The sequence below is a fragment of the Antrostomus carolinensis genome, unplaced genomic scaffold (genome assembly GCF_000700745.2).
Source record: "Antrostomus carolinensis isolate BGI_N321 unplaced genomic scaffold, ASM70074v2 scaffold16536, whole genome shotgun sequence".
NCBI classification, from domain to species: Eukaryota; Metazoa; Chordata; class Aves; order Caprimulgiformes; family Caprimulgidae; genus Antrostomus; species Antrostomus carolinensis.
In genome coordinates this window covers 1-50,690 of record NW_010324079.1, presented here as the reverse complement: position 1 = coordinate 50,690, position 50,690 = coordinate 1, and the positions used below count along the sequence as shown (strand labels likewise).

General features: G+C 36.7%; 1 protein-coding gene across 1 annotated transcript; it reads left to right on the top strand.

The window, feature by feature from the left end:
• The first annotated feature begins 22,854 nt into the window (after positions 1–22,854).
• Positions 22,855–48,177, top strand: LOC104518235 (plastin-1). The gene is made up of 16 exons (XM_029085656.1): positions 22,855–22,924; positions 27,080–27,243; positions 28,527–28,656; positions 30,318–30,450; positions 31,301–31,382; positions 32,688–32,853; positions 32,949–33,091; positions 34,612–34,707; positions 36,285–36,480; positions 38,174–38,194; positions 41,459–41,537; positions 42,670–42,784; positions 43,973–44,106; positions 45,239–45,362; positions 47,429–47,553; positions 48,039–48,177. The coding sequence occupies exons 1-16, from the start codon at positions 22,855–22,857 to the stop codon at positions 48,175–48,177; spliced, it is 1,917 nt and encodes a 638-aa protein (XP_028941489.1).
• Positions 48,178–50,690: the final 2,513 nt, after the last annotated feature.

The window sequence follows — 50,690 nt, the reverse complement described above, 5'->3', positions numbered from 1 at the left end:
CCCCCGTGTAACAAGTCTGCAAGCGTTCAAGACTGCAGAGCGTGAAAGGATGAATTAAGGGGGTTTGTGTACAGACAGTGATAGCAGGGAGAGTGTGTGAGGGTAAACTAAAGCCTGAGCTTTGCGTTTCTAATTAGGCGGTTTAGCTGTTTCTGCATTTGTTTATGAACTTTGCCTCAGCGTTGTTTCTGGGCTGAAATAAAATCCTCTCGGAGGCAGCTGGTTCTGTCGCACGTTTCTACTGCGCTAGGGCTGCGTCTTGTATGTAAAACAGCCCGCAGAGCGGGTGTGTGTGTGGATTTCAATTACTGATTCATTTCACGGTTCCTATCACTAATTTTTCATTTGTCGATCGTTATTTTTGTCCTGCAAAATATATGTCTGCTGTTTCATTAAAAATCCTGCTGGCCTTCCAAAGGTTGCTAACGTGGGAAGAACCTGTAATACTTTGAGAAACTTCACAAAATGTAACCGTGTTTTATCTTTGTTTGGTTTTTCAACACATTGTAATGTTGTCTACCAGCTGACTTTATAAAATATTAGTCTTTCAAGAGTCATTCCTAGAGAGAAAGCAGAAACCATGTAGATTTGTATGTTTTGTTAAGCAGAACTTCAGTGGCTCAGGAAGAGTGAGTGTGTCTGGGCTTTGTTATCAGTGTTGTTTTGAACACAAAATTTTCTACACAATTTAACTAAAAAAAATGTTCTGAAAACAGAATATAAACTGGCACCAACACAACAATTGGTGTCAAAGTGATTGAGACAACAATCACACCAAGAAAGGTGTAAATTACAGTACTTGCTAATTTGATGTAGTGTTAAAATTTTCCCATGTCATCCCTGACAAACTTAAAGAAGATAGCAAGATATCTGTTGGGATCTTAGGAGAGTTTGAACAGGATATATCATTCTTTAGCTTTCAATCCTAAGAAATATGATAAATTTATTGAATCATAGAGTGATTTTTTGTTGTTGGTGGTGGTGATAAAGCATAAGTGGGGCACACAAAGTGCTTAATGAAAAAAAAAAAGTGCTTTTGCCTGGAAGTCTCCTGAGTCAACAGTGAGATCATATTAATATAGGTATTGTAGAAGTGCTTTCACTGGTCATAGGTAGAATGCTCTATAAATTTGTAGTGCAGTTTCTTTAGGTGTTTGCTAAGCATGTAATTTGCACTTTTTTCTTTGTTGTTGAAAGAATTTATAGCAGTTCACTAAAGAGAGATCTCCTGCTCCCCATCCTTCACTGGGAGTGAAGTTACAAGATTTTTTTCCTTCCCAGTTGCAAAGCCCTATCTACTGCCTTCTGACCATATCATCAAGTTCCTCCTGCTACCTTGGTTTTAGAAGACTCTGGATAAGACTGTCCATAGTGACAACTTCATTGTGCTGTGATGATGTAGCGAGTCCTCTAGATACTCCCCATAAAAACATTTTTATAGTCACACACAACACCTAGCACTCCTCAAATCCACCAAAGAAACATCAGCTGAAACACCTGACTTCATTCCTTGCTTTTCTTGAACATGCAATAAGCAGCTGAATAAACTCTTAATGAATCTCTTTGTTTTTCCTTATCCCATTATTTTATATATATTATGTCTCTTGACCCTCAGGAGGAGGAGCAGGTGTATTATCATCCAGCTGGAGAGACTGACTCACTGCTAATGAAAATAGTGTGCCTTGAGACCATTCTGTATTTTCTCTTCCAGTCCAGAATTAATATTGGTTAAGTGAAACTTTAAGTGTGCAGAGCTCGGGGAAATTCACACGGATAGGTAGAGCTGAGTATCAAATCCGGTGTATGTGGCATTATCAAGATTTCTGCTGAAGCTGACATTACTTTTTTCTTTTTTGTTATGTTTTTTGTTTTTTTTGTTTTCCCCACTTGGTTAGTCTTCTCACTTCTTTATGGTTGCATGATTCTTCTACACCCTTCTTTGACTTTCATTGCTTCTTTACCACATGCCCCTTCTGGTCAATGTACTTATTTTAAGGCAATGACTAACTGTGCCTTGGACCAGCATGTCTCAGAGCACAAGAGCACATTGATTGTACTTTTTATCCATCTGTTGTTGTTTAATTCTGAGGTAGAACTGCTGTTGTCCTTGGGACTCATCCACACTGTGGATTTATGTGAGATGTTCCCCTATGTAGTTAGCATGACTACAGTTAAATCTCAGCTGTCTCCTACAGGTAGACACAAGTGATTATACGAAGACATTTAAATGCACATGTGTATTCCTTGATGCCTCCATGAACTGTGAAATATGAACATTATACAGCCTGATAAGGTGGTCGGAGGAAGTACAGCCAAGATGGTGCATGGAGGTCCTATGAATCATACTAAGTACTTTCAAGTAATATCTAGGTGTGCTTATGGCTTATCATTTGCATGGCTGTTGTAATAACACCCAAGAGTCTGTATGATTACTTGAGGACTAATTTCCATATATAGTAATGAAGGTGGTTGTCAGAGTAGCTGCCTGACCTTTGGACGCGTTGCGTTGTTCCTGTACACAATAAAAAGGTATATTCCGGCATGCTCTATTTTTATCTATGCCTGTGTTGCTTAGTCAACTTGGCTGGAGTGAAGTGGCACAGATTAAAATTGTATCTTGTCCTGAATGTTGATTTGATGGTAAAAAAAAAAAAAATTTTTTTTTTTTTTTTTTAAAGGTGAAAAATTGAAACAGTAAATGATGGTGAGGACCACAGGCAAACCAGTAACCTAAAAGCAGAATATGTATATTCAACTACTAAGCAAAAACTAAGAAGAGGAAGAAAGTGAGGAAAGGAAATATAAAACATTAGAAACTGCTTTTCTTATGTCTTTTATTTCTATATGTATTCTAGACAGGTCCTAGTCCTGCAAGCATTTCTCCACATCTTTTTATATGACTAAACCTGCTTACATATTTAAGACTATTGATGATTAAACATTTGAGTAATTTGGAGAGAGAGCATTAGATTATACGTCCTTTGGGAGCCTGATATTATTATTTATGTAGCAGTTTATCCATAAGTACTGCTATTAAAAATAGTTGCCTGTATATATCTTTTTCTTACTTGTTTCTCACTTTTTAGTATTTCTACAAAAGTATTATCCTTGAGGCAGGCAGCTGTGGAGGAAACTCACAGCAATGTATTTACTACCAGGATCAGTGTTATAACATCTGGACTTTTTGAGTTGATATTTCTTGAATGAGAGTAAGGTGCCTGGAATCTAGTTCCCCGAGGCAAAATTTTCAGAATCTTGAATGCTGATTTTAAAAATAATTTAAAAAAAAAAATCTAGACTAACTATCATAATGATTTCTGGGGGAAAATTTTTTCATGGTTCCATTGACCCTGGAAATTACTTTCTTTTTTTAAAAAAACTTATAGCAGCAGTGGTACTTAAAAATCCCTTCATGAAGTGCAAAACTGTAGTAGGAGAAAATTGTGCAGTGTTTTAATTTAAAATGTAATTTAAACTACTTATGAAAGTACTAGCTGTTGTAATTGCATAGGTGGTTCTTATATTAAAATATTTCTTCAGTGAAAATCTGAATAACTGTACTAGCTACAGTTTTCATAGTGGAAAATTGTTGTTTTCTGAGAGAGACTTAATGTGAGGAGAAATAATTTTCCATCTGGTTCTGTGTTTTGTACTGATTGAGACTAGAATAGAGTTTATGCATGGGAATATTGATAAAAGTTCTGCTAAATGTCAACTTTCCTCATTCTGTAGTTTATTATAGAAACCAATGCAATGGAGGAGAGAGAAAGGGGATTCATGGGGTTTTGTCCTTTTACCCTCTTTTTTTAAAAGTCAAATAAATTAAACTTACATATGTTGGAACAGTATTCATTATCTTTTGGAGGAGTGTATGTTCCTTGGTATTTCCCCAGTACTTGGAGCTTTCACTAATCTGTGAGCACTGTGTCAATGAAATGGACATCACCTCAACAGCATGTAATATGGGAGTACCTAAACTAAGAACATTGTACCAGTACACTTACATTTAACAGGTCATGTAAAATCTGTGTATAGCATTTAGTTGCCAGCCTTCTTATTGCAGTAATTATTTAAATAAAATATTTTCATAGTGTTCAGCACAGTGTGTGAAATACTTCACATCCATGATAACTGTTGCCATTAAAACTCAAAAAATCACTAGGTCAACATAAATGGATTAAGGAAATGTAGAATAGGAGGACCAGGGAGTAAAAGGATCTGATCAAAGCAAACAAGTTTATTACTGGAGAAAGGTCCACTGTACTGTGCCAGACAATAAGGAAACAATAAGTTGTAAATGTAGTGCCGGGAAAAGATACCTAGCTAAGCAACTGCAAATGCTTTTGAATCTAAAACCCGGAGTTTAATCTCTTTTGTCTAAGATGTCTCAGTAGCTCATTTCAGCCTTGACGTTCACTGAACAAACAGTTGACCAGTGGTCATGTTGTGATACGCGAAGGGATATTAACAACAACAACTGGCATTAGTCAGATCAGGTTCAATATGGATCAGGAGTTCCAGGTTACTGGTAGAACCAATTCCACATCACAGTCATACAGTGCCACTTTATTAAGGGATTTTTAAGCATCACTGTTGCTACATCTTTAAAAAAAGGCTGCAAAATGAAACAGTAAAGGTGACTTCTCTATTCTCCAGTGTATTATGTTTGTGATAAAATTACTAATTACATAATTTCAGCTTTCATTTAGCTGTTTGCATGCAGGAAATACTAAATGTCAGTCATGACCTTATTATATACCTTATTATTTGTTTTGGTACTTCTAAATGTAAATTAGTAGATGAATTTCTAGATTTTCATGTAGGAGTATGTGCTTCGTTACTGCTATTGCATACAGGTGTCCGAAGAGAATAAAGGTAGTACATCACAATAGCTCATCAGTGAGACTGATATTGCTAAGCCTCAGAAATAAATTATGCATAAAGCAGATCGTGTGCTTCTACATGCGTGCTTTTGGTGGGAAAAGGATTATCAACCTGCTTTCAAGAGCTTTCTTGCAGATGTTTCATTAATAATAACAATAGGCACTAGCAAGAAAAATTAATGCTGGATCCAGTATTACCCAGTTTAATTCACTTAGTGTATTCATCCTTTCATCTTGTTAATAATCATTGATAGAATGGACTGATTAAAAGCATTGAAATGTCGTAAAGCTGAAATATTAGGCCGTGTGTTAACAGCAAGATTATATGTACTCGAATGCTAATTTTAAGGATTTGTCTCAGTGTGAGCTTCAGGAGGCAGCTGTTTCTTTTCAAACCAGATATTCCCTCATAGGTTTTTGTTTTCCAAAATTTGTATAGTTTAGAATGTTTTTGTCTTGCTCATCTTCTAGCTCCATGTCTCCCTTTCTCCCATTTTATTTCCATGTGTCCTACCATTGCTTTTTGCACTGGTTTATCACCTTATGACAAAGGGAAACTAGTTTTCCTTCTTTTATATCCTAAAGGTAGGTCAATATAAAATAGTATGAAATTCTCCTTTTCCGTTGAGCTGAGTATTTTTTACTTCTGCAATGTGTCTAGTCCTTCCAAGCTTGATCTACAGAATCAAGATATATTTAATTGAAACTAGTGTGGATTTTGCCAGTGATATAGCTGGCATCAGGATGTGACTCTGATTCTAAATCTGTTGGGTTTTTTTTCCCCCCCTTAGGTAATGTGATGTATACAGTGACAAAATGATTCATAACTGAATATAAAGATGTATTTTGATTTACTTGTCATCACCTATATTGGTCACTTAATTGAATGGAGCAGATTATTTTTCACATCCCAAATTAAAAAGTGTTATGGCATATAATTAAATTTAAATCTTATCAATAATTTCATTGATTTAAAAGAGAGTTATCATGTACCTAGAGTTGTATCCACAAATAACTACTTCACTAATTCAAGGCCTATTGGGCAAATCCTTCTAAAAGCAGGTATCTTGCTTGTCTTAATAATTTATATTTATGTGACTTTTATCTTTCCAAAGGGGTTTCATTATTCTGCTATTACTATGTGCCTCCATATACATATTGCTAAACCTACATGAAAAATATATATCCTCTGTAAGCTACGTGTAGATGTGGGAACGCCATTGCAAAGTGGAAGTTTCCATTGTGTATACGGGAATTACTCTGCTTTTTTCTTTTTTTTTCTTTCTTTTCTTTTTTTTTTTGAGTCATTCTAATAAAATGAAACCTGGCAAAATTTCAGTTGCCTCTTGCAGTTTGATAATGCTGTATATGTCAGGCTGATTAAGCTTTTGCACAAAGATGGTATTAAAAGGGAATGCAGTTTTTTAATAGAGATTAAAAAACCCAACCAACCAAACAAAAAAACCTCTAATGTGTACCCCCCTCAAAATTTCTAAAATCTTTCCATTCTGCCTGAAACTCAGATCTCCTGGTTGGCTTCTTCAGCATGGGCAAGGTGATTTGATCATGTCCTACCAAAGCTGCTCACGAGAGAGGCTTGACAGCAACAAGAGACTGGTTGTTTGTCATGCCAGAGAAAATCCCTGCTTCTGGCACTCTGTGTTATGTTTGTTTCATAAGGTGGCTTGCACCCTAAAATGGGAGCCCTCCTTTTGTGGTGAAAGACAGCTACTGGGTCAGCCATGCTGGGCCTTTTAATAAAGTTCTGTCTGATAGGCTGACTGCCTTGGGAAAAGTAGAAATTATGAAATTATCTATAGTAATAGATGCACATATTTCTGTTGCATTCCAGAATTTCTGCATACTTCAGTTCCTGAAATACTTTTTGTGGTGGTTTAAGGAACAAACTCTTATGACATACAGTTTATTCTTTAGTATTGGCTTGCTAAATGATAGTCATAGCACAATAAGTATTTCTGTGCCATGTGTAGAAATTTAAAAATAGGGATTTAAATATAGATTACTGTTTAATACTCAAGAGCATTACTTTTGGAGAGTTGGAAATCTAAGTTACTTTTCATGAATTGTCACTGTATAAAGTTACAGTAAAGAACATGACAGGGTTATTCAACTTTTGTGAAGGTTGGTGGGAAGAGGATGAGCCCCTTGGTGCAGACTTGTAGCTAACTTAAAATCCAAAGTATTTGCTTATTTAATTAAAGTATTATGTGAAATAAAATGTATATCTTGTAAGATCTCCTTCAGAGGCATGTTTTGCACTTGTAAAAGAGCTGATTTATCAACAAGCTGATTTATCTGATGGGTAATCACACCTCATCATTTTATCATGAAAGAGGCAGTTTTTAGCTTCATGTTTCATTTGCTGAACATGTGGAAATCTGCTCTCAAAGTGTTAGGACTTACAAGAGGTATAAGAAATACTAATATTTTTACTTTTAAACTGTCATGGTTTCAAAAGACTTTGGACTGTTATCTGGCAATTTTGGAAGATTGTAGCATTTAATGCAGCCTCTGAGAACAAACAACTGTCACGTTACTGTGGAACATTTTGAAATGGCTAACACAAAGTAAATATAAATACATATTAAATTTAAGAATACTCAGAATTCATGTTTAAGGAAAAAACCTCCTTACAAAGGTAATCTGCATGACCAGCTTGCAGGATTTCTCTGTGTAGTAATTATCGTGCCATATAGTTGCTAGATTTTAGATCAACTGTGTAAGCATCTCTTTCTCTCTTTATGGGACTTTAAGTCATTAATTTTAAAGCAACAAGTAATTTTTTTAAACTGACATTTTTAAGTAGGTAAGGGTTGTTAATAGCTTAGCACTATTTTGTAAGGTGAATAGTTTTATGGTAGTTTAAAAAAGGAAACAAAATTTCTAGTTAATAAAATCACTCACATCTTTCTGCATTGTTTTGCATAGTTGCAATGTATTATTTAAATGTTTAGGGATGTCTGCTCATGTTGTCAGCTCAAAGTATTTAAAAAAAAATCAAAGAATTAGTCTAATCCCATGATTCTTACAACCTTTTTACTTTTTAATTTCTGATACTTGTAAGAAAGATGGTGAAGTTTTCACCTAAGCACCAGAAACATTTCATTTATATTCTTAAATGAAAACTGTCTACTAATCATATGACTCCTAAGGCTGAGGTTTTGAATAATTTAGTTATTAAAAAACTTGCTCAGAAATTTATTTCTTTTTCCTCTTCAAAATATGATTAAAAATGACAGTTGGCAACAACTGTAGATTTTTTTTCTGGCCTAATTATTAACTACTCCAGTACCAGCTAATGAGCTTCATGTGTGCCCCAGATAGTCTTATAGTTTAGAAGCTACAAACAATATTCTATTTAGTTTTAGTTACTCAGATTTACCAATGTGCTCCTTCTACCCTCAGCACTGTAGCAAACAGTTCCTTCAGGCTATGCACTGGCAAATGGGTAGCAATTGTGCATCTGTGGACCCTGCACAGACTGGAAGGTTTGAAATGTTGCCAGTTGCTTTTGCTGTGTATTGTAGAAGACCTGCCTTTTTCCTCTAGCTTGACCAATGAAAAAAGAAAACTAAAAATAACCTGTGAATTTTCCATGACATAAAATCTGGGCTTGCTTGTAGTATAGTAGCTGATCAGCCTAATCTTCTAATAATCTTTTTGAACCATGTAGGGTTGAACGAGGAATTAGCGGGTGACAGAAGGCCATACTGCCATCTGATAATTAATAAAAACTGAAAAATACTCTGGCAACACACATCTATTTGGTGCTACTTAGTAATTACATTTAGCTAGAATATGAAGAATTTGTGGCTCTAAATTGCATGGCTGAGGGCAGGAGAATGAATGTGCATTTGCATCTTAATGATCTTCACATGATTAACTTCTGGGGTGACCTTAAAACTAAGTTCATTAGTAAGAGTTAGCCTGTGGCTCTCTGCTTTTAGTATTTGTAGAAACCTGTGGTATCCTACTTCAGACTCTCAGAGAGCAAGCACACAGAAAAATAAAGGCAGTAGTTGTCTGGAGTGTTCCAGTTCCACTGTTTTAGGATCTTTCTCCCCTTCTGCCCCTTAGGCTGTTTGTTCACTGATAGCTTTGTTCATAGCTTTGCTTTTTAAGTTATGTGCTAACTAAATGTTGTTTTCACACTTGGAGAAAAGGAAAATGGTTGATAGTGTTCCAGTTGGCTTAAGAAAAAGATATTTTTCTGAAGTTATGAGTGCCATAGAGGGGTAAATTCCTTAGCAAAGAACGCAGCGTACAGTATGTCTTACCTCAAGTAGCACTGAACCTGGAAGAAATAGAGGCTTGGGACAAAAACAGACAGCCTTGTAAAAGATATTGTAAAAATAAAGCGATATTGTAACAGATTAAACAGCTGAAGGTGAGTACACTTTGATTGTAGTAGATGGAATGCAAAATCCAGCAACCTGAAAAACTGTGCAGCTCATACCGTGAATTTGCAGTTTGCTAATAGCATCAGCAGATTTTAGCTGTGAAATTGGTAGTAACATTTGCTGTGGTAGGAGCTGGTCGATAGTGAAAAGCTGTGCTATTTGTTTTATTTCAATGTTTCTGATTACTTTTGTATCATTACTATAAATACTGAGGTGGAGATAACATTGCAACTACTTGACTTTAATAGCATTATCACTTTTAGAAGCATACTATTTAAAATGTCATTTAGAGGCAGACCAGAAGATGGTGAGTCAGTGACTTCCACAGTATCATCAGTTCTCATGATTTGACTGAGATTTCCATGAAAATTGAAGATGCTCTTAAAAGTCAGTTTGTGGAGCTGAGAAATTATGAGTCTGTTTCATTAAATAAAAACTTAAAAATTGTCCTTCCAGTTAGAGAGAAAAGCTTTAAGAGTTAATCTGAGTGTAATATGGAGTATCTGAAAACAGAAGGCAGATGTCATTCCATATGGGTAATTTTAAAACCCTTTGACATTTCATATTTTTTTAGGTGGTTAGGGTCTGGCTTGCGATTGTTTTTTGAAAAGTTTGGGTTATGACTATTGCTTCTGGTTAGCTTTTCTGTTTAGTAATTAACTAGCAGTGCTATGGTTTAATAAAGAAGTACAAGAATAATTAAAGGATAACCCCCCAAGTTGTGAATCTTGTTTGTAGATTACTGGGACACTCAGCCCCTCTGTCAAATGAGGGTCCTTCCAACATACTGTGAGCTCTGAGCATGAGTTTTGCTGTGTGCACAGACAAAATTCTTATTGATGCCGTTGTTTCCATAAGATTTTCAGGATTCGTTTCCTAATTAAGATATATACCAGAGAATATTTATATGGGAATTTCCTGTAAAAATAATGCAATTTTTATTTGTCATTGTAGTTGCATGCTAACAAAAACTGCATGTGCGTAAACCTAGAGGAAGAAAGAGATTAAACATCATTTGCTGATCTGTCTTCTAACTTGCTCCCTTTTGCTGTTGTAAACTTGATATGTAATGTCAGCCTTGTCACAAAAGAATGACTTGAGGATGGAGTCCCTGTGTGAACTTGCTTTTGTTAGTGTAGCCTTTCCAGATATATTTTAGTGTGGTTTGCTTTTATGAAACGTCACAGAGAAACCAAGTTTGGACTTAAAAAAAAAAATAAATATGTTTTTCAGAGCAGTGACAAGTAATCAAATAGGGTTTGTGACAAACTGTTTCCTAGTTTCCCATTTATTTTTTCCATATGTTAATGATACCATGCAAATGCATGTTAGATGAAAAGAGAGTAAAACTGCTATGATGCTTTGACCTTAGTAGGCATTCATCTTGCCACCATTTCTGGGCTTGGCACCCTGTGCTATGGTGGCTGTGGTGTGGGTTTTTTCCTTGCTTTTCATGGCAGCATCCAAGGCACCAGCTTCCAGTGCTAACTGGAAGGTGTGATTCTTGCCATCTCTGGCCTTCCAGAGGCAGCGCATTTGCCTGATTACTGGGTAGATGCATTGAGAAGTGACGTTCATATGGGTAAAGATGGGGGATATGGGGGCAAGGTCAGTGAGGGAAGAGCAACCTTATAGAATAGGAAAATCAGAAGGGCTTGATGGGGACTTGCGGAAGTTCTCCAGTAAGGAGGATCTAGCACATTTGTTTACAGGGAAGCCAAATGACTAGTCAGCATGGGACAAAGGTTTCAGTATAATAAACTGATTTTTTGAGAGAGTCAAATGATCCATCCAGAGGGCAAATGATGTTGCTGATGAGAGGAGATAAGAAAAGGTCAAATAAAATGAAACAGTATATTAAGATGATCAAACTTGTTGGAAGAAAGACAAATCTGCTTTCTCTTCAAGGTTCAGTCAAATGCTTCCTGGACCAGTGTAAACATTATGGTGTTTACACTTGTAAAGAAGTTTCTTCCACCAAATCACCTTAATCTGTCCTGAGCCCCATCCTAACTGTTAATACCTTGCTAATTATTTTTAATGTAGCTCTGCATTCATGGAGTACTTGAATATAAACATTGACATGTGTTAAGTGGAAAAGTAAGTTTTTTGCTTTCAGAACAGTGCCTTTAAATGTTTAATTTGTATTCAAAAATGCAACTTTAGATTTGGATAAAAAGATGAGGTGATGGAGTTGCTTCACTTCTGTTATCATCATTGAGTTATGATGGGGAGACTCAGTGGTGTTCTTGAGCTAAGGAAAACAGGTTAATGCTTAATGTGAGTAAATTTTTTTTATTGCAAATACGTGTGACTTTAATTGTGATAGAAGCAGACCTGATTGTAACTACGTTGTATAGCTGAAGCACAGAGGTGAGAATGGGTCCCTCAAGTGTAAGCCACACAGGTGTCAGAAATTGGCTGCAAGTTTCATCAGTTTTATACCCAGACTTGAGAATTTCCATTGTGAGCACTTGTTTTAACTGTATCAGTAAAAGGTAGAAATTATTCTAGACTCTGGACAGCATGGTGGAACCTAAAGCAACACTAAAATGATTTATGTTGGGACGGTTAGTAGCACGCTCACAAAGGTCATGTGTTACAATCCCCGTGGTTTCTACAAATGTACGTTTTCTAATGGGCTGGAGGAGACACTTTTTCTAGGGTTTGCTCAACAAAGGGAAGGTTTTCTGCGTGATCTGGTGTGTCCCATGGGAATTCTCTGGTCCCACTTCTCCTGCGACTGGTTTTGCCTGTTCTTTCCTGTCCTTATGCGCCATTAACAGTACACAGGTTTTACTGCTGGATGGCAAGAGTTTCTTTTGTAAAATCAAAATGCTAGCAAGTATGTCTTTCTATATGTGTAATGAGCTATGGAACTGAGACCTTGAGGAACCTTTCTGTTTACGCTAACACTTGCATTTCTATAGCAGCACTAAACAAGGGCTGCTTCTGCCACTCCTGGAAGGAACATCATTGCAGTTGCATGGTACTTGAGTTATTTGTTTCTAAAGTTTTTCACTGGTTTATTTATGGCATGATTTGCTGAAAATCCCCAAATTCAGCTGACTTCAATTGAAGTTGCTGGAATACAGCTGAAAAACTTGTCCTTAATAACTCTAATGCCTTTGCTGTGGTAACATCTGATAAGGTACATTGTCAGTCTCTGGAAGATGTTCTGTACCTGAATGCAAAAGTAACTCATCTCCTTTAGACTAACTGTAAGGCTTGATTAGGGTGATTCAGAGCTGAATTGCTATAGGTTGGTGGCACATCTTCCTGTAGTTCTGTCTCCAAGCTGTTTGCCTGCAAGTAGTAGACTCAAACTTCTTTAAAGGGCATAATGGGACCATCCTTTTCTACTGTAGATTGTAGCAACTCTGTTCTTGTTTATTTAATTTCCATGTGAACCTAAGCTGCTTTTATTTACAAGGAGTTCTGAAAACACTTTTTAATGGAAACAGTCTCTTAATAGTGGATAGTTGGCATGTTTATGTTAAACATTAAGTCCTTATGCCTTTTGTTCTTTTTCCTGATTAAATGTTTGTTGTTGAGGAATTAAATACTCAAAATGTTTGAAATTGAACGTGAAAGATCTTGAGATAACGTAAAAAGTAATTAAGATTTATGGTTTGAGTGTATTCAAATTCCTACTGTGCTTTCATTTTCCTTATGTGTCTGCACTTCTCTTGACAGTATTTGTATACCATATGCATGCTGTTATTGAACTTTCACCAAGGCAAAGGTTGTGCATAATAAAACCAAAAGCAAGTACTGCTTTAGCAGATTCACTGTATCCAACCTTTACTTTGGCTCAGAGTTCTTTGAATTTAACCACGATAGAAATTCTGTAAGGAAAATTTTTTTTTGTGTCACTTAATTTGTTGCTGCTTATGGCACAACTGTGTAGTATTTTATATTGTATACTTTGATTCCGTATTCTCTAATTTATTGGGAAGCTAATATCTTATATTTAAGTTACATAGAGTATGCAGATAATTCAGAATACTTAAATCTTGAAGTTTTCATCAAGTAAAACATAAAGCCCATCTCAAAACTGGGATGATTTTGCTTCCAATTAAGGGCATATGTTGTTTTTGTAGACAATTTGATTTTTGTATTCTGGAAAACAGATGTTTTTTCTCCTATCAAGAGATCTATAAGAAAGATCTTGTGTCTGTGTTTCCAACGCTGATTTGCCTGGTATTGTCAAGTCCTAAAGAAAAGCTGCTTGTTGCATAGAAGAAGCTTTGTGCACAGAAATACATAAATTTAACTTTGTTGCTCTTCTGTGTTGCTTGCAAAAGTGATCTAACCACAACTAGTGTGTTATGAATGACTATATTTGTAAACATCAGAAAATACAGTTAGAAAGCAGTAACTCGTGCACACAGCTCAGCTGGGCAAGTGGCATTGACTTGTATCACCTCAGCATCTCAGTTTCACAATGTCACTGTTTCAGATTTGCTTTTGATGACAGGCTCATTAATACCACATGAGCATGTAGTGATAGGATGAGGGGTATTTGTTTTAAACTGGAAGAGGATAGATTTAGATTAGATATTAGGAAGAAATTCTTTACTATGAGGGTGGTCAGACACTGGAACAGGTTGCCCAAGGAAGTTGTGGGTGCCCCCTCCCTGGAAGTTTTCAAGGCCAGGCTGGATGAGGCTTTGAGCAACCTGGTCTAGTGGAAGGTGTCCCTGCTGATGGCAGGGGAGTTGGAACTGGATGATCTTTAAGGTCCCTTCCAACCCTAACCATTCTATGATTCTATGAAATGAGACAAGGAGAACTGGAGCAGTGGCCTTTGATCTGCTGTGGGACTTGGAAGACCGGAGTTTGCTTCCCTAATTTCCCCTTGGTCTTTGAATTGGAGGGAAAGATGCTGTGCCTTCTCTTGGCAGCTGCAAGGAGCAGTTGCAGGGGGCAATTCTTGCATACCACCTGCTATTCTAGACTACAGTATGCTTAGTGCAAATGAAATAGAAGAGTACAGCCTCAAAAGAAACCTTGACACAAGAGATTCAACCAGCAATTTTGAGTTTTGTAATCAGACAACAACTGGGTTAACATAGTATGTACAGGCACCGCTTTGCCTCTGGATGTGGGACAGACAGATTTCATGTCCCTGTCCCAGAAGAGGGGATAAAACACTACCAGTCGTGTGCTGGAGGCAGGTGAAACTTGTAGAACTCTTAGAAAAATAACTAATTAGCAAACCAGAGCAGGTCACACATGGTCTGAGATAATCAGTTTGGGCAAATTCAGCCCAAAGTGTTGGTGTAGCTAGGCTTTAAACAGGTTAGGTTTGCAGAATGTTTCAGGAAAGGTACTTCTATGAACTCTGCATGCAGTAGCATTTTTTTCAAAATTACTTTCCTAGAAGTGGATCTTCTGGCATAGGTAAGGTTTCCATTCACATTTTTTATTAGCAGTGCTGAATGCAGCAATAGGAAGCACAGGCAGTCTGAGATGCTCTTGAATGATGAATGATGCATGTGAAGGAAACTATGTGAAACTGATACTGTTGATGAATTTGCATGGCTGTTCTGTGTGTTTGGCAGCCAGGGGAAGCTGGATGCATTTTGTTTGGATTACAAGGTATCTTGCTGAAGTAAACATGTATCTGCTTTACAATAGAATTGCTCTTCATCCTGACTTAAGCCTCATGAAATTATTCTGTACTTATACCACAGTAAGTGAAGTCAGATCAGGCTCATGACTAGTCAAACAATTAGGTACCTCAGCTTATTGTTGTACTGCTAATTCTTGAGTCACACATGTTTATCTTAAAGGCATAGTGGAAAATGTTGATTTTATTATTCACCAGAGTTACTGTACTATGTTGAGTAAATTCCTATAGAGTGAATAATTAACTTAAATGTAAGTCTTCTAGTCCTCCTTACATAAGATAGCTATTTCATGGGCACAAAATTTATCATTCTGGCTGGTTTGATAGTCTTCCTCTAGCAAAGATTAGTGCATATAGTTTTGGAAGAAGTTTTAAAAAAAACCCAAACAAACAAACCAATTTTTCCCTCTTAAATTGCACCTTTTTCACTGTGTAATGCTGTACATAGGAGAATGAGGAAAATTCCATGGATTATCAGTTTATGTGCTGAAGCATTACATGTTTTCATTGTTATCCTCTAACTTCTAGTAATTAAATACTTCTGTTGGCTGTAAATGTATCTAACCATGTTTATAAGCCCAGACTGAGAAACATACCCTCTGACTCTTTCAGGTAGTGAAGCTTCAGGCTGACTGTATGATATTTAAAGAACTTTCCAATTCATACTACTCTGGTAATAAATATACCTGATACCATAGTTATACTCGACCTCTTATTTGAAAAATTAATAATGTGCTTTGAAAAATTAGTAATGTTGCAGTATTTTTATTTATATATATATATGGGTATATGTATTTATATAGCCAATTACTTTGACCTTTCAGTGCTCTCCTGTTTTACAGCTTTACAAGCATCCTCTTTGCATTAGGAGTGGATCTGCTTTTGTATCTTCTTTCTTTGTAAGACCTAGGAATCATCACTCTACAGGTGTGTTAGATTCTATGTTTAGAGCACTGTATTCTGCAATCAAGACTTCTTTCACTTTGGGTAACATGAAGTGTAATTCTCTCCTATTTATTTTTCCTGCAGCTTTTTCACTGATATGGGAAAGATAAGCTCTCTTTCTGTATCCTATACCAGTGTAAACTATAGTAATAAAAAAATTATAAATTCACTGAACCCTATTGATTAATCATTTGGTCATAAAGATTAAAAGACTTATCACTAAAAAGTTAATCTCCAGTAAATTTAAAACAAAACAAAACAAAAACCAAACATAGCAGTGGAAATTAACTTTATTACAGACACCAGTAAAACACCTAAACTGATTTGTCTTTTCACATTGCTAGAGAATTGACTTAGTTGGCCCCTAATATTCTTCATATTTGGGGGTCAAGAATAATCTTGGCATAAGTTAAAAGGTCTTTCAGTGTAAGCTGGGAGAGAAAAACCCCAAATAGCAAACGGACCAAACAAAAACTTGGGAAGTTGAAAAGATCTTGAAAAGACAACAGAAACCTACGTGAGTATATTCATATAAAGCTAATATTCTATATACCAGTGGCAGTTAGTTCCATTTCTCAAATTTTTATAATATGCAGACCTTTTCACTAATGTTTAATTAGCATTTCCTCAGCTAGAATACACCAGCATTTTCTCTTTACTGATAAAGGGAACATCTGATGCATGTCATAGAATCATAGAATGTTGTGAGTTAGAAGGGACCCACAAGGATCATCGAGTCCAACTCTTGCCCTAGCATAGGATAATCCCAAGATTTAGACCATGTGTCTGAGGGCCTTGTCCAAATGCTTCTGGAATATTGTCAGGCTTGGTGCCATGACCACCTTCCTGGGGAGCCTGTTCCAGTGCTCCACCACCCTCTGGGTGAAGAACCTTTTCCTAATGTCCAACCTAAACCTCCCCTGGCACATCTTCCTGCCATTTCCTGTGGTGTCCCCAGAGAGAAGAGATCAGGCCCCGCCCCTGCTCTTCCCCTTGTGAGAAAGTTCTAGACCATGATGAGATCTCCTCTCAGTCTCCTCCAGGCTGAACAAACCAAGCGACTTCAGCCTTTCCTCATATGGCTTCCCCACTAAGCCCTTCACCAATTTAGTGGTCTCCTCTGGACACTCTCTAGCAGCTTTAGATCCTTTTTATCCTGTGGTACCCAAACTGCCCCCAGTACTCGAGGTGAGGCCGCACCAGTGCAGAGCAGAGCGGGACGATCCCCTCCCTTGCCCGGCTCCCAGCACAGTGCTTGATGCACCCCAGGACATGGTTGGCCCCCGTGGCTGCTGGGGCACGCTGTTGGCTCGTGTAAGGTTCCTTTTGTATGTCTTATCCCTTATGATGCATTCTTTTCTTTCTGAGACAGGATAGAACTCCTAGTTTAATTTGATGAGAGTATAAAAGAGAGTATCAGTGCATGGAAGCTACCCTGTTCCCACCGCATTGGCATAAAGAATCCCAGATAAACTAATACAGGAATGCTACAGGTTAAACTATGGGGTTTGTGGTTTGTTTGATGTGTTTTTTTGGTTTTGTGGGGTTTTGGGGTGATTTTGGGGGGTTTCTTTTGTGTTGATTCAAAGCCAAATAAGAGAAGCAGAATTTTAATGTTTTGTAATTGTACATAGTCTGCACAACCTGTATTTGCAAATTATGCTAGCTTGGCTGTCATTAGAAACAACAGATTTAAGGATGATCCAGCAATAGAGGGGTATTTGCACCAGGGACAGAGGAGGTGTGTCCCTAATGGCAGACAAAAAGAACAGCAACAAAAGAAAATAAGGTTTTGAGTCAGCATTTGTAATATTCATTGTGATTGTGGAAGCAGCTGTGTGGGGAAACAAGGCCAATAGAATTTGAAATGAAGAGCTGGAAAAGAAATTGCCAGTTGCTTGCAGGGGTGGAGAAAACTGTTGGGCCTGATTGCCAATTAACTGCTCTGTTTTTTCTGACAGCTTTGATAACAGGTCAAAAAACCAGCAGGAACTGCTGTTTGGCCTGCTTAGTCTATCCTTCACGGTTGCTTAGCCACAGACACTCCTCTGCACACAAATAAATACCACAATAGTATCAACAGTAGTTTGTATCTGTGTTAATGTTGGATATGGAATGTTTCCAGGAGACTCCAGTGAATTGTCTTTAGATACAAAAAGCTTTCCAGGCATAGAAGGCAGGCTAGGGCTGGATGGTTATTGTCAGTTCACATTAAGCATATTGGCAAGGACTGAAAAGAGGATCAAGGGGACTTTCTCAGCATAAAAACAGTGTTTGTACCTACCCTGTCCTGGGGCAGCAGGAAATGGTTTCATTTAAGCATAGACTACAGAAAATCTGCATGTCTTATGAACACTACCAGAGTACAGAGAAATGTGTTCTCTGTAAACGAATATATCTTTCAGTGAGTAGTCACAGTTCCAATTGACACGTAGCTTTGGAGGCTTAATGTTAAATCTTGTCAGAATTGCCCATGGACTGAGTCATCTTGGGTTGTGATAGACCTGTGTGTGCAAGGTATTTATTAACTTGGACAGAAGGTCCTTGTTTCTGTAATTGAAATTGTCTGAAATGCTGGACTAGTTTAGGTGTTGTCTCTGATTGCTCAGACTAGCTCTCTCCTGAATGCCAGGACCATGATTACAGCACTTCTGCTATTTAATTGACCATCTAATTTACCCTGTAATTATATAATAGGGTATTTAAGACTGTCTCTTGGAGCAGAGGTATTAGCTTTATTTAACTTCTTCATTCATGAACAGATTTTTCTACTGTGTTGCCGATATAATCAACGTCTTTGGAAATCAGATTGCTATTTTCTGTAATAGAATATGATGGAAAATCTAAATTATAAAACATAAAAGGGGAGGAGTGAAACATTTCATTGCAACTTTGAATAAATCGTTTTAGATGAAATCTGACTCATGATAATGGTAAATAGTTAAAAACATTAACGTTATGACAGAAGCGGTGTTCTCTTTTGCATGTATGTGGCTAAATATTTCACTTATGCTTTGACATACTGTTTCTGTATTTCAGAGCACTGTCATCTGTCTTTTTGCAGCTTCAGAGTCCTTTAAATTTCCTGAGCAATTTGGATTTAAGCATTTAATTTTTTCCCCCCCATTTTTCCACAGTTCACTATTTCTTTTTTTTTTTTAATTGCTACATCAGGCTTCCAATGAAGGTAGTTGCACTTCCAGAAACCTCTGAGTGTAAATTCATTTTTTCCTAGCTATACATTTTAACTTTTGAGTATGAAGACTGGTACATGCTGCTAGTAAGCTTAGCAAAATGGATGAGGAGGATTTTAAATCTAGTACTTAAATAAGATTGAGTGATGAGAAGGCAAAATACTTAACTCTCCTCCCACACTTAAGGCTATATCCTGTGTGACCCACACAGTGAAGACAGAGAAAATACTAACCCAAGTAGTCAGGCTACAATGAAAATAACTCACTGGTGTTTAAGAACTCTTTCTATATAGCATCATGGAAGAAAAGTAAACTACTGCCTTAAAAGAAGTGGAAACAATTGCTGAGATGGGAACTGGTTGCAAAGTGCATGTAACTTGTTTTTTCTTTCTTACACAGTAGTGTAACTGTAAATAAAGAAATGCTGCAGATAGGGCCCAAATAAATATTTTTACTTTTGTACTTTGAGACAGCAGTCACATACTATTGTGACAAAAAAATTTCTTGTATTTTCTTCAATGGTCTGGCAATACAGTTGCCATCTTAGAAGGTTTCAGCACACCTCATGATACTTGTTTTCATTAAAGCCCTGACCCCCACTTGAAGTTTTTGTTACATGAGACTCTTAACTTCCAAGGCATTTTCCTTTTGAAGGAAATGTCTAACTGATGGTTTCAGATAAGCATAAAAACATAAACCTCAAAGATTAAACAAAAAAAATTTCAAGAATAAAAAGTAAAAAAAAGTTCTTTAAAATAAAATCACAGTATTTTATAGTATTTTCAACAAATAATTTCTTTGTTTATTTAAAAATAGTATTTTGAAAAAATGTGGAGAAGGCTACTCATTGCTAGCTCTTGAGCATTGCGCATGTTATTATGCATACAGGTTTAGCTAAATGTGGGATACCTCATTCAGTGTTTCTTTTTTAACTTTAGCGACCTTTCCAACATGTCCTGAAGAGTATGCTTTTCATTACAAACAGATCCAAGAATTCTTAATGAGTAGTACTTCATAGTATAGTATAGTTTATTGTTTCCCATACAGAGTTCTTTTACCAGCAGTAAAAACAGTAGCAAAAAGATTGCCCTGTTGCCTCTTGTATTAGAAAATCAAAGGTAAAAACTTACTTTGCACTTATGAAAGTGCTGTTGGGGGAATCAAAACCATCCTATTGAAAAGTGTCTAGTAATCTAAACATGTCCATAATTACAGTTAAGAAAGATCTCTCAAAATATTTTTCATGTAATAACTCTTTATTTATATAGAATATGAATATAAATGATGAAAAGTATATCATTCTGGGTTCAGCAAAAGGCAAAATAATGTGAGGAGGAATGCTATAATACATAGTTTTGGATTGGTAGATTTGAGTAAAATTATCAATTAAAATTATCCTCGTCAAGTTCTATTTTTTGACTACCTGAATCTCCATCCAGCAACGTGCTTTCCAACATAGTATCCAAATACATTGAATAACCATGTTTCTTAACAATTTAATATTTGCAAGTTCAATTTTTAATCCAGATGGCTGTGGGGGTTTTTTTTGGTCAAGTTGTATCACGTCTCTTTTTTTTTCCTGAAAGATACTGTGTAAATGCAAGGACATTAGAATATTGACAGCCTTAGGCATTGGATGCAGTGAGAATCCCTGCTTTCAGCGTAACTGGAGGGAGCTACACAAGAAAGAAAGGCTGACCCTGTGCTCTTCATTCTCCAAGCAAAGGGGGGCAACATGCGAGCGCCATCCAAACCAACAGATTGTTCTGTACTTCTCATTTGGTCTTGCTTCATAGGTAGGCAGGGAGAGCCAGTTTGTTGTAAACAAATGTCCTGCCCAGTTGCAGAGTCTGTTGGGCTTTGTCATCACTAATACAGAAGTGTGATATCTTTCTCGGTTTAATAATCTCCAGCAGCGATGTCATTGTTTATAATTCTAAAATCGGGAGACACTTCAGTGGTTAGTGTAGTAAGGCAATTTTATTCCTGTTTGTGGCTGACCACAGCTAATTTATTTTGTATTAAAACTGTTTTCACAGTGGAGTAGGTGTAATCCACATTAGCAATACTTTAGGCATTCCTTGGGCACTCCTTAGTAAACCTCCGGGAAATGTGTCTGACCCTTGGCACAATCCCTCAGCAAACCACTGCTGATATAGTGCCCTGCTGCCTCTTCTCTCATGTGCAGGTGACTTTTCTCATTGTCAGATTGTGAAGGATTGAAAGAAAACCGACACAGCCAGAATGGGGAATAAATTATTTTCTAACAGAAATTCAGATTGGTAATGGTTAATCTCTAGATCCTGATTCTGTTATTACACTCTTACAGCAGACCTCAGAGGGATCCTGTTGTTGCAGGCATTGTACAAACATCTAGTTAAGGAACAGTCCGGGCACTGGGAAAGTCTGTAACCTGATTAGTCAGGACATACAAAGGTACAGTCTTGCCCAAGGGCATCCAGCAGGTCTATGGTAAAACTAGTCATTGAATTCAGGACTTTGGTTTCCTCTTCCAGTGTCTTGCCTAGTGGGTGATAGTACAGTTCTGTTGCTATATACGATTTTTTGGGAAGAAGCAGCAGCATATTGCAGATCTGAATATAATTATTATAAGCAAATGATAACCTGGCCATTACAGGAAAAAATTTCTTGCTCTAAAGCAAAACTGCTAAACCAGAAGCAACTAAACCAGAAGGAAAACCTACACAAAGTATAGGACAGCTTTGATGAAAATACTAATGTAAGGTGGATTTTTGTTGGTTTTGGCTTATAAAGTTAAAAAAAAAAAAAAAGACAAAACTTTGACTTTATGGCAGGCACAGCAATGTGCTCTGTACAGCCAAGTGTTGAGAGCTGTGTGCTTGGAGGTGGGTGCTGCTGTAGGCTTACCTTGTGTGTGCCAATGGCACGTGCACGGTGGAAAGTGGCAAATGCAAATACAAGCTTGCGCGTTGAGACAATTGTGTGTGACTTCTTTACAAACTCACACTTACTAACAAGGGTCTGAATCATCCTGTTGTAGTAGAGCTTCAATAAGAGGAATGGGGCAAGGATCTGGCATGGGGGTTTATCAACCCTTGCGAAGGTGCCTTCTGTTCTGTGTTGCTTTTCCATGGAGTTGGGCAGAGAAAGCAGATTCACATTGAGACTCCAGTCGTTGTGCTCAGTAAACGCCTTTATTCAGCTCCTGGACAGTGTTGTGAGACAACAGGCTTGTCAGAAGGGTGGAGTAAAGGTCAGGAGGAGGTAGCTTCTGCAGCAGCTGTGGAAAAACTCATCAGTGCTCACCTACTGATTGTAAGCAGGTACTTGAAAGTGTCCCACTGAGGTTTACTACTGTGCAAATGCTGGAGTGCTCAGTGCTTTGCAGGACTAGATCCTAGCACTGGCCAGTAATTGACAATGATACTGCAACTGTTTGTTGAAACATAAGGTGATGCTTTTAATGTTGGAAAACCACTCATGCAATGGAAGTTCATTGTTGGTCAGTGCTTATTCTATGCAAATGAAGACATCAAGCATATGGAAATGGGTGCTGCTATTGTGAATTCTCTGTTACTATTACAGTGAAAAGAATGTCTAGGTGTTTGATGTACTTTAAAGTGTTGTTTGTAATGTTTTAAATGTGCCAGGCCTGGGAATGTCATTCAGGTCTGGTACCTTGTATTGAAAAGATCAGTAACAAGAGCAGTGTGTGCTTGGAATTAAAGCCTTTTACATTTCCTATTTATTATTATTAGGTATAAGCAATTGAGGACACTTCCTGCTGTCCAAAGATGGAAAACAATATAACTACTATCTCTCGTGAAGAGCTTGAAGATCTAAGAGAAGCATTCAGTAAGATAGGTATGTTTTAAATAAGAAAACAATAAGGATGCCATTAACATTGCGAAGCTGTGTAGGATTTGTGGAAGAAATCTTTATGGATCACTTTGGTTTGATAGGGTCATGTTTTCCTTCTGTGTTTCTGGTAATATCTAAGAAAATAAGAATGTTTACATAAACCCCTTTATTTTCACTGAAGCTATGTATGTTTATGAATTTGTTTCAACTTCAGCAATGAAAACAGATACATTTTCTTGCTGAGGAGTTGTATTATCTGTGCTATTGTATATGCAGCATAGTAGGTCTCAAAATTCAGGGTTTTTTTAACTCCTTAAATCTAAAAAAAAAAATAAATGTTTGATTAAACTCCAATTGTCAAATATATTTTCATGTTATATTACTGGCACTTTGGTTTTGTTTTGTTTTACTTACATGCTTTGGTGAACTAGCGATTGCCCTTTTCATTTATTGGATCAGATTTTATGTTTTAAGTAAGCTAAACTTGGACATTTTTTGATCTTTTGTAGCTAGCAGATGTTAATAACTAACTGCACAATTTGTATGCTTGACAGGATGTTTGCAGATTAATCAGAGAGCAAACAGAAAGAATGAGAAATTATATAGCAACTAACCCTTATTTCCAGATTGCAATACTGTTGTGAATGTTAAAGTTCATGTCTGCTTTATGTCTTGTTTGCTGCAGTTCTGAGGGGGTGATGTGTAACTGTGCAGCTCAGCAAATCAAACAAACATATTTGTAATCATTCATAATGGGGGAACAGGGTCACTTTAGGCAAGAAATCTTACATATTAGTAGACTCCAGCTTAGTAAAGAGACTGTTGGGAAGCTCTGTTAGAGATCTTAATGCCAAAAAATATAACCATGAACCCATTGACTCAGAATGTTGTTGACCACAAAAGAGTAGAAATGCTAAAGGAATAAGATAACACCCATGGATGAAAATTCATGAGTTGCTATTAAACAGTAAACTTGATGTAGTCTGTAGCTCAAGAAGTCTACAGCCTGCAGGAGCTGGAAAGACAGAGCAAAGAAAAGAGCACTGTACGCATGTGTCAATCTACTGGGATGTGTTAGGATAGGTAGATACTCACTGGTGTTGTCTGACAGCTTTTTATTTGTTTTTCACAGTCTGCATTCCTTCTTTTTCTCCCTTTCCTACCTGCATGTTTTCAAATCTTTGAGAATTGTCTGTACTGCTTCTACTCACTGAAAAGCATTTTCTTCCTTACTGTATTGTTTTCTGTAAAATATAAAAATTAAGTACCATTTAGCTTTTTTCCTTTTCATTTTTATGTTTCCAGTGTCTTTATCAATAAATTGCTTGCTATCAATAAATTGCTCTATCGGTAGGCTGAGAGAAAAGGATGTATTTAACTCTCTGCTTGTCATCATGGAAACTTACCCTCAGTGAAAGATGAACCTAGAGAAATAAAATAGCTGGTAATCTGAGTGAGCTTGCGAGCATGTCCTCTGCTTTTTAGACCAACACTGTTATTACGTGTGTTGTTACATGTCTGCAAACCAGCTAGTGGATGGATTAATACATACACAGACATGAAGTTTGTCTGTGTAGTGATTTGTGAATTGTTGGTAGTATCAAAAACACAAAAAGAGGTATTTTTTAACAGGTATTTTTAGCTTTTCATCAGCAGTGAAATGTGACCTACTTATGAATCTGCACAGAAGCTACATAGTGTAGTATAGATTACAGGGAAATTACTGTATAGCAATCAATTATGGCGAGAGATGAAAGCGTGTTTCTGTGCCTGTCCTTCTGTAACATGATGCATATTCATCCACTCTGGTATTATTGGCTGAGTTCTAAAACTACAGACAACATGAAGAGAGGTCTTTCAACTAATAATCGAGAAAAAAACAAGTGGGAGCACCTTGACAAGTCAGAAAAGTGGCCATCATTTTTCTTCTGTTTCTGACTTGTGTTACTTGTGACATTCTTTTAAATTATTTATCTTGGATGCATCCCATAGAACCGGGAAAATACTATTAATTCATGTTTTTCAAGAGCTTTAATATGGTCATAGAATCATAGAATGGTTTGGATTGGAAGGGACCTTTAAAGCTCATCTAGTCCACCCCCCCTGCAGTGAGCAGGGAAACCTTCAGCTAGAGCAGGCTGCTCAGAGCCCCGTCCAACCTGACTTTGAATGTTTCCAGGGATGGGGCTTCTACCACCTCTCTGGGCAACCTGTGCCGGTGTTTCACCACCCTCACTATAAAAAATGTCTTCCTTACACCTAGTCTAAATCTACCTTCTCTTAGTTTAAAACCATTACCCCTTGTCCTATCACTACCACTAGGGGGGAAGCTAAAAGCCTTTCCCCATCTTTCTTATAGGCCTCCTTCAAGTATTGGAAGGCCACAATAAAGTCTCCCTGGAGCCTTCTCTTCTCCAGGCTGAACAACCCCAACTCTCGCCACCTTTTTTCACAGGAGAGGTGTTCCAGCTCTCTAATTGTTTTTGTGGCCCTCCTCTGGACCTTCTCCAGCAGGTCCATGTTTTTCCTGTGCTGAGAACTCCAGAGCTGGATGCAGCACTACAGGTGGGGTCCCACCAGAGTGGAGTACAGGGGCAGAATCCCCTCCCTCAGCCTGCTGGCCACACTTCTTTTGATGCAGCCCAGGATATGGTTGGCCTTCTGGGCTGCAAGCAGACATTGCCAGCTCATGTCCAGCTTTTCATCCACTAGTACCCTCAAGTCCTGAAAATTGTTGCCTAACATGGAAAATATTAGCATTAAATATATAAAACGATGGGCATTATATCCAGCACTGGTTTTGCTGGATATGATTTCTTGTGTGTGTTTGAGCTTCATCTATACTGTGTATGGACTATGGCTTTTCTGCTTTTAAAAGTACTTCTATCCATTGTGTAGACATTGCACTACAGGTAAGGGTATTTTAATGGACACTGTCAAATTCTGGTTGTTTACAATATATATATACACATGTGTATACATATATATGAAAATAAGCATATATATAAAAAATAGGAAAGTTAATGTGTTTGATTAATCCATTACATTGGATAAAAACATATTATAGGTTTGTAAAATGGTGCTTTGTTATGCTAAGGCAAGAATTCATGACAGCTTTCTGCACACAGATTGGCCTAACAAAGGGTATTTTTATACTTTCTTCTGTGCTACTGCATTATTCAGCATGAGTAACACAAATTATACTGAATTTTTCTTAATTTATTTTTATGTGATATAGCCATTCATTTCTTTCCACAATTGTTGAGCTATACCATACTTCTTGTTGAAAAAACTGTTCTGGTACTTTGTACATGGACATTCCTGACATGTGGTCTTGGGAGCCAAGTGTAAGGGAAGGCGGCAGCAGAAATTGCTCCCAACAGAGCTAGTTAGTAGATTAAGAAAGGTCACCTTTAATAAACAGATACAGATCATCCCAGATTTATTCTTCACAGGTAAGCCTAACCACATCAAAAGTTTTGAAGAACAGAAAACACCTGTTAGGTACTAGGATAAGAAGCAAAATGCAGAGTCAGGTAGAGTTCACAGAGTCATAGAATGGTTAGGATTGGAAGGGACCTTAAAGATTATCTAGTTCCAACCCCCCTGCCATCAGCAGGGACACCTTCCACTAGATCAGGTTGCTCAAAGCCTCATCCAGCCTGGCCTTAAACACTTCCAGGGAGGGGGCATCCACAACTTCCCTGGGCAACCTGTGTCTGACCAGAGTTCTTGTGTCAGTAGTTTTTCTTGTGTAAGTGTGCTCTTCTAATAACAGCTTGCATCAGATTTGAGTTTACTGATTGTGAATGGTATAATATTGACTGTAGGAATATAATCATTGACCTCCCTTTCACTTGAAGTTCTATAGAGAATTTTGTTCCAAGTCTTAAAAAAACCTCAAACTTCGCTATTTACAAATTTGCCACCTTATTATAGCTGTACTTTGGGATTACAAGGTAGTTTCTGAGAAAATACATAACAGGATGGCATAAATCCTAGCAAGTTCTGTCTCTAATCCACAAGTGCTTCCTTATCTATGTCAGAAGAAATACTTGTCTCCTAGAACTGTATTTCTTGCACTTTATTTATTCTCAAGAGTTACTATACTTGGTTCTTTACACAAGCATAAAAATAACTTGTGCTTTCATTTCATAGATATTGACAACAGCGGGTATGTCAGTGATTATGAGCTTCAAGACCTATTTAAAGAAGCAAGTCTGCCCTTGCCCGGTTACAAAGTCCGTGAGATTGTAGAAAAAATCATTGCAGTGACAGATACCAACAAGGATGGGAGAATCAACTTTGAAGAATTTGTCTCTGTAAGTCATAGCCTTTGTATGTTTCTCTGCTGTCTGATATCTGTTGAGAACTAGGATAGAAAACTGAATTAAATGGTACAACTGAGTACTGTTTTGATACAAATAACTAAGAGTGGGAAAGTTTTCTGTGACAATTTACAGTATCCTATGTGATTATTTTCCAGTCTTTATATTTCACTCTCTCATTTAACTTAGTAAATCTCATTTGGGCAGCCTGTGAGAGCACAGTAGTTTCAATTAGTCCTATTTTTCTATTTCCTCAGAGATAAGGAGAAGGACTACATATTTTACAAACTTTTGGGTCAGCCCTTGCCCTGTCAAAAGATTAGATAATTCGATACCAGCCTCTGAATTCTCTTAGTGGTAAACTAATGCTTGCACTACTATGCTTAATCTCTATACTAAAGGCAATTTTTTACTGGGAGTGAGGTACAGTTTTTCCCTTCTAGTGAACAAATTTGAAAGTTTTAGACTTTTTAAAAATGTGGATCACTGGCTAGTGTGCTTTATTTAAGAGAAACAGAAACTTTTCAGGCTGTTGGTTTTTGTGTGTATTTGGGGATGATTAGTTTTTGCTTTGAATGTAGAGTACTGCTGCTAATTGCAGCAGGTTGCTTGTTGAACTATTTATTGATCTTTCTTTCCAAGAGTCTAATTTGCAGTGGTTAATAGGTGAGATGCAAATATTTGCATCCAGGTATTGAACTGTATCTGTTACTTATACTTAATTGTCAGTTTTGAGACCTCTACAGTATTTGGCCAAATTTAGGAGATATCAGTATATATCCAATGTGGTTTACATTGCAGACAGGTGGAAAAATGTTGTCAGCTTGCTTAAGAGCATGTGTAAATGTCACATAGTAACCTTTTACTGCAAAGCATATGATGAAGTAAGTGGAAGAAATATGCTATAGTCATTGAAAATGTGTTTATCTTCAGTTGTTTTATTTAGTTTACCAAGATATCTGTGGAAAAATTGTGTAGTCTCTTATGTACCTACTTTTTCTAGATAGCATGACTTAATAAAGGTAGCACTTGAGGTACTTCCTGAGAAAATAATATATTAGATATCCAGTATGCAAGTTTCATGAAGGGATTTAAACGAGTTTTACCTACCCATACAGTAATTTTTGATTTTTTTTTTTCCCCAGAACAGAAGTCAATGTAAATACCAAAGACAGGCAGTCCAGTTAATTACTGACTCTGGACTACTTACATGGTTATCACTTAGTTATTTAAAGGTATGGTCAATCACAAAGTGCTCTCTATTTTTCCTATTCCAGATAATTCAGGAACTGAAAAGTAAAGATGTTAGCAAATCTTTCCGAAAATCAATAAACAAAAAGCAAGGAATTACAGCAATTGGAGGAACATCAGCAATCTCTAGTGAGGGGACACAGCACTCTTATTCAGGTAAGAAATAATCAAACAAGCAAATTTTGCATGGAGGAAGACTCTTTAAATTTGTACTACAGACAAAGAAAAAAACAACTGGAAAAAGTTACTGTTGAAAGCAAATTAACACAGAGAAAACATGTGGAGATGGACAAGGTAAGTGTGGGTGGTAGTTTATTAAAATGTGGGCTGTTCAGTTGTTAGTTTCATGCTGCGCTCAGAAGTAAGTTAGGCATCTTTGCTAGAGTGAAAAATTAAAGCAATCACTGACAGCATGTGGGGGAAATAAAAAAAGGACCTCTTTATCATACTTCTAGTAATGCTAGTAAAGTTTTTGGCTTCATTACATGCTAATCTACTTATTCCTATGTTCAGATAAAAATGAATCCTCATTTTCATCTCCACACTGTTAACTAAAATGGAAGAACCCACATATTACTTCTGGATGGGAGGACCTCCTCAGCTGTGTCTATGCCATTACAGAATTGTTCACTCCCATATGATTTTTACATAGCCTCATTCTCATACTTGAGAAGTTGCTTTTAATATTTGATCTCTGTTTCTTTCTACCTCACCCTGCTGCACGTCATTTGCATTGGTAGTTGTGCCTAACTGCATTGCAGCTCCTGGTCAGAATGTTAACTACCTCCCAGCATCATACTGCAATAAGTAATATTGCAACTTTTTTGGTGACTCAAGTTTGGGATTTGCTGTGGTTCCAGAAGAGTGTTAAGATTCTATATATGAGGAAGATTAACTTCAGTTAGCTAAAGGTGGTGATACCCTATCACTAGGTATTATCCTTATAGCACCAGCTGCACTTGGTGTATCTCCAAAACAGGGGATATATTCCATCTCAAAGGATGCCTGTAGGGGGGACAATGTCAGAGCTAATTGTTTAGACTCCCTTTCATTTTTGGTAGAGAGAAACTGATCCCCCTAGACTGCAATTCATTTGACCTGGCCTCATCAGCCATCTAGTTTATGATGAGATGAAGTGTGCACTAAAATTTCACATTTCTTTCCACTGACAATTAAAGAAGTGTAATGAGTCAGATGTAGATACCTGTCTTTTATGCTTCTTGAGGTAAGTGAGGTGAATACCACCTATACTGTCTGGGAGTTTGGATACTAATACTTGATTGACTGTTGTCCCAATAAGCATTCTTACATACATAAATTCTGCACTAAATATGAAAGAGAATTTAAAACTGAGGTACTAAACATTTTTTAAGTTTATCGCAGCGAAGTACAACGCAGTAATCCAGATGACATTCTCAAAAATACTGCCAGTCTCCGGAATCCTTGCAGAAAGCAGAACGAAATGGTGCATTATAAACCAACGGTGTATAGATTGAGATGTTGCATATTTCAGATCACAAATTTCCCTCTTTTCATTGTAATTGCAGAGAAACTGAAGCCATGATGCCCCATTATGTCACTGTGATTTTTATGTTATCCTTCAGAAATTCACCAGATGTTTAGAGAGTGCAGTAGGAGAAAGATTAATCTGTATTTGCCATTTTTTGGATGCTTTCCCACTGATTCTTTTCATAAGCGGCCCCTGTGAAACTAAGGGGTTTTGTTGCAGATGAAACTGTTTGACCCAAGTCTGATGTTTAGTAGTATATGCTCATGGAAATAATAATGGATTATTTTAATGCTGTTTTCTGTTTCAGAGGAGGAAAAAGTTGCTTTTGTTAATTGGATAAATAAAGCTCTACAAGATGACCCAGACTGTAAACACCTCCTACCTATGAACCCATCAGATGCCAGTCTTTTTAAATCTCTTGCAGATGGCATTCTTCTTTGGTGAGTCCAGCTTTAATGTCAGAACTCCACTCTTAAATATTTTAAGAATGTGTAGGATGCAGAAAATCTGTTTGCCCATAGAAATGTTATTTTTAGCAATTTTTTTAGGTGACTCTGTGCATATATTATAGAAGTGGGCTTCCATTTCACATCCATAATTATACACATCAGATATGTGCGGGCTGTTTATATATTCATTAGCTGAAATAATTAGAAATCTTTGCTATTTCAAATATTTTTAAAAGTTACTAAATTTAGTTACTAAATCGTAGGATGGAAGGAACAGAAATCTGAATTGAATCAGTGGCAAAACAGAGAGCATATAGTAGGTCCCTTAACTTCAGTCTGCTGTAACTTTCTAGTTAGTTAAATTAAACCAGTAGTACTTATTCATTCATATACCCTGGTAACGAGGGATTAGCTTATTAGTATTGAAGTGAATTAGTCTTTGAGATCCTTGAGATCCATCTACAGTAACTTGTAGATGCAAGATACTGTAGAAATGCAGTGCAGAAATACACTGGTTATATTACAAAGATTTTCATTAGAAACTATTTAATTGTCTTTAGCTTATAGTTTTAATCTTCTCAATAACTTTTTTTAATAGTACAGTTATGCTTTGTTACTTAAGTATAAAAACCAATTGCTCAAGTTTCTTATAATTACATATTATCTGGAGGTTTATGGATGAATGTGCAATCATTTAACAGGGAGAGGAAATTTAGAAAATTAGATGGTCTTTTTTTTCACCTTGTCAGAAATATTTACAGCTAGTTTAAAATATTTATAATCAAATAATATATTTTCTGATAAATTAAAGATTGAATAAACTCTGACGTTTCTTCCTTAGCAAAATGATCAACTTTTCACAACCAGATACAATCGATGAAAGGGCTATTAATAAGAAGAAACTCACTCCTTTCACTATTTCTGTAAGTACTGCACAGATAGGAACTTGCCACAAAGAAAAAGTGAAGTATTTTTTTATAGCTTTGTTTTAATGTTTTAATGACAGTTCTCCTGGAGGAGAGAGGAAAAAAGAAGACCCTATGTATTAAAAAAGGTCAAAGCATGAAATTGTATTTTCTAATAAACTGCTGAATTCTCCTATTTCTTAGAATGATGTGCAGGCAAACTTGTATTTTTCATGCTTTCCTTCAGGTCTTTCCCTTTTCACTTTTGTCATTTTGCTTTACTAAGACTTCTGGTGGATGGTCAGGTCATATTTTAGCAATGCAGAAAGTATCTGTGTGGCTGTATGCTGTATAGTAGGATGATGAATTTTCAATACTGGAGGGTGACTTGGACAGAAGATGGGAAGCTCTATGTTTAATTGTGTATGAAGTCATGAAAATATTTGGGAGAAACAGTTTTTACAACTTCAGATTGGGTATAAGAAAACAGGTCTGGAAGAGGGAAGTAGTTTCATAAGTTACCAGCCTAATGAGAAAAAAAAATCCTTATTAAAAACTTCAGTTAATTGACAGGCTTTCATTTCAGACTGTGACATTAAAATATGAAAAGTTAAAACATACCATGTTCTAAATTCTCCAAGTGGGTTTAGTAATCTCTATTTATTTAAAGATGTGTCAGCAAAGATGATACTACATGTGTTTATGTTGTCTCTGTAGATAGCTAAAATATGACAGAAGAAGATAGAGAGTAATATTTACAAGAGCTGCCTGGTACTTTTTTCTTGGAATGTTTCACCTATGACAATCCTCAGCTTTACTTTCAGTGTCAGGATATTGAATTACCATGATTTTCTCCTGCTGTCCATTCAATTACGGTTTAACAGTTGCTTGAATAAATATGTTGGCCTGTACAGGATCCAAGATGGGATGACAGTGATGTCAGTAGCCTCCTGCACAGGGCAGAATTTCATATTGAGCACGTTTTTCCACAGGATCAAGCCCCTGATGTTTTGAGCAATATTGTTTCATTTGTGTATGTGATACTTATCAAAATATTTTGATTAGAGCATTCCTCAGCAATCCAAGCTGCTGAAGGTGGTCCATGATTTTTTGTTGGGTCCATATTAAACATTGTCAATAATGTTTTCCATTAAATTTTGGTAAGATACATGGTGGTTCACAAAACTCTTGAGTACATTTTCTACTGGGAACCATTGAACTAATGCATTATTTCTTATAACTTCTGAAACTTAAAAAAATTAATATTAATACATTTACTAAGAATTACATCCTCATAGATTTGTTAAACAATATTTCAAATAGGAAAACCTAAACCTGGCTCTGAACTCAGCATCTGCTATTGGCTGTACAGTTGTTAATATCGGATCACAAGATTTGCAAGAAGGAAAACCACACTTGGTGTTAGGACTCTTGTGGCAGATCATTAAAGTTGGTCTTTTTGCCGATATTGAGATCTCCAGAAATGAAGGTAAGAGTGATGCCAGGTGTAGTGATGTCAGCAATTTGGAATTAACAGAGATCACAATTGCAATTATTTCAGCTTTCTTTCAAACTTGCTTTTAGCTCTTATTGCCTTGCTAAATGAAGGGGAAGAACTAGATCAGTTAATGAAGCTTTCCCCAGAAGAGCTCTTGCTACGCTGGGTGAACTACCATCTGACCAATGCGGGATGGCAGAAAATCAGTAACTTCAGCCAAGACATTAAGGTATGTAGTTATCCCTCTGGTAATTGAACATAATGGTATTTAAACACACTATGCATAGAAACAAATGAGCCAGGTCATAAGTATTTAGAAAACAGTAGTCATCTTCTTTTTCTAGCTATAAGTTCATCTGTGTTTTTCAACACTGGGAGAGCATTATTTTGATCTCTCGTATCCTGTTCAGTTGCTCAGACAATGTATTACCACATCACAATGTAAAGCAAACGTTTCAGACAAGCTCATATTCAAGGGAGTTCTAATGCTTTAAGATTGTTACTGGAGTTCCTTAGGACAATTCACACTGCCATATTCCTGTCCTGTCTGTCCTTCCCTGCTCCTGGGTCTACAGAAACCCATCTTTTCTTTCTTGTGTTGTTTTGTTTTAGGGAAGAAGTGTATGACTTTAAATCTTTTCCCAGTGCATATTTGCTAATGGTGATTGCCCTTCCTTCCTACCTAGCATTTGGCAGAAGAGTAGGAAACCTCTTGAGGAAAGAACAGTTACGCAGAGCCCTGTCTGGGGTAGCTACTGGTTCTTGATCTGAGGAGAGAGCAGGCCCCCTCAGTCACTGTGCTTTGCTGGTGTGCCAATTTACTGTCACAAGGGGGCTGAAAAGCATGCTGGTTTGTTGGGGCACATGGCAGATCTGCATAATTCTTCTCTCTTAAGTCACTCTGCATAAGGTATGCAGAATACTGTAACAAGTCCAGCTGAAGAGAGAAAAAACCCAACTTTTAAAAACTAAAATTAAAGGAGGAAGATTCCCTAGGGTGATAAGACCTCTTTTCACTGAAAAAAAAACATGTCCTTAATTGGTAGTTGTATATTTTCAAATGCCACCAAGGCTATTACTAAAGCAAACCTTTAACTAGGGGTTTTGTAGGAAAACTGCTACTATGTTAAAAATTATGTATGCTAATTAAGAGAACTGTTAAATACTTCTAAAACTAGCAGGTTTTTGTTTATTTTCCTAGTTCTTAGGCGGAGGGGGGGGGAAGGGGGGAAACAGAAGCATACTGAAAACTATGTCAAATAAATATAACTTCTTTTGTCGCTATAGTCTCATCCTAAAAGAGCCATTTTGCTCTCCATTTTTAATTCCAATTACCTTGACGATTAAGAAATGGAAATTTTTGTAAAAGCCTGTTTGAAAACGACAGTGAAGGAATAAAATACCAATGCTTAAAATAAGTTCCATATTGGGGTTTTTTTGTGGGTAACCTATATAAATTTGCCTTAAATATCTGAATTATACCTGTCTAGTTCATCCAGCAGACTAAATTTAACTAACGTTGTCCAGAATAATTAGTAGACATTCCTTTTCTCTGTCATCTAGCTAAGTAAGTTCTGTGTGAAATACTGTAGTAAAATGGCTGTATGACCTCATCCATAGTCACTGAAATTATGGTGCCATATTTTTTACTTCTGTGTTTTTTGAATTGGACTATGAGCAGTAAATGGCTATGAAAGGCTACATACTTGCTTTTTAAAAAAAAAAATATATTATACTACTCGTTTTTAGGATTCAAGAGCATACTACCATCTGTTAAATCAGATTGCACCCAAAGGAGATGACCTTGATGAATTGCCCATTAAAATTGACTTTTCAGGATTTCATGTAAGTATCCAGAAACATAAAAATAGACTGGAATTATTTGAGAACTTTATGTATGTATCCAACATTCTGATTACAAGGCTGTCCTGGAATCCCCTTTTGTTTTGTAACGCATACAAGATCTCACTCAGATTCCTCAATATCACAAAAGCTTAAATGGGTAAAAACTTGAGTAAAGTTCCAGGGTGCTGCTGAAACAGGATAATGCATTCTGCAGTCTAAAATTTGGAGCTACGTTTTACTTGAAGTTGTGTCTAACTGTGTTTTATTTTCAACTGGGTCCTCCAACATGAATATTATAACATCCTGCTTCAGTTCTACTCTTCTGGAATTCAGGCACGGAGAAAGAGAGTAAACTTCACAAACCTTGTGATCCTTCCTCAAACCAAATAGCTTTCAAAAATAACATGTGAGCCCTTCCAATAACCAGCAGGAAAAGAAAGTGTGGCAACCATCAAGCTTTAAGTTGTAAAGGGGTAGGAGGTCTAAAACCAGCCTAGATAGATGTGAAAACACTTTTCTCTAAGCTGCTACATAATGCTTGTTGGAAGGATTATTCTGATGATGCATTTGATATAAAACTGAGCTTGCCTGCCTAAGATTTAAATATTTATCTGTCAGTTCAGATCTTAAGTAGAATCTTGTTATTTATTATAATCATGAAAACTGACATGCAAAATTATGTTTGCATACAAGCTTTAGTCCTCTTGAACTCCTTCATGGGAAGAGCTCTGCTTTGTTTCTTTGCTTTTGTTTTGGGTTTGGTTTTGTTTTTTTTTTTTTTTTTGGAGAGTGAGAAAGGATAGTAGTTAATTTTTTCCCTGTGATTTCCTACAGTTCATATGATCATGTTCTGTAATGGGTTATAAAACAGTGTCAATAACATGTAATAACTTGTTCTAGAGCAATTTTCTGGTTGAGTGTACCAATTAATTCTTAATTCTAACAGTAATTAAATTACTAACTAATTTCCCTATAAATAGTAACTCTGTGTTGTGAATATTAGAGGCAAAAAGTATGTGCTACCCAGTTTTGAAGACTGATTTATTCTATGTAGATTAATAATAAGGATGAATAAATGAAATAACACGTAGGTTACCAGGTTAAGATGATTCAGAGGCAAAAAATATTATAAGGAAAGCAAGGTAGTGGATTGTCACATTCTGAAGGATTTGGGCTTATTGAGGGTTTTGGGCATCATCTGTAATTACTGTGCTTGGGAATATCAGTTTAAAGCAGTGATGGTGAACCTATCCCACACAGAGCAGAATATGCAGTGTGGGAATCGACAGTCTGGAAACGAAAATAAAACCACTACATCTTGACTGCTACTGCTGTTGCTGTGATGTGTGAGGAATGCTGTGCAGGCAGCCACAGAAGCAAAAGACTGAAGGAAAGTGGGAGGAAAATGGGAAGAGAGGAGTTCTTATGGGCTGGAAGAGCTAGCTCAGGCATTGGGGGAACATTGGGGAAATGAGGGAGAGACTGGCATGAGTCACGTAAAGATTTGCCAAGCTAAAGATTCAGTAAAAAATTGAAACATGCTAGTATTCATTACATTTTTTTTTTTTTTCTTTTAGGATAAAAATGACTTGAGGAGGGCTGAATACATGCTCCAACAGGCAGATAAATTGGGCTGCAGACAGTTTGTAACTCCAGCTGATGTGGTTGCAGGCAACCCTAAACTCAATTTGGCTTTTGTTGCAAATCTCTTTAACACACATCCAGCCCTACACAAGCCTGACAATTCATCTTATGATCTCAATTTATTAGAAGGTACACTCAACTTGCTAAGCATACAGGAGATAAGAATATTAGTGATTTCTATTTAAGTATTCCTTCTAGGTTGTGATATAGGATCCTTATGTGATGGTGCCTTTGTTAACACTAGCATGTAGAGCTTTCTCACTAGCTTTCAATATAAGCCTGTAGTAGAAGTCCCCATTACTGTGAATATTGTCCACTTGTGTTAACCTGATCAAAGGCTACGCCTCAATAACCTTCTATTATTAATTTCCAGGAGCAAAAACTGTCCTATTATTCCCTTTCCAGTTTCCTGTGCTTCTTTCCATACTGTTTATATTTTAGCTGATGCAAAAATTCTAGCTTTCCCTAATTTGCAGTGCTATACTATGCAATTGTAATAGTCTTTTAAAGTACTTTTCCCATATTGTGTTTATATATATGTGTGTATATATATTAGTTTGCCTTTTAAAACAGAAAATACTAAACAAAAGGCTTATGTATCAGCAACCTAGGTTAATGTATTGCATCAGCAACCTACATAGATCCTAGCACATCAGCAAGTTTGGATTTTAACAGTACAGTTCAGGTCTCTAATGCTGAAGATGAAGGGATAATTGGTAGCAATCTTTGGCTGTTACCCTTTCTGTGGACCAGCTGATCTAGGACAGTGAAACGGCTCCTGCCAGTGTATATCACAGTTGCTCACTGATCTCAAAGGAATGGTGAGAATCAGGGGTGCCGCGCTCGGGAGAATCATCAGCAGTGTTCACGCATTCCTCTGCACTGCCTACTCCTGCCTTCCTCTTACTGTTCCTATCAGGTTTCCTTTCCATCTAGGTGAGTCCATCTTCCTTTTCTCCTCTTTTTTTCATAATTTGTCTGCTCTGCTGCATCCCTGTGTCACAAATCTTGTATCCCTCAGACCACTCCTGTTTCAGGCTTCCTGCTTTTGTAGTTTCATCTAGGTGCCAGCTGTGGTAGAGGTATCAGAGCACAGAAGGTAGTCTTCCCTTTTCAGCTGGGATATCCCTAGTCACTGCAGTCCCTGCTGTCCAGGACAAATGATTGAAGGAAAGACCTGCTCGTCCTCTGCTGCAATTTTGTTAGAAATGTATGCTCTTGGAAATGCATACAGGAGCTGTATGGAGGTGGAATAAGTTCAGTTCAGCCTCTCTGTTCTGAACATAAAGTTGCAGGCATTACTCAAATTACTGAAAACTAGGTCAAATTTAGAAGAGTTTTCATTGGCATGGTGAAAACCAGCTGAACTACTTTCTGAACTTTCCTAAAATATTTAGATGAGATCAAAGTCTCAGCTAAAACAGTTTGTAAAAAAGCTACAATCACCTGAATGCTAGATTTGTAAGGATAAATACTGGCCAAATTTAACTTTTATAGTATATATTTTAGAGGTGGATAATCATGACAATGTTATCTGTTAAAAGGCAAGTAGATAACTCTCCTTTGTCCCCATATAAAAATTCCTGTGATGTCATGTAGATCTAAACTATCAAAATAGTTGTTTCAGCCAAAAGGCGATGTTAATGTGTTTTTCTGTTAATTTGTTTTATTTTTTTCATAAAAAACCTGTCGTTTTACTGATATTTTCTCAAGGTAGTGTAATATATAAGACATTCATTTCTTTATAGTGTCATCATAGATTGTCTGTTGAAATCTGAATCATAATTTATAATGCTTTCCTATTTTGCTTCATGAAATCCAGATTTGACCCCTCCTAATGTAGGTACTGTATTTAGTACTTTTCTGTACTCCATAAAAGTGTTTATTCTATGATTTTTTTTTTTCCCTAGTGTTTTAATCATCTCTGTCCTTTTCTGGTTGATTTTTGCATTGTTCTTGTATTTTTCTATTCTTTAATATGCCGTCATAAGTAAAAGAGAAGAAAATAAAACCCATGGGTCTAACATGATGCACATAAAATAGGAACAGGACTTGCAGAAAGTCAAATGCCATATAGTTCTTCCTGTGGGTTTATCCAGTAGGGGCTTTCCATGAACCAAGATGTAAAGCTGTAGGCCTGTGTGGGTGAGTAGAGCCTTCTGAGTCTTCATTTTCTTGCATAAATTCCATCCTTTCAGTGACTGTTCCACCCAAAGAGTATGAAGTGGCTGTGATTTCTTCATTAAGATAATGAACACTGTGCATAAATTGACATCTGCTCTGACAGTGCTTAACGAGTCTGGTGATGTGCACTTGTGTACAGAGAGCATATCCCTCAGGTATACTGATGTAGCAAAATGAATGTTTGATATTATGTGGGAATGGAGTGGGGAGTCCTGACCTCAGTCAGTGCACAGCCTTCAACTGAGTGTGACTTTTGCTTTGAGGAACCTCTCACTTGTGGGGAAGGCAGCAGAGTTTGGAGTCTTGAGTCACACAGAAAGCTGAGTTCTTGGGGAAGTAAGAGGAGGAACTTCTGTTCACCCATGTTTCCTCCAGTGTAGATGTCCTCTGCTGCTGTAGCTTAGTCCACTGGCAGCCTTCAAGGCTGTCACCATGAGAGAAGTAACTACTCCCACTCAGGCCAGCTGAACTTAGGGTGCAAACTGAATCTTGAGCTCTGTTGTCTTTCAGAGAGAATCGTAGGTATTTGGAGCCCTTTGGATTCCTGACCCCAGCCCTATGGCTACTCCCCACTCAGTTCCATGGTATAATGATCTCAAAGAAAGAGATGGCAATAAATATAAAGGATACTACCAAATTTGCTCCTCTCTCTTTTGTGTATCTCTGACCCCTTTCTGCAGTTTTCCAATGATTTTGGCTATCTGCTGCACCACTCAGCAGAAGATATGCTCCTGATAGGATCACCAGGTATATTTTAAATAAAAAATAGAGAGAAAAAATTGGTCAGTTCTCAGCCATCTGGAAAACTTATGAACGCTTATGTGTTGCATGATAAAGGGATTTGCTTAGAGTGGCATATTAAATATATGCTGGGTTTAGTTCCTGGATTCCCACTATCCAAAGGCTGCTGCCCAACTTGCATGCTCTTGCTCCTGCTTGGCTACTTTGGCTTCTTTCAACAGTTTTAAGCATGCATTTTAAAATTCCCAATCTGAGTGCAGTTGCTGAGTTATCTGTTTTTGTAGCTACGCTTTATTTGGTAAGAGTTCATTAAATAATCTTGTTACTGCCTTTGCAATGGACAAGTGTTCCTAAAAAGCACTTTGCAGTCAGTATTTCAGGTATTGCCAACCAACTTAAAGCTCAGTAAGCTAAAAACTTCAAAAAAAAAAAAAAAAAAAAAGGGCCTTGCTTCAAAATACTATAACCTCTTAAGTTACTCTTTGTAAACTTAAATTATATATCATGCTTGTATTTTGATTGTATCTTTTTATGGAAAAACACTGATATTTTTAATAACTTTGTCATAAAATGTGATTCTTTGTTGTCTTTTGGGAAGAAATATATGAAACAAAGCTGACTGCCTGAAGACCTTGCAGAATAGTATTTTTCTTTATTTCAGCTTATATTCTTCAGTGACTCTGGTACTTTTTACAAGTAAATCTGAAACAAATACTAGTTTGAATTGCATATGAAAGACCTTGTAATTTAGAAAGAAAATATATCAGTAGGATGAAAATAATCTATTTCATAATAATTGGAAAGGAAAGTAACTAGTAAGCTGGCTGAAACTTTTAAAATTTTATTCTGTTGGAAAATTACAGTTACAGCTGAAATTTGAGTTTCATTTTTTTTATAAATATGTTTTGAAATCTGGAGCTTTTTGTATAAAAAGGGAAGAGTTAGATTAAAACTGTGTAACCTCTATCTAAAAATCAGTTATGACATAGATCTATTTAATGGAAAAATAATGGGTTTTTTAAGAGGTTTTCTTTCTAATCTAATGATAAATAAACGTTTATACAGTTGCTTCATTTTGCAGAAACATTCAATGTTCTCTAGTCACCACAGAACTACAGTACTAAATGAGACTGTTTTCATGCTACATAAACCTCATTAGACAAACTTGGTACTATTATCTTCTAAGGAACAAACGATAAAAGCAAAGAAAAATCTTACTTGGATTTTTATGTGTTTCAGTCCTGAGAAATGTGTTCTTTCGTTGTTTGTGGAGGTTTACTCCCTTCTCAATGTCCTTTCTGTTTTCTTAACTGTGGATTATCGGCCCAGGGGAACAAAGTGATGAGGTTATTCCAAGCTCACATATTCAGGCTAAATATTTTCTCAAATGCTCTTCTTGGATTTAAGAGAAAACAGCTTATGCAGCACTGATTCTCATGTGGTTGGCCACAGATACATTGTAAAAATTTAGGTACTGAGTCTCATGCAATTGGCCACAAGACATGTTGTTAAAATTTAGGTGATATATGTAGAAAATTAATGTATTACTGCAAACTATAACTTTACTGAGAAAGAGCATAGTTGAAGAACTCATGATGACAACAGATAAAAACAAGCTAAGTCAGGAAAATCACGTGGTTTGGGATTTTTTTTCTGTACTGAATTTTATGCATTTCTCATAAGCAGAGTTGCTAGTTAAAACTGGAGGAATAACTAACCCTCCTGTCAGGATTAAATAGCTTCACAAATTTAACCAATAGAGTACTGCCTTGTTGAGTCTTCAGTGTTAAAAACTAAAAAGGTGAGGTCTGTTGCTTTGGGGAGGACCTTCATAAATTAATACCAGGAATTTCTGCGTGGAGAGAAGTGGAACTGTAATTTCTGTAGTTTGATGCAATTAAGTGTGTTAGTACTAACTTTTAATAAAAATATGTCATTTCAAACAGATTTAAAGATACTGTTGAATAGTACTCCCTGTAGTGCCTGGGGCCTTGTGCTCAGAACTGAGGGACTCTGAATTTGATAGGATTCCCTCAACTTAACGCCGGAGAAGACTACTGTTAGGGAAGGGGTTTACTTTATTTTTTTTGGGGGGGGGGGGGCAGGTATGAGAGTCATTTAAATATTACTTATTAAATTGTTTTCTCCAATCATTTATGTAGTATTATATTTGTCACCATAGGAGAAAGTAAGGAGGAAAGGACTTTCAGAAACTGGATGAATTCACTGGGTGTAAGCCCATTTGTTAATCATTTATACAGGTAAGGCTTTCTTAAAAAAACCTAACTTGATTTCCCTTGGATGACAGGGGAAGAAAGAAGGGAAGAAGTAAGGGAAGTTGTATTTCTACTAGAACAGTGATTTTTAGGTTTCCACACAGTGTGATAGGAACTTCAAAACTGGTCTGTAGAACTGCATTAAGCAGTATCTGACTCAGATATTCTACTCGCGATCTAGAAATGTTAGAAAACCTAAAAAGTTTTGGTGTGCTCCCCTCACTTGTACTTTGAATTATGTTTCTTAAAAAGTTAAGATAATTGTGGTTTATAATGCATGATTTTTATTTTGTCTCATGACAGATGAAATGACCACAAACCTATTAAAACAGTCATATAATTCTAAACTATAGGAGAGGATAGATAGACATCTGCCGAGTAGACTGTAAGAATCTATGCAGTGTGGTATTCCCTCAGAATGAAGGACTTTTAGATGCTTCTGATCACTTTCAAATTGTGCCAGCGGTTGATTCAAATCCCATCCATAAAGGATGGAATATAGGGAGCAACTGGGAACATCTGCTTGTGTGTATACTTGCTATTAGGTTTCATGTAAAGTGATACCATCTGTAGACTGCTTAACATGGAGAATTTCATTTGACAAGTAGCTGAAGGGGATTATCAGGAATGCAATTTGTAATGGGAAGATAATACTTTTCCTGATATTCTTTTTTCAGAAGATAAGTATATTTGTTTTGATTATTTTTTAGCAAAATACATCTGTAGGTGCAGATGAAGCATGAGTATTTAACATTTTGGAAAGTTCTGAGGAAACTAAAATTAGATCAATAAATGAACACTTTTTAACTAGATGTTTTATCTATGCCTACTCAATGAAAGCAATTATTTAATTAAAGTTGGTAAAACCAGTAGCTGTGCTTACTTCACTAAGATTTGTGAAAACAATGAAATTAAAAACACAATTTAATGTAAAAAAAATTGCAGAAATCAAGCATTAGGATATAGGCCAGTTTCTCCACAGAACAACACAAATTTTTATTTATGTGACTGGAATTTTTCAGCAACTTAATTACACTTTGAGAAGTCTTAAGTACTTAACATTTTCATTATGAATATGAGCTTTTATACTAAAAAACATTGTTCTACTCTGGTTTAGTGACCTCTCTGACGCTTTAATAATCTTCCAATTGTATGATATGACTCGTGTACCGGTTGACTGGAACCACGTCAACAAACCTCCTTATCCATTGCTTGGTGGTAATATGAAAAAGGTGGGTAGATACTCAGTAATGCAGCCCAGTTTCACTGTCTCCCTTTGTGCTGTTTGTACTAATCTGTGTTGTCTAAATTTGTGTGCTACTCAGACAGTCTGAGTAGCAGAAAAAGTCTTCCAGATATTATCTCAAGGAATAAATAGCATTTACGGCATACGTCACTTCAGTTTACAAATGCAGACGCTTTTTGCAATACTTTATTTAGGGTCTAATTAGAGTATTTAAATAAAAGTTTCAGGCCTGATACAGCTATTGTTGCCTGATGCTCTTATATTGTGAGGTGTTTCTTCACAGAGCAGTTTTATGCTGCCAGGAGAATTTGTGCAAGACTTGCAGAATCCAAGCTTTCAGTTAGTTTTGTGATCATTATGAATTGAGAAATGTAGAGGAAAAAAAATTACTGTCTAAGAACAACACATTCCGGTATTTTTCCAAATTCAATTTTGATGTAAGTATACATTAATTCATTGGCTTTAGTGGAAGTGATCTTGGTTTTCCCAACACAAGAAAGACATGGACCAGTTAGAACAAGTCCAGAGGAGGCCACCAGGATGATCCGAGGGCTGGAGCACCTCTCCTATGAGGACAGGCTGAGAGAGTTGGGGCTGTTCAGCCTGGAAAAGAGAAGGCTCCGGGGAGATCTTATAGCGGCCTTCCAGTACTTGAAGGGGCTACAAGAAAGCTGGGGAGGGACTTTTCATAAGGGCAACTAATGACAAGACAAGGGGAAATGGGTTTAAACTGGAAGAGGGTAGGTTTAGATTAGATATTAGGAAGAAATTCTTTCCTGTGAGGGTGGTCAGACACTGGAACAGGTTGCCCAGAGAAGTTGTGGATGCCCCCTCCCTGGAAGTGTTTAAGGCCAGGCTGGATGAGGCTTTGAGCAACCTGGTCTTAGTGGAAGGGGTCCCTGCTGATGGCAGGGGGGTTGGAACTAGATGATCTTTAAGGTCCCTTCCAATCCTAACCATTCTATGATTCTCACGTGTGAAAAAGTATTATAATTGGAATTTTGCATACTTGCATTTATAGTAAAATGTAGAAAGTCTAGAAATCTTTCTGTAGATCCAAATCTCACTATCAGTAACAGTAAGCCAAAGTAATTCAAAATACACATAGACTGTAGGTCTGTATTATAGAAATATTAAGATATTTTCATTATTTGCACACAACATTTATTTTTAGATTGAGAATTGCAATTATGCAGTAGAACTCGGGAAGACAAAAGCCAAATTCTCACTGGTTGGTATTGCTGGACACGATCTAAATGAGGGTAATCCAACTCTGACTTTGGCTTTGATATGGCAGCTGATGAGAAGGTAAGTTAGGCACAGTATGTGATAGATGTGTGTATATTTATATGTATCTGTGCACGTACGTATATGTGTCTCCCTGTATATCAAGGCAAATAAAAGCTGGTGTTCAGTTCACCCAACAGGTATTTTAGACAGACGTCTCTAAATATCTTTAAGATAAACTTTTATACATTTTTTGTAGTTCTACATACTGTGTAGTGATTGAAACCACAATAGTATGTGTGTGTACGCATCCATTTCTAGAGACAATTAAAATCTTATATACTAAAAACTGTGATTAAAATTATAAATCCTGCAGCAGGTAAAAAAAAGCACAACTTTTTGCATTTTGATTCCATGTATCTTTCTGTAAATAGAGAGTAATTTAAATATTTGTAAATTCAAAAAAGAAAGATAAAAAAGAAGAGGTGATGTATGCTACAGAAGTTAAAATGGGAAGAAATTTTTAGGCCATCACAGCTATATTAATGTAACTATCATAAAATCAAAATCTTGCTAGTGCACTGAACAGGAAAAAAAACATATTATAAATTGATTTCAATAAAGAATATTTTATTGCAAACATTTTCTACAAGTTAATTTTCTTACACCTACCCCAAAGCACTCAATGCTTTTTGTTTCTCAGACTGTTGTGACTTAAGTTTTCAAGGTGACTTGGGTGGTAGGGAGCCATTTAAGCTTATAAAGTAAAATTACTTGTGATGTACTGAGTGAAACAAATATATGAAGATGTAACAGTGGATATTATGGTTTTTGGAACGTGTTATTTCATTCTTGCAACAACCAAAAAAGTGATTTAAAGTACTAAAAAGTTTAGTTTATAAGGTAAGGTTACCTTATGAATCATAGAGTCATTTTGGTTGGAAATGACCTTTAAGATCATTGAGTGCAACTGGCAACCTAGCACTGCCAAGTCTACCACTAAACCACATCCCTAAGCACCATGCCAAATCTACACATCTTTTAAATACCTTTTAAATATCTTTCAAATACTTCCAGGGATGGTGACTCAACCACTTCCCTGGCGTTGTTACTGTGCTGAAGTAGTATTTTACTTTTGCTTGTAGCTTTGTACTGTTAGCAGAATCGAGTTCTACCACTCAATTTAACTCAGACTCTTTTTTCTTTATTAAAGGTATACTTTGAACGTACTATCAGACCTTGGAGAGGGGGAAAAAGTAAATGATAACGTTATTATTAAGTGGGTGAATCAGACACTTACAAAAGCAAATAAGAAAACTTCAATTACAAGTTTCAAGGTAACCAAAATAATTTAGTTTTCTTCTTTCCTTGTATAATCAGATCTGGGATTTTTAACCTGATCTGTTAACAATTTGGCTTTAACAGTGGCTCTCCCATCAGCTGTCATAATTGTATAAGGAAGTATTTCTGACAGTCTATGAATCTTCAAAAGAATTATACATGTCTATTGATAACAAAAGAACAAAATAACAAAAAGATGTTGTAAGATTCGAAACAAAATAAGAAACCTTAAAAAAAAAGAAAAAGCTAAACTTGCAAATGGGCTTGTGTCTGAAGTTACCAGTGTTTGGGCATAACATGTCATATCTTCCAAATTCTTTGATATAAACACTTTAATACTTGTAAAACATGAAGAGCCATTTTGGAAATACTGGGGGGAGGGGTGGGGGGTGGAAATTGACACTTTTAATAACAGCTGGACAAACAGATGTACTCAGGTTTGACAGAGCCAGGAGAGGGAGCTCAGGTTAACCAGCGCATTGTCACTGCCGTGTGATAAAGAAAGCTTTCCTTTCATATTTTTAGTGTTAAACATGAAAGAAGTTATACATATGTCAGGTGTGTCATGCTGTGTGAATTTCATTCTTTAGAAATGGTAGATTAATAATTGACTAGCATGCAAATATAACATTCTTATGCAGGTTCATTGTATACTCTGAAACAGTTATGTCTGTGGTCCACAACAGGAACATAAGAACCTAGCAAGTTAAATATTTGAGAGCTCACTGTGTTACTAAATTGAATTAGGTAACCACTAGGCAAAAGGTTATATCAAATAATTTTATAGAACGAAATACTTAATTTTTTTTACTCTAGAAGGTAACTTAAGTCTTTGTCTTCTTAAAAGGGATTGCTGCTTCTCTTATTTCTACATAAAGTGTAATAATGATAGTATAAATAAGTTGAAAGTACAAAGAGAATCTGTCCCAACATCTTGCTTTTGGTATGCATGTGATTTTTGGGGGGCATTGGTTGTGTTTTTAAGGTAATTCAACTGATAGTAGAGCATAAAGATAAGGAGCTACTGATATAAAGTGACATTATTCAGTATACCTATTTTTACTACTGATTTTTGGCAATATTCACGTATATATTGTCTTTCACAATTTGTATTTTTGACTGTATTTTGGGGTTACTGCAACAAGCAGATTGTGTAGCAGAGAAAGCAGAGGTCCCTTATGCTTGTGGATTATAAAAGTGAAGTCCTGTTGAATTGCCATTAGTTCAAACAATAAAAATGACAAAGGTGTGGTTTTTGGCTTATGATCTTGGGGAGATACTCCACACATTCAGTGTCTTCAAGCAAGTTTCTGTTGCTATTTTGAAATGTATAAGTAATGCAGTGGTTCTATGGCATTTCACTGAATTTGAAATCATAGTTCTGACCTGGTGGTGAAGCCTGCCATGTCCTGTGGCTTACGTACTGAGCGCCTCCGGGAGCAGAGCCAGCCTCACTGGCACTGTCTGCTGACTAGTGGTTTAACATCATCAGCTGCTTATCTGCCCCAACAGTTGGGAAGAAATAATTGCAGCAATAGCAGTTGCTGTTTTAAGAATGGGAGAAAACACATGTCCATGCAGTAAATACAAAACACAGACTGCTCGTACTAGCTCAGAGTACCATCTGAGTTTAAAAATTATAAAATGAGTGACCATAAGTACTATAAAAAATAGTTTCATTAAAAGAAAAAGAGAAAAATGAAAGTAGTTAGGGAATGTAAATACCTTTTTGTTGCCTTGAAAGTCTGGTCCTTGGACTTCTTTCAAAGTTCCCTTCCTTCCTTAGGGAAGGGAGGGAGTTTCTTTCATCAAATAAATGTAAACAATTTGTGTCATAATAATATCAACAGGGAGTGTGAACCTTATTATTTTGGTTGTGGAAAAGAACGTTAGACCTCAGATTGAGGTGGGGGGGTGGGGGGAGCCTTCACGCAATGAAGTAACAAAATATGCTGCTCTCTTTCAGTAGGTATGTAAGATGTGCTGTAAGGTTTTTTGCATTGTGAAGACAGAATAATCAAAGCAAATTCCTTGTACTAATCTTTTGAGTCTCTTCTTTTAGGATAAATCAATTAGCACTAGTTTACCTGTCCTAGATTTAATAGATGCCATTGCACCAAAAGCAGTTCGTCCAGAAATGGTCAAGAGAGAAGATCTTTCTTACCAAGACAAATTGAATAACGCTAAGTAAGTTTTAAATGAAAACTTCGTATTTTTCTGAAGTGCAGGAAATGCATGAATTAATGGTGAAAAGAATGATTTACTAATTTGTTGAGAGAGACATTACACTAATATTAGTTGATATGTTTCAAATAGAATATATTATAAAGTCTGGTATTCTAGAGCTATTTTTCTAGCATATTTAAAATATGAATTGAAATTCATGGCTGATATGACCTACCACCACTGCACTGCAATTGAGGGGTTAGCACCCTGCCGTAATCCATATTATTTTTGACAAAAATAAATGCTTTGATAAGCAGTAGCAAAATGTCTGCCAGTACAATTGCTAATGCATGCTTTCTTCACAATAATGTCCACTTTCCAATAGAGTGTTAGTACTGACTGAACAGGCATATCCTGCTATTAAAATTTGTTGTTGTTGTTGTGAATCTTGGCACACTAGCAGATGCAAGGAAAATAACAGTGTTTATTTTCTCTTGTTTTCCAAGGTACGCCATTTCAGTTGCTCGAAAAATTGGTGCTCGTATATATGCTCTCCCAGATGATCTGGTTGAAGTGAAGCCAAAAATGGTGATGACAGTGTTTGCTTGTTTAATGGGAAGAGGATTGAACAAAATAAAATCATGAAGACATGTAGTACAACTTTCTGCCATGTTAAGCATGATGAATGCCTCGCAGTTTACAGAGTTCTGAAGCTTAGTATAAAATGAGAAAATTTGTATGCACAGATATACTCATTAATTATATTTTAATAATGTGTTTAGTTAAAATTTTATTCAATTTCATAACACTGATTATTTATGGGTAATACTGTTTTCGGCACACGTTTGCTACCAAATTAGCGTCACAGATTTCTATTACTTAAAAAACCCCGACACAATATTAATCAAGCTTCATTTGTATTTGTTTCTGTAGCATTTTAAGAATCTGCATCATTTTACATATGTTATTTCAGGATCTATTTGTGGGTGTTACTTACATGTAGTCATACAAGTCTCAAGGTGCATTCCAATCCTATTATATTACTCATAACTGTTACCATCCTTGCCTTATTCTTTGAGAGCTTAACTCCTGTTGAAGCCAATGAGAGTCTTGTCTTTGACTTCAGTGAGAGCAAGTGAAGGCCTGTGACAATGCCTGGAAACTAATAAATATTGATAAAGCTGATGAAAATTTTGTGGGAATAATCTGTAAATATATGTAGTAGTTTTGTTCTGTTACTGAGCAGGAACTTTTATGGTCTGTCTTAAGAAAAAAAACCCAGCAAATAGTAAGCAGAAATGTAATGTCATTATTAGGTCTGTGTATGCACTAGCTTTTGCAGTTGGACTAAACATCTGAATTTTTTTTGTTTTTCATAAAATATGTTTAAGAAAACAATAAAGAGCTGGCCAGTCCAGTTTGAGGTTTCACATTAATGTATTGTATTTCCTTATAGATTACTCCTTTGATTTTCCTTAAGTGTGTATCATAGAAGTTTTGTCTAGAAAGACTGGTGTGTTGTCTGGATGAGATGAAGTCTATAATTGTTTTCTTAGTAAAGTTAAGTGTTTGTACTCCTTTCTCTGCAGCTGTAAATTTTCACCAAACATGCGGGAGCTGGATGTTTAATAAAGTTGTTACTAGAAGCCAAACAGAAAGAACTAAATAAAAATGAGAGATGGTTTTTTGTTTTTGTGGGTTTAAGTGTGAGGCTGCTTCTTCCTCTCTCAGCTCCTGAAAACAGTCCCAAGCGTGACAAAACCCAAGAAGCATGCTGCGGGAACTGTTGGACTAAGCACATGCACAATACATTACCAAAAGGAGATGCATCCATTCAATTTCTGTTATATAAGGGGATCCTGGGAGTTGAGAGAATTAAGTGCTTGGATTTGGATCCATTTGTCTCTGTTTACTGGTTTGTATTTTCTGGACAGGAATAAATTATTAATATTTGATACCTGGTTTCTATTCCCAGTTCCAAACTATGAGTGCTGTACAGAATTTGAGTTCTTTGCCCTGATTTTGGAGACAAATCAGTCTAAGTCCTCATTCAACATGAGCTAAATTGAGGTTTACTTAATCTCTAACTGCAAGAATAAATGATCTCTTCTTGCAATATGCAATTCTAAAGTACTGTACGTACACTTGGCAACTTACTCTGTAAGGGTCAATATTTCCTGTTGGGTGAACTATTGCTGTAGTGTTTTGTTCTCTTCAGGAAAAAAATCTGCTACAATTATGTGGCTTATTATTATATGTTCAGAATTACTTTAAACTTGCCCTGATCAATTGGAAATGGGTTTTCAGGGGCAACCATCTCGGCATAAACGTTTGCCATAGAGGCTAACTAAGAGCTACACGTTGAAGGATAAATGAAAGCTATCACTATCTGAAAAGAACTGTCTTAGAATAATGTTGGTTTTAAGGACTGCAAGTGTTAATGAAACAAGATTTTTCTAAAGGAGACCTAAAAAACAGTGAGGCAGACTTTCAGCTTAAATTAATCCTTTTAGCTCAGCTGAAGCCAGTAGAGCTGTGAACTCTGGTTCTGCGCTTCTACATGCTGCAAACATACACGGAGGAAATAAATTGTAAGTCCCTGTGTAGGAATGCACAAAAAATTAAGTTTGTGTCTGGTAGCTCATATATGTCTTTTTGAAGTTTATGGACAAAATAGCACGTAATTTTATTTTGAAAAGGGAAAACAAATAGATGGATTTTCTAGGAGTATTCCCAGAAGAGGAAAGTGAATGAAAGGCAGTTTAACCAATACTTGGAAGCTAGCGCTGCCGGGGCTGTGCTGCCGGGTGAGCAGGGCCGCAGTTACTGCAGCAGCGGGAGAAAAGCAGATTTAAGGGAAAACGCAGAAATGGTGACAGTCGGTAGTGAGATGCCGGTGACGCGCTGCGGTGGGTGTTCTCGGTGCCTCGCCGTGTGGCGAGACAAGCCCCCTTCAAGGAAACCCGCGAAATCCTCCTCACAGCTCCCGACGGGCGCGGGCCCCGTCCCCGGCCGACTCCGGTCCCCTGGATGCTGCCGGGAGGGAAGGTAAACCACGGAGCCGCGAGAGGAGAGGAAACAAAGCCAGACTGATGCCTGTGCCAGGGCGGCCCTGGCAGCGGGCCGGACACAGCAGGGCCCGTGCCGGGGCTCCTCCC

What these genes read in the sequence shown, in the direction of transcription:
- LOC104518235 (XM_029085656.1), top strand. Translation starts at nt 22,855, where the DNA reads ATGGAAAACAATATAACTACTATCTCTCGTGAAGAGCTTGAAGATCTA. An exon ending in TTGACTTTTCAGGATTTCAT is followed by an intron (nt 34,708 to 36,284) that starts GTAAGTATCCAG and finishes TTTTTCTTTTAG; the next exon opens with GATAAAAATGACTTGAGGAG. An exon ending in ATATGGCAGCTGATGAGAAG is followed by an intron (nt 44,107 to 45,238) that starts GTAAGTTAGGCA and finishes TCTTTATTAAAG; the next exon opens with GTATACTTTGAACGTACTAT.